The 72089-nt window shown below is 35.1% G+C and overlaps 1 protein-coding gene and 1 long non-coding RNA gene across 3 annotated transcripts; both read right to left on the bottom strand.

Annotated features, from left to right (window-relative positions):
* Positions 1 to 25918: 25918 nt before the first annotated feature.
* Positions 25919 to 43144, bottom strand: LOC108979753. The gene is made up of 7 exons (XM_035691497.1): positions 43026 to 43144; positions 28139 to 28437; positions 27778 to 28013; positions 27453 to 27662; positions 27167 to 27259; positions 26706 to 26801; positions 25919 to 26591 (listed from the first exon to the last, which is right to left on the bottom strand). Exons 1-7 carry the CDS (start codon positions 43142 to 43144, stop codon positions 26424 to 26426), a joined length of 1221 nt encoding a protein of 406 aa, XP_035547390.1. The 3' UTR covers positions 25919 to 26423.
* Positions 43145 to 50623: 7479 nt separating this feature from the next.
* On the bottom strand, positions 50624 to 56253 carry LOC108979766. 2 transcript variants are annotated; one of them, XR_004801928.1, is made up of 5 exons: positions 56026 to 56253; positions 55298 to 55392; positions 55093 to 55212; positions 54054 to 54097; positions 50624 to 50658 (listed from the first exon to the last, which is right to left on the bottom strand). It is a non-coding gene; the product is annotated as an uncharacterized LOC108979766 (long non-coding RNA). The 2 variants fall into 2 exon arrangements; XR_001994273.2 differs by lacking the exon at positions 50624 to 50658 and adding an exon at positions 51459 to 51502.
* Positions 56254 to 72089: the final 15836 nt, after the last annotated feature.

Genomic DNA, 72089 nt, shown 5'->3' with positions numbered 1-72089 from the left:
AGTATGTTATGTTTTGGAAGTTTTGACCAAGCTAATGGACTTATCTTGGTCCGAAAATTTTAGGGAGTGTTGTTAACATGTGTTTATGAATTTTCATTGAGGTTTTGTTGCATGAATAAAGCTTTTGATGATAGATTTGCTTAGAGTTAGAAACTTGAAAACTGGAAGTGGAAAAACAGTTTCTGTTTGGTGAAAGTTTGAATATTTCGTGGTTTAATCTTATTCCAAAGGCTTTGATATTTTTATATGATGATCCTAAGCCTCTTATATACATGTTAGGATGTTATTTCGAAGATATTTAGTATTATTTTTAAAGATATGATTTTCTATGCAAGAGGATTTCGGTTAGGCCTAAACTTTGATGTTTTTGAGTTAGATCCATGTTTTATTAAATTTTAGCCATGTGATTTTAAGTTTGATGGTTGGATCTTCTTTAGGACACATTTTTAAACCATGTGATGTCTTAGTTTGAAGATCACATGTCTTTAAGCCATGGATCAAGAGATTGATCATAGTTAGTTGGGAAAATCAGTTTCTGTTTTGGACTAAGTTTAAAACCAAAAACTCCAAGTGTTGTTTTGTGTTTTTTGGTGAGTTTTGTTTGATGTTTTAAAGCATGTTTGATCTTAGGATGATGTTATGAATATGTTAGAAGTAAGATTTGATTTTTTTTGGAATTCTTGGAGATGTTTTTATTAAGGTCAAAACTTGTGATTTAAGGTTTACTTTTTGTTAAAAAGTTTGGGTCTTTTTACAAAAAGTTTGGTATTGATAATTAGCTTTTTCTTAATGGATAGTTTTAAGGGTGTTTTTAAACTTAGGATAGGAAGATCTTTGTTACAAGATTTTGGTTTATTCATGAGTTTTGGAACTTGAAAGAATTGCAACCAAAATAAGACAAATGGCCTATGTAGGTTTCGGCCATAGTGAGTTTTTCATAGTTGTGATTGGTTTTAAATTTTTCTGAGTTGAGATTTGAGTTTGGGACAAAATTTACATGAGGAATGTAAATTTTGGTAATTTTTTGGAATTAGGATATCAAATCCTTAAGTTAGGGGTAAAATGGTCATTTGCCCACATGTAGAGGGTAAAATGGTAATTTTACTCTAAGTTGTCTCTTTTCACATTTCTAATTGTTAGTAATTAATTTCTAACTTTTAGAATAACCTTTTAAGTTCCTCGTGTTTCGCGCTTTATTCTAGTAGAACGCGACGATCGAGGTAAGTTAGCTTTTAACTTACTATCAGTTTAATGTGTATGAGTGATAAGTAAGGGAACTAAATTGTATGTATGCATGTTATCATATGTGCCATGCCAAGTCATTACATATTTATCTGTTACACAGAATTTATTCTGTCATGAATTATTCATCTGTTACAAAAGATATTCTGTCACGTATTCCTATACATTGCAAGCATGTCATGTTAAGTTAAGTATGCCATCTGTTACATGTATTTCATGTCATGTAAGATTCACTGTCACATGTTACACCATGTTATGAAATGTTGTCTGTTATATGGTATGCCATGTTACGAAATGTTGCATGTTACATGTATGCCATGTTATGAAATGTATTCTGTTACATTTATGTCTTGAAGTATGTCATGTCTGTCATCTTATGTTCATGTCATGTTATGCTACGTCAGGACTTTTGTCTTTTATGTCACGATCATGTTACGTCACGTTACGAAATGTCATGTATGCCAGTTAAGTTATTCATGTCAATCACGACCCTAAGCGCTAGGATGGGGTAATATCCTAGTGGAACTCCTTTGTTCACGCTGGAGTGTCTAAATAGGTGTGAAATTCCCTGGGTTGACAAAGTACAGTCAACAGGTTGCGAATGGGGCCTAATTAGCTGGTCACCGGAGCGCGCCAGGCACTAACGCCGATGGTGCCACACATTACGTTACGTGTGTCCACAGCAAGTGTGGCACAAACAAATAAGTCATGGGGCCACAACAACTGTGGAGCATGAAGTATGGGGCCACAACAACTGTGGAGCATACACTACGTGAGACACAGCAATTGTGACACGTAGAATACGTGGGGCCACAACAACTGTGGAGTACGTATTAACGCACTCACAGCTGGTATAGAAACCTGTGATGTGATGCGGTAATCGGCAGGGACACACGGCTCAAGGGGACCTGTGTAGCACCCATATGGTCACTTTAATGATTAAGTCTATTGAATAAGATTTCAAGTTCATGTATTTCACGTTCAAGTCATGTTTCAAGTTCACGTTATGTTACGTTCAAGTTTACGTTCACGCAATCATGGTAATCCCATGAGACAAGAATATGTTTCAAGTTCATGTTATGTTATGTTCACATTTACGTTATGTTCCAAGTTCACATTTATGTTATGTCATGTTCAAGTTCATGTTCAAATTATGCATGTTCACGTTCATGTTATGTTTTAAGTCTATGTTATATTTCAAGTTCACATTCATGCTATGTTTCAAGTCACGTTCATGCTAAGCTTCAGTTTCAGTTTAAGTTATGCCAGTTATGTTATGTTGTATGACAAGTTATGCTATAATTACTTATGATTTGATTATGCATTCATGCTTTTACTGTCATGCATGCATCATTAACCTGTGTGGAAGTTTTCCGTTAACTTGCTGAGATTTGTAATAAAATCTCACTATGGTAGTCCCAACTACCATTCCTCCCGAATGGTAGATTTTGTTATAGGATCTGAAGGAGAACCAGGAATCGACCAACTGGAAACGGCTGACTAAGCGACGGTGCGACGTAGATGGTATTTCAATAGTTACCTCAGATTACTACTTGTATTGGTGGAGTTCAATCTTCAGCACTCTTTTGATCACAACCTTATGGACTATTATTGTGATCTTAGTTGTTTAGTATGTCGTTAAGTATGGAGTATGTTTTAAGTATTTGGGATATTTTAGTTTGGTGCATAGTATTGCTAAAGAAAAAAATTATCCGCTGCGAATATTGCATAATGCTATATGCATGTTAGGAATATTGCATCTTATATATCATGAACGGGAGCAGGTAACCTTGTGTTGCATGTCTCGACACTTCAAATGTCCGTCCGATCCCAAGCGGAATTTGGGGGCGTCACACAGAGCCTATTGGGAGACGAGGACACTGAACTTTGATTTACAAAAGGCTAGCGAGAAGAGAATACTACAGATCAACGAGATGGATGAGTTCTGCAATGATGCTTTTGAGAATACTCAGATTTACAAATATCAAACTAAAAGATGGCATGAGAAGCATATTCTGAGAAGGAAATTCGAAGTCGGGTAGAAAGTTCTATTATTTAACTCAAGACGTCGACTCTTCCCAGGAAAGCTATGTTTTCAGTGGTCGGGACCATTTGTGGTGACCCGTGTTTTTCCCTATAGGGTGGTTGAAGCCCATCACAAGACAAAATGCACATTTAAAGTAAATGGATAGAGATTAAAACCCTATATGGATGGAGACTTTAACTCAGAAAAGTGTTCTATCGATCTCGCTAGTAATAAATGAAGAGAGGACCATGTCTAGCTATAGACTTTAAATAAAGCATGTTTGGGGGGCAACCTAAGTTTTTTTATTAATTTTATTAATTTTTATTTTTGCTTAATATTATTCCTTTTATTTCATTTTGCAGGAATGAAGAGGCGAGTAGATCTCCAAGAAGTACATGGCTGCACCTTCAAGGAAAATATTCAAATGACAGAATTGAACAAAATCAGGGGAGAATCTCTTACCTTCTCTCATTCTCTGCTTTAGTTTCTCTTCCTTTTTTCCATTGAGGACAATGTGATATTTAAGTTTGGGGGGAAAGGATATTATTTTCTAATAATAATAATAATAATAATAATAATAATGATGATGATGATGATGATGATAAAAGCAGTATGGTTAGATGAATCAAAAGCCTATGATAAGAACATGATTGAAATTGATTATAACTTTTAGGAAAAATTCTCATTGCTCAAGTCTAATTGTTAATTATTTACTTGATGTTACTTAATTTGATATTTTCTATGTTCAATGAATGTTTCCTATGATCATTTATTGTTTTGAGTACCTAGAGAAGTTTTATGTGAATTTTGTGAATTTATATGGTCTCAACTTACTCTAAAACTTGTTTGATTACACTCGAGACTAAATCCTAGACAGAATATTACTGGGAAATTATTAAGGCATTCTTTAGACCCATTGAGCATTTCAAGCTTTACCTATTTATTCTCTTCCTCTCTAGTTGCTACTTTGAACTTTATTGAAATATATTATTCGGTTTCGTAGTTTCTGGGATCGAGCCAAACCGAACCGAACCAGTTGGAAAAAATATATATATAAAAATTAATTTTATATATTATACAAAATATTTATATATATAATTTTTAATTATATATTAAATTCTTATATATAATTATATATCATATATGAAATAATTTCATATTATAATTTATAAAATAAAAGTTTAATCTTAAAAATAAAATTTAATTGATCATATGCTTTAAACATAATATATATTAAATTATTAATAACATTTTATCATAAGAAGTAACACTTTATTATATGTTTTTTACATTTTTAAAAAACTAGAAAACCGGACCGGACCGGAAATCGGAGGTTATGGTTTAGGAGGGTAACCAAGGCATAATCGGTTCTGAAAAATGCAAAACCGGTACATACAGGTTCGGTCCTAGATTTTGTCTAAAACCGGACCAAACCGGTTACACTAATTCAAAATCATAAGTTTGGAGTGTGAAAAGTCAACTTGTCTACTGTGTGGCCAACAAGAAAAGGCCAACAAAGAGTCATCCAAAAAAGGCAATCAAAAAAGTATGGAATATTTCCACACACAAAAAAAAAACGTCTGACACACCGAATAAAGGAGTAAAGAGAGAGATACTTGAAAGTACAATAAAGAGATGTATGTTGAGAGATTTACAATGATTGAGAAGAGATGTTTGTGAAAATGCTAAATTTATTCTGTTATTGTTCAAACTTAAGTTCTTTTGCTTTGGTTGTTACCTACCTTTTCTTTGTAGCCCTCACTCTAACCTTACATTACAAGCTTAATAAAGACCTATTGATCCCTGGTAATAGTCTGTTCTACATTAGTGGAGAGTGATTTGCAAAGCAAGCCTATGGAGTTTTTAGAGATCCATCATTGATTTACTTATCTGCATAAAACTATCTAGGAAGCTAATGATGAAGTGAGAATGATGGGTATACATAAATGTGGGGATGGATAATGCGATGGAATTGAGTTTTGAATTAACTTTTAGACTTGATTGATCTTGAATAATTCCTTTGAATTATAGACTTTAGACAATTTTTTAGGCAATAAACTTTGTGAATCAAACCAATGCTTGTTTTAATTATCTTTTCTTTTCTTCTTTACTTGAGGGTGAGCAAAGCTTAAGTTTAGGTGTATTTGATAAGTGTTGTTTTTATGTGATTTTTATCACTTTTCAATTTATGAAAAGTGTCATTTTCCCTTAAATACTATTGATTTTATTTTTCTTCTACATTTTTTTTTTATTTTCTTGAATTTGACGGAATGAGAAGATTTAATGTAAAAGAATAGCATTTCAGTACAAAAGAAGAGACTACGAATCCAGATCGATGAGAGGCAGTGAGATCTTAAGAGAGCCGATGAGAAGGTGAGGAGACTCGTAACCAGAAGGTGTGACTAAAAGGTGAAAAGACTTAGCGACAAGGCTCTAGGCAGTTAGATTGGGCGACTAGTCTAAACGACAAACTTAAAAGGCCAACCTAAATGACATCGTAGGCAACAACTAGAAAAGGCGAGAGGAGTCTTCCATCCCAGTCAGGTGTCTTTCTACTCAGTATGTGAGGAAAGGGTTGTGTGGTCTTTGTGACCTCAATGCCCGATCATTTGTAACCTCCACGCCAGTTATATTCAGTGCACACAACATCTACTCGGTAGGATAATTCCTCCCGATTGGGATCAATCTACTGCTGACCGCCAAATCCAAGTTCCGACATCAATATATTGGCGACCAAATCCTCCCGAACTCCGCAATTTAAGCCGCATATCATTGAATCTTCCATTTTAGATAATCTCGTTATTCTTGGGATAATTTCTTCTTATGTTAACATCTATCTTTAGAAATTATTTTCCATATTTTTAAGCTAGATTGTAGCCAAATTATCTTGTTTCCAAATTTGAATTTCGACATCTATTTGATCTCAACTTGTGGGATGAATAGGGAGTTTTTTTTTATAGTTCTGAATCAGAGTTGGGAGTTTTTATGTTTTAGAGTCTGAGTCTGAGTTTGGAGGTCAGAGGCTAGAGCTGAATGCTTCATTAACTGACTTCAACAAAGAACACAAGTTTTATTCTTTTTCTTTTTAATTTCATTATGAACTAAATCTATTTTCTAGAGCTTTGATGTAGCCTAGAACTGAATACACAGTTTATATTTCAAGTTATTTTATTTTCAATATTTCCATGATTGAGCGTTTATTCATTGTTCTTAATGCTTACAATTTTTTAGCTAACTATTATTCGATCTATTCAATCACAATGAGACCGAGAGGTAATTTGTGATTAAATCACTAGAATTAAACACTATTAGTTGAGCGAAAGCAGAGATGTTTTACTGCGACTAGTGTGATTTTCAAGAAAAATCTAAAGAACTTAATGAGTCTCCAATTAGTTAGATTTACTGTGGCGCCCCCGACTCCTATGTAAGGAAACACTGGAATCGAGACGCCAGGATGATGACAACACGGTCACACATCCCAACGAAACGTGCCCAAGTGTGTGTACAAGCGACAGTGTACAATAACAACGCAGCGGATTAGTCAACTAAGTACCAGAATTTTAATACAAGTAAACATCAGTAAAAGGGTTTACAAAATTATACAGTCATCCCAAAATAAAATTTAACACATGTCCCAAAATACAGATAAGTAAAATAAGATAACAAAGCCAGTGATCCCAGATCACTCTCACCATGGAGCCAAAGCCTAAGACTCATCATCCTCATCTGCATCAAAAGCTGCGTTACCATAAAACGGTACCGCAGGTAAGTATAACCCAAAATAACGACGTAATATAAATGCATTAAATGCGACCAACATGCATACATAAAAAGAATATACATTTCTCTCAAAATATCATTTTCCCCGAAAACGATTAATTTCAACACACGCCAAAATCCCATTTTTAGCCAAAACATATAATCCAACATTTTCCCAGAAAATGATTTACACAAAACTCAACAATTTATCGGACACTGTAGGCGGGACTCACAGGCGGGATTCTACCACCATCCCTGCTTACCACCATCCCTACCGCGTGCACCGTAGGCGGGAATCACAGGCGGGACACAACCACCATCCCTGCTTACCACCATCCCTACCGCGTGCACCGTAGGCGGGAATCACAGGCGGGACTCTACCACCGTCCCTGCTTACCACCATCCCTACAGTTCCTTTCCACACAATAGATACATAACAGAGCACTGTAGGCGGGAATCACAGGCGGGACTCTACCACCATCCCTGCTTACCACCATCCCTACTGCGTGCACCGTAGGCGGGAATCACATGCGGGACACAACCACCATCCCTGCTTACCACCATCCCTACCGCGTGCACTGTAGGCGGGAATCACAGGCGGGACCCTACCACCATCCCTGCTTACCACCATCCCTACAGTCTCTTTCCCTTTTTCTAAAATCAATCAATCCAAACAAATCCAATTTCTCACACATGAAATCATAACTTTTCCAAATCACACATGCACATGAATGCAATACACGAAAACTCAGTTTTCTTTACAAACATGATCATGCATGAAATATTGATATGCACATGTACCAACACAAATCCACATTCCTCAATAACCAATAACCAATCCAATCAAACCAACCCAAACAACTCCAATCATAAATCCATCCGACCCCCAAACTCCTCGGACTCAGTCCGGCATGTCAAACAAATACAGTGTAATATGTTAGTGCAAAAATACACTTAAATTACGAAAGTTCTTTGGAGAAATACTTACAGTGCAATATAGCAATTTCCGAAGGATCACGAAGTTGGAAAAGGCGACGTCTGAGCAACACCACAGTGTAAAATACACTGTGGCCGTGGGTCACAAATACCAACTTTTCAACGGAGACAAACGAAGACCCAAAAATGGTAGGGTAGGGCCTAGAGAGGTCGGTGAAGCCAATGGTGGTGGTGGTTTGCCGTGGGTGGCGGCACAAGGGGTGTTTTTAGGCCAAAAATGCCGAAATCGGAGATGGGCTTGGTTGTGCTTCACCGGTGACGGATCGGAACCGGGGTTGGGTCCATTGGGTTGCCAAGAGGTCGGGGATGAAGTGGTAGGAAGATGGTGGCCGGAGGTGGTGCGACGGCGGCGCTGGAGTGAAAGTGACGCCGCGGCTTGAAAGGTGCGTGCGGGCTACCAGCGGCGAGGTAGGGGCTAGGATTTGGAGGGTGAGGTCGCCGGCCGGTGGGGGAGCTAGTCGGCCGGGCGGTGTCGAGCACGGAGGCGTGACGGCAGCGGTCTGGGTGAAGGTGACGGACGCACGGGGAGAGAGAGGGAGAGAGAGGGAGCTGGGTCGCACACGGGGGGAAATGCAGCGGGAAAAGAAAGAAAAAGGAAAGAAAAAGAGAAAAAGAAAAGAAGAAAGAGAGGAAAGAGAAAAATAGAGGGAAAGAAATTAGGTCCAGTCCTCATAACTTGGGTCACGAAAATGATCCAACGGAAACGATTTTAAAACCACAAATTAAATAAAATAATTTAAACGTAATGGTAAAGTCAAATTGAAATAATTAAATCCCACAGTAATTAATTTAAATATTAAAAGCAATTTAAATGCATAACAATAAATAAATATTAAGAAAGCACATAAAAATAATTTTCACCAAATTAAAATCATAGAAATAAACTCACTAAAAATCCAACCAGTTTAAAATAAGAGGATAAATTTTTGAATAAATAAAAATAATCCTTCAACAAAAATACACTAAAATACGGGGTATTACATTTACATAGAGATATGGAATTATTAGTTGCAGATATTTTTGGTATTGTTCGAGATAAAATATTAAATATTTAAGGGATTTTTATCATCTGAGATAAGTGAGATTCTATAACAATGAAGAATAAACTTTGTGGGATTTGCTAGGTGAACTCAAACGCTCTAGATATATTCTCATTATTTTTAAATTCTTAATTTTAATGTTCTTTTCTTCTGGTTTAATTTAGATAAACCATTCTTCAAATTTTAGTTTTTCTAATAGTAATTAGTTTTGTCAATTTCAATACTCAATAATATAATTATTTTATGTGGGTACGATAACCATTTTCTTTAAAATACTTTACTACTTGTTACGATTTTGTGCACTTGCAGATTATATTAAGCGAATAGTTTTTAATATATAGTTTTTTGCAGGTAAAGGATTACAAATAGCTTCAGAACTACTACATTAAGGTATTTTATAGCGGTAGGTTATATAGGACAATAGTATACAACTGTATACATGGCAAGAGGTGGGTCTTTTCCATTGTGAAACAAGAATGGGAGCAAAATGGAGTGCTTTCTCTGAGTACGTTGTGCTAAAGTAAATAACAAAGTGCTAAACAAGTGTTTGACAAAGTGCCTCAAAGGATTTCAATTCATTGATAATTTTCAAATGCACGGTATTGTGCCATATTACAAACTTATATACACAGATTTCAAATAACATGCAACTTTCCACAATTTACAGATCAAATGACACTTGTCCACTTAAAATATTCTCTCATCCTTCTCATTTATTCTAGATCGTTCTAATGTGTAACCGAATCACAACTTGCATCTTCACATGTATTGTTGTTGGATTCCTCTTATGTGGCTGAGCAATTTCTCTCTTTAATAGGACTCCGCGATTCAAGCGGCACCTGGCATATGGTGAGGCTTGAGCAAAATAGAAAAAACTAAGTGGAAAGTAGTTTTGTTAAAATGTCAGCTTTTTTATCTTTGCTAGAAATAAAGGATACTTGTAGAGTTTTAGTAGCTACACGATCTCGCACAAAATGATAATCCAATTCTATATGTTTAGTGCAAGAGTGTAGAACTGGATTAACCGACAGGTAGGTGGCCCCCAAGTTATCACACCACAATGTTGGTGGTTTAGACAAAAATATTCCAAGCTCTTTTTTTTTTTTTATAAGAAATATGGAAAATCATTAATAAACGAAGTTTACAGACATTTATCAAGCCAAATAGCCTGAGAAATAAAGTCTGGATAACACTCATTCGAGATTGAGATATCCTCAACGTTCCAAGCATATCGGGCAAGAATATAAGCAACCCGATTACCTTCTCTATAGACATGTTGAAACTTACACACAACAAATACTCTTAACAGTTTTTGGATTTCACGAAATAATGGATCCAACAATGCATCAGAGGAATTTCATTGTTGAGAACTTTGATAGTCATCAAGCAATCTGATTCCACAATCAAATTGTGAAGTCCCATACTAGCACACAACTATAATGCACGGAATATGGCCAGTGTTTCAATAGCTTCCGCATTAATCACTTCCAATTCTATCTTGCTTGCTCTCATAATCTCATAATCACCTTCCCAGCGTCATCTCTGAGCACCACACCCACCCCTGCCTCATGAAGTTCACCAACAACAGCACCATCCACATTAAGTTTCAACCACCCCAAAGGTGGTGGCTTCCAATCATAGTACTCTTGAACTTTCCTCCTGGGCAACTGTTTCAACTCAGTATATGATTGCAGCACAGACAGTGCATGGTCAATGACATGTTGAACTGCAGTAAATTTCTGATCATGAATCATTTGATTTCTTCTCCACCAAAGTCCCCAAGCAATAGCAAAAAACGTAGCTAGATCCTCCTCTTGTCCTTGCTTTAAAATAGCCAAAGCTATTTGCAGAACTGGAGTTAAATCTAGCTGATGAATGAGAGGAAGATATGAAAACCAGCTTGAATAAATGTTAGGACAGTATACTAAAGCATGAGCTATATCCTCAGTGTGTTGATTGCAAAAACAGCAAGATCCGTCAATATTAACATGTTTTTTAAGAATATTATGTTGGGATGGAAGGATCACTTTACAAGCCCTCCAAGTGAAAACCTTTATCTTATTAGGAAGCCTCATTCTCCACAAAGCCTTAAGTTGGGCCAGTAGGCCAAGCCAAATGTGCGAAGAAACTTGTAATCAGGTCGATGACAAAAGAGAGTTTGAAAATGTGATTTATGATTGAGAATTGGAGTTGGCATTCGATTAATGAGAAACACTGTTGTTTGAAAAGCCTTAGACCAATATTGAGATGGCATTGATGCCTCAGTTAAAAGTGAGAGGCCAGTCTCAATAATATGGCGATGACGGCATTCTACACTTCTATTTTGGGCGTGAGAATAGGGGCATGTAATACGATGAACAATGCCACATGATTGAAGTAATTTTTGAAGAGGGTGAAATTCACCTCCCCAATCGGATTGCACAGCCAAGACATTTTAAAAAAAATAATTACTAACTTAACGTAAAAAGGCTAAAAAAAATTAGACACATCGGATTTTGAATGAAGTGGAAATAACCATATGTATTTGGTAAAATCATCTACAATGGTTAAGTAGAACCTACACCCAACTGTGGATAACACGGGGGCAGGGCCCCAAACATCAAGAAAAATTAATGCAAAAGGTTGCTTAGATCCAGAAGTTGATAAGGGGTGAGGTAAGGCATGTGTTTTAGATTGCAAACATGCTGCACATGAGTGATCAGTGTTGTGAGTAGTCACAGGGAGTTGAAACCAACGGATTGTTAGAGAGGTGATCTTGTTTGAAGGGTGACTAAGGCGGATATGCCATGTTTGAGGGCTTGTTCTTTCAACAATGAAGGCTTGAGGGGAAGCTGTGGTTGAGGTCGTGACATCATGAGGCAGGACATACAAGCCATTTTCAATGTGCCCTAAAGCAGTACCTTCTGGTTGTGTAAATCCTTCACAAACAAACAATTGGAGTGTCGAAGTAAACAGAATTATCAAGATAGAATTGACGAACTAAGAGTAAGTTTTTAGCAATTGAAGGAACATGAAGAAGATGAGAAAGAAGAAAATTGTCAGTTGAGGAGCGAAGATGAGTTGAACCAATGTGTTGAATTGGCAGTGATGAACCATCTCCAATACTGACTTGGTCAAATCCTTGATATGATATAGAGTCCAAATTTAGGTTGTTGAAGTCTGTTGTGAAGTGATTAGTAGTAGTTGTATTTGGAAACCAGGCATTGTATTGAGGTGGTGGTGTGGGCATGGTCGAAAGATTGGCCGCAGATAGGATGGGGCTGGTGCTTGATAACTTTGATTAAATCTATGGTAGCAAGAGAGGGCAGTATGCCCAGGTTTGTGACACACTTGGCAAGGTGGTCTGGTGTCTGGTTGATTGGAGAAGTAATTTGAGGGACCTCTACCCTGACCCCATCCCCGATGAAAGGATCAACCCCCTCGTCCCCTATGTGATGACTGAACAAATGGAGGTGTTTTGTGGTGGTAAGGTTGGCTATCAGTGGATTGCCAGTGAGAAGTGTTTGGGCTTGATGGTTGAGGTGAGATTCATGGTTTAATAAGTAGCAGTAAATCAGATGGCGAGACAAGGTATCGGGTCTGGTTGTGAGAGAGGTTACCAAAGAATCGTAGTCGGTGTCGAGACCAGCCAGTAGGTACACAGAGAATTCAAATGGGGAAAGAGTTTTACCAGCAGCTCCAAGTGACGTAGCAAGTGTCTTAGCTTTGTGAAAATATTTTGTAATCGTCTCAGTCCCTTTCTTAAGTGTAGCAAGTTGGTACTGCGTTTACATTACATAAGGTGAAGATTAAGTTGCGAACAGGTTGTGCAAGGTGGTCCAGACGTCATGTGAAGTGGTGCACTCCAGAACTTGTGCAAGAACATGATCATACAAGGATGATTTAATGACCAAAATTATAAGTTGATCAAGCAAAATCCATCGGGTGTGTTCTGGGTTGGGATTATTATCAATCGTTGGTGGAGGGATGACGGAAGTGCCATCAACATGGGTGTACAATGGGTTGGCTTTAAGGAAGGGAACCATTTGGGCTTTCCAGAGTAAGTAATTTTCAATATTGAGTTTAATGGTAATAAAATGACTGGCCAAATTTAGAATTGTGGTGTTGATGGGGGGAGGTGTTTGGGATTTTTCTGAGGAGTCTGGAGAGGCCATGGTGGCTAAAGAACAGAGGAGAAAAAAAAAATGGTGATGGACGTGAGTCCCTTAGTTGGCTCTGGATACCATGCTGAAGTAAATAATAGAGTGCTAAACAAGTGTTTGACAAAGTGCCTCAAAGGATTTCAATTCATTAATAATTTTCTAATGTTTGTAATTCTGCCATATTACAAACTTAAATACACAGACTTCAAATAAAAATTTTTCACAATTTACAGATCAAATGACACATGTCCACTGAGAGTATTCTCTCATCCTTCTCATTTATTCTAGATCATTCTAATGTGTAACCAAAGCACAACTTGCATCTTCACATGTATTGTTGTTGTGTTCCTCTTGTGTGGCTAAGCAATTTCTCTCTTTAACACATAGCAACCTGTTTTGCCAATTCGTGCTCACAAGTATTTGAACAGTTGTAGTGCTCCAGTCTGCATAGATGTATAGGAGTTGCCATATAATCTGGATGATTGGATCTAAGGTCCAGTTTTTGTAGGTTTTGGGCTCCTGATAGCTTTTTGGACTGTTTCAGAGTCTACTTCAGAATTGACTTATCCAAGGTTAATTGTTGGCATACATTGAACTTGCAAATGAATATTGTAATGTTATGTGATTTGTCTCTCACTCAATGCAGTGTCATTGTTGCATCAAATCACCATCGCAACGAAAATACTATCGAACATAGTTCTTGTCTATCCTAGATATGAACAATCTCACTCAGCCATATCCTTAACAACAATATTATAGCACATAGTTTTGTTAGGCAATAATAACAAATGTTATTCATAATCTTTGTACTTTAGATTTTAATTGACATGTGATATGAACCTGTGGGAAAGGAATCCCTTGAACCCACAATCAATTTGAAAACTCTCCAAGAAAGCCAAAATCAAGTCAATGGATGGAGAACCTAGACCCCGTTGAAGAACCCGTCTCAAGAACCCAGATTACAAAGGAGGAACGCCACAAAGGTTGTGATTTACCTTTGATAAGTTCAAAAGTTTAATTAAGAACAGGAGGAGTAAAACTCAACTCACAATGAATATATTCATCTAATTTCATAAACTTATTAAAATGAGGCTACAAAGAGTATTTAAAGCAAAATCTAATCAAACCTTAGCCAAAATAAATCCCCATCTTCCAAAAATTTCTCTGGATGAACAGTGCCGCAGCTACAGTGTGGCTACAATACTCACTACAGTAAAACCCTAACCCTAGTTCAATAAAATGCTCATTGTGTGAATAGTGCCGCATCAACAATGTGGCTACAGTAATCACTACAGTAAAACCCTAAACCTAGTTCAATAAAATAATAACTTTTCCAATATGCCCTTACATAGGGCCCCTTAAGTGCTTCCCTTAATAAACTCAATTATTCTAAACTAATAAAATAAGTCCTTAAATGAATTAAACAAGTTGAAAGCCTTTAAGTGCCCAAAGTCTTTAAGTCATGTTGTTGCCCTTTCCCTAACTTATCAAATTAATCAAAACTAAATATTCATCCTTTAAGCCCGTCTTGAATGTTGGGCTCTTGCTAAACTCGTTCCCAAGTGTTAGAGCTCCTTAATTGTGCATGCACATCCCAAGACAATTAAAACTAGTCATTGCCAAAATGCACAGGGGTTTAATAAGATACACAAAGAAATATTAGAAATTAAGGGTGATCACCAAAATATAGATCCAAATATTCAGCTATATCCGAATTTGCATTAAAGTCTATATATGCAATCCAGATATCTACTTGGGTGGTACGATTTTGGCCCAGACAGGTACCCAAGCCTTAACTGATTACCCGAGTTGTCACCATATACCGGGTTTAGTTATAAAGGGCTTGCTATTAAGTTTAGATAAATGCTTAGCTACAAAGAGATTTTATAAAAGTGAACTCACAAATTGACATGTCCTAATATAATACGTCAAATTGTAAAGTTACTTATATTGTAAAATAGATATAACATATCACATAGAGTCAGTTTGTAAGTTTATTTTTGTGAAATTTCTTTATGACCATAGTATTTCTCGTAAGCTTATGAATATTTTATAGGTTTTTTTAATAGTTATTTTTAATTCATATTTTCACAAAAAAAAAAAGATATTTATCATATAAAATGCATGTAACACGCAACAATATACACTATATTTTGGATATAACATTGTCTAATGTTATACACATTATAATACAAACACAATAAAGCAATATTTTCATTTTAAGAAAAGCAAATAAAATGTAAAAAGCTCAAGGTAATAATCAGTTGTAACTCAAACACCAATTATTTAGGAGTGGTTAAATTGATGCTGGAGTATTCTGGAGTTGGAAGTAGCTCCAAGAAGAATTTTGAATTTTAGCATGTTTTTTTATTATTATTTAAAAAAAGAGCAGGAAAGTCACATATCCAATAGTGACCTCCTCCTAATTTTATTAATAATCCCCTCTCTTATGACGGATAAATACCGTGGTAACAAGAAAATGTCCGCAGGAAAATCAACAGGACCGCAGCCAAGGAAAACAATCTATGACAATCTTATGACAAAAACAAAGGAAAATAGAAAAAACCACAAAGACAGAGAAAAAAACCCTAAACTTAGAGCTGGGAGACCTAAGAAGTCCAACCGGTGCAAACCACGAAGAATCCGCAGAAGAGCGCAATTATTAGAATAGACCAAATCTGCACCTATTACCAATCCGCCACCATATTACCTTCACGAAACACATGTAGAAACTGGCAATGAAGAGTACGAGTCAACCCAATAATTTCTTCCCAAAAATCCTCAAGGTACCACCACCTCGCATCCACCAAGAAATAATCACCATGGAATCCATTTCTATAATCACATTAGAAATATTTAAAGAATTACAAATTCTCAAACCTTGAAGGAGCGCAAGAAGTTTCGCTTTGTTATTTGAACCATAACCATTAGGAGAGGCATAAGCCTTGACAAAACATCCTGACTCATTCCGAATAACCCCACCAATACAACAAGGTCCCGGATTTCTAAGCCTACTACCATCCATGTTCAGTTTATACCAACCCGGTGGCGGCTTAATCCACTTAACCAATTTGCAACAAGGAGCTTTTGGCACAATTGGTTTGATCCGCAAGGCCTCCAAGATCTTCTCATCCCAGTTAGACAAACACAAAGGATGTTTTGCCCCAAGACAAAGGGAACCAAGGCAAACACAAATAGAATGAACAACAACTTCATTAGTTTCTCGAATACCTTCCATTCTTGCCAGACATCTTCGCCTCCATAGTCTCCAAGTAACAATGATAGGAATGATGCCAATAATAAAACCCACCTAAGAAGAAGAGCTAGCATGTACATAAACACTACAGGGTAGAGAGAGAGAATTCACTTTTATTAGATTAACAACCATAAGGAAAATTAACTTTCTCATTGCAAAAACTATTAACACTATTCACCCGACCTAACCCAAAAACACACAATGCCGACCTAGCATGAAAACATGATTCCCAAAAATTCACTTCCTAACCGGTTCCATTAACCGATTACCCAACCAAAAATTTATCTCGAAAAAAATGAATTTTTCAACCCGTTTATTGTTGATATAAATTCTAAATCATAAGGCTAGAAAAATATGATTACCATTCTATACAAAAAAAAGTCAATTGAGAGTTGGAGACTCGACGCTATTCTGATTTTGCTTTTTTTAAGAGATTTATATATATATATATATATATATATATATACATATATATATAAATATATATATTAGATTAGTGTGCTAGAAACATTTTGTTTCCATTATGTGCAAAAAAATGTCAAATGAGAATCCAATCTCTATTCCATCTTGTTTGATCACTATTATCAAATTATTTTTTTGCATGAATTGTGTTGCAATTCCAAGCATATCTTCGAACATGTATTCTTTAGGCAAGAATTTTTCTCATGGGAAGAGCTTTCGTTACAAGCCATACATGTTGGAAGTCTTAAAAGACTAGATCTTACTCAATATAACAATGAACAATTGACCAAAGGGACAAAACAAAGCACTCTTCCATGTCCTTGAGAGCTGTAAAATTGGTGCAAAAAGTGTACCGAAATGCTTGGGCAAGTAACTGGTAACCACAATTTTCAAATACTAGCATCCAGTTTTTCCAAACATGGCCTAAGTGCCTGACAACATTAAAAATTTAAAATTTACCATCTGTACAATTAGTAAAACAAAATGATGTTCCAATGGTTAACAATACAGTTAACAGACTTCAAACTTCAAAGAGAGCACAGTGTGCAAATTTGCAATACAGATTTCCTAACATAATAAAATGTGGTTTCTGTATATAATAGTGTGAGGATTAGAAAGAGAGCACAACTCCAAGTGGGAAGCAAAATTGAAAACTTCAGCAAGCATACAAAATGGGAACATCCTACACAAGCTCTATGTTCACTGTCATGATGTTGCAGTAAGGGATGACGGGAGCACATGTGCAGCCATTGGAAGAAGCAACTCAGGTGGCATACTCTTTGCCAACATTGCAGACATCACCAATACCCTTAGATCCTGTCACAAAATCACATTCTGCATATAAATAAAACATTCATAAGGTAATCATATATTTTGGAAGATTTGAATTGGCAATTACAAAAACTAAAAATACTAATTTAAAAGTCCAAAGTTGAGGGAAACGACAATCCAACACTTGATAGTCCATAGATATTCAATAGTTAATGGAGAGCACAAGACTTAAAGTAGGCCTTCATTTTTATTTTATTTTATTTTATTTTATTTTTACTTTTCTTTTCTGAGTAAATTAGAAGGTGCATCAACTTTGGACCAACAACAGACAACCATTCCTCATTAGTAAACAAAACAACCAACCGTTGATTGATAGAATATTCTAACCTAATCTCTTAAATATTCTAACCCATTCTCTTCTTCTTGATATACACAAGTGGCTGGGATGGATAAGCCATGTCACAAGTCCTACATATTGAAGCACAGACAAAACACAATGTGCTGAAACATTTATAACCCAGAATAAGCAAATTTCCAAGTGCTGAAATTCTCAGTACGTGTATAAAGAATCTAATGACTCAAAAGAGAACATCGATTTTACAGTTGAATGCTGATTATAAAGCATCTAATGACTCTACCCTGTAGTGGAAACTTGGATCTATCAGAGAAGGTTATATATGTTTGTTTGAACCTGAATGCTAATTATATATCTACTCTATAGTGGAAATAGTGCACATTACTACTTTCATACGACGCAAAAATCTATATTTACCTGAAAAAATTATCAAGAGATAAGTTAGCCAGCCAACTAAAGTTCTAAATAAAAATGTAAAACACAATAGGAACTTCATAATTAGGACTACTATTCTCTGACCCAGCCCAACTTGAAACCATTTCCAACCCAACCCGAAATTGGAGTATTTCGTTTGGCCGTTTGGCCGATTACTCGACCCGAATATAGTTTCGGAAGAAACGGGTATTCCAACCTAAACCTTTTTTTTTTTTTTGAGAAATAATCTATATATATATACTAGAAAAATTTTACCATTCTATACAAAAAATTTGAAATGGTCTATTTCAATGCTTTTTTGTGATTTTGTACAGGAGTTTGTGATTGTGCACTAATTTGCTTGTTGATTGATAGGACCAAAAATCGCTTTATTTTTACTTTGGGAAGCACTAGGTAACAAAGGTCATCAAAATATTCCAGTTTGTTCTTTATCCTCCCTCATATAAGGTCGTTTGGTACCACAAGGTCCACTACTTGATAGCAAAACAATACTTCGAAGACAACACCCACTCTATGCACTTTGAATAGTTCTAGACAAAAAAGGTCTATTTATTTTTGCATGAGTAATACTTTTCTTCATTCTAGGCTTTGTCATCCTCTATCATGCCTACTATGTAGCACATTTTTAGTGATTTTCATTTAAATAATTCATAAAGGCAACCACTTGAAGTATATCACGTCAACATATGTGAGTGAGGATGATCAAATGTAAGATAGAGTAGTATTCCTCTTTTTGCATAAACCTCTAACAATTGGCTAGGACTGGGCAATATGATTCTTCCTTCCACCTCAAGTGCAAGAGGTTTATGCACAAAATCTTCCTTAAAATGGTCCTCTTTTGCATAGGTCATTGTCAAAAATTTGCTCCTGAGCACAAGAGCAAAGATTCATAGTCTATTATAAATAATATAACTCGTGAAATAAAAAATAAATAAAACTAATGGTCCAACAAAATATGATCTCTTATTCGAAAAAGAAGTATGAACGATGAAAGCAATGTTTTTAACATTAGATAAGTAAAAGATTCCTCCATCCCATCATTGTGGACTACTACAAAGTAGCTATCCATGCAGCAAATACCAAAAAAGATGGAACAAATTAATTTAAACAATTAATTTGTGCTAAGTTGAAAACTTCATGCATGCATCAGAGCGTCCACTTTATATAAGTTATATTATATAAACACTTGTGAATAACCCAAAAAGACAGCACCAAGACGCAGCCTGGGCAGTGGCAGCTGAGTCAAGCATCCTCAAACCAAGGTAGAAATGCCAACCAGAAGATAGGCCCCAAAAGAGCTACTAAATATAAAAAGGATTCCTCCCATGCCCATCAGTGCTATAGCTGCAAGTAATCTTCAATCGACCTCATTCAAAATATTTTTCAAATTTATCTCTACATAAAGAAAATATATATATATCTGTTAAACATATAATTAATTGAAAGGACTATAAGAAAATATTCTTCAAATATGAATTTTACTAGTTTCTAACTTGTAGCTTTCCGTTACATCTTGGGAGTCATAATTAATGGATGGAGCCATCAACCAGTTTTGTATGTAGATAAGAGCTTCAACTGCTGTTGCGACCAATGAGCTACAAAATGAATTTGAGACACAACCTCCAAAGTTAAATGAATCTTAGTATTGGAGAAAGAAAATAAAACAACAACAAAATTAAGTTAAATATTGAAATCCAAAAGAACTTTTGAACAGTGCTTCATACATATTCACAAACAAGCCAAAACATAATATTTACAGCCAAAATTAGAAATTGAAGATGCTGAATACATTTCCATTCACTCCTTTCCAAAAGAGATGCAACTTCACAAAAATTCAGTAGATACGATTTAAAATTATAGTTTTTATCCTAAAAGGAGCATATAACATGTAAAGGTTTTTTAGGAGCATTAAAGTGGCTGTCGCATGGCCTCATTTCTTTTTAGAGTTCATCTCAACTCAACTCATCTAATCATTACAATTTTTTCAAATTTTCATACAAAATAAAATAAACAATTCAATTTTTTTCAAATCCCAAAACAAAAATAATATTAAAAATATATATTTTAATAATATTTTATTCAACTTTCATCTCAACCCAACTTAATTCAGCGCATCTCATCCCAAAAAACAAACGAGGATAGTCGGGAGGATGGATGCATTTAAGAGTTATATTGTTTCATTTGCAATATGGATGGAAAGGATGTTGAATTTTTTGTAGTGTTGTTGCCTCCATTGGTCCATATCTACAATAAGTTTAATAATCCATTCTTTTTCATAAGTTTTTTTCTGACATGTCTTGTAAATAGGGCAGATGCTCCTGTACGGAATGAATTTGGATCATTTACATCATCAATATTGAAATAAAATAGGATAAGAATAGAAAATTGGAAGCACACTAAATAAGACTCAATAAGAATTATAAAATAGTTTTCAGCATACAACTAGTGTATTGAAACTGAAAGGAATACCAATAGTGTTTATCATGGCTTCGATAAAAAAATAAAAAATGTTTGGTCATAATTGGTTAATATTATAAATGTAGTCTAAACTCTTTTTCTACATAGAAGAGAAATCAAAATTGTTTTTTAATTACCACGGATGATTTGCGTATACTACTTATTATTACTTATGATATATTCATACATTTCATATTGTTTTATATGTAATAAAACAATGATGTTTATGATAAATTAGCATAAAATCTTGAGACATCTATTAATTTTGTACATGAAAAGAGTTATAGAGAAGCAAGTTAAAATTTTAATCAATTTTAATCAATTTTATTAATGGAATTGTATAAAAAATATGCTTTTATGAGACAATGCAAAAGGTTTTATTAGAAGAGTTGATTACCTCGCCAATATGATTTATAAAGTCGGTTACTATATACCCTAAAGCTTCTTCAGCAATTGAGGCAAACATAATTGTTGCCAATTGTCTTATACCGTCATCTAAGTCCACATATGCTCGACAACTATATGTAATGATTACTTAAATAAATGAAACCCATACATATTAAAATTTTGACATTTATTAAGCATAACATAAAATCCAAACATAAGACACGTACTGCGGTTGTGAATTGCTCATATACTTGCAATGATAACAAAGAAATGTTTCATTATGTTCATATCTTGTTGCTTTGTAACATCCAATGCAAGACATGGAAGATCCTACGAAGTATGTTCTCAACTAATTTCTACCAATTAAGAATTTAACAATGTTGAATCAGGATTTAAGGTTTATTTATAACATCTTTTGTGTAGATAAAGGAATCTAATCTTTTAAATGAATCTGGTTAGGACTATTAAGAAGGGATAAATATTAGGAGAATTTCATAATTCATTACTAACAAAGCCAAACAAATGCAACTGAATCAAACTTTTGGAATACACCATAACACGAAATTAGAAATGACCAAATTTAATAAATGAGCTATAAATGCCAAGAGATTGTATATGAGAAGAGCAATTACCAAGAAAACGTGAGGAAAAAGCACGAACTGCAGGCCTGAGAAAAATCAAGAATAAGAGAAAACATCAGCAGATAAATCACAAAAACCGTTCAAAATAAATAAATAAATAACACACCTGTTTGAATTAATTAGGAGATACATATATAAAAAATTTACTGTTAAATTTGAACCTAGATAATTTGCTTCAAGTGCACATTAATGATTCAAATTAGCACTTGACATTAGGAAAATACCATAACAAAATTCTTAAACCAACCTTGGTTATGGAAGAAGCTAAATAGGCGTGTTCATCCGGGTTCCAACCCGGGAACCCGGGTATACTCGGACCGGAACCCGGATCTCAAATCCGAACCAAAACCCTGACCGGATTGATCCGGGTCAGATTCGGGCCGAAACCCGGGTAAATCCGGGTTTTTAAAACCCATAAATCCGGGTTCCGGATCGTATCCGGATTTATTTATTTATTTTTAACCCTTTAGACAAACATGAAAGAAGCCTTTTTAAGCTTCATCGACTTCAAATTCCAGATACACACTTTCAAAAAAAAAAATTTCCAGATACACTGGACTCAACTATGGTGTTTATGGAAATTTTCTTGGACTGAAACAAGCATGGATGAGTACATTATTTATACAAACAGAGAGTGAAAATGACGAAGTAAATAAATTTGGGCTTTTTTCCTTCAAGTTTCTCAACAACCAAACAGATAAAATAGAGAAAGTCGATACCCAATACAGATTAAAACAAAAAACAAGTTTCCAAACATTTCAAAAATACACGGTCACCAGCAAATCAAAGCATCCATCAACCACTGCACGACCCATCTCAACGGCAAACAGATGCAGCGACGGCGAAGGAGATGCTCCCAAAGGGGTTACGATGGCGGCGGCTAGGGACCTAAGGTTTCTACTTCTGTGACAGCGCAACGAGAGAGAGAGCGAGAGACAAGAGAGAGAGAGAGAGAGATATGAGTCGGGGGGTTTACCAGAATAACGATCTAAGGTCGAGGGCGACAGAGATGCGGAGACGGCGTCGCGATGGCAGCGGCAAGAGACTAGGGTTTCTGCTCGGCAGCGAAACGAGAGAGCGAGAGACGAGAGAGAGAGAGAGAGAGAGGGTGAGACGAAGACAAGTCGAAGTGAGTGTGAGCCCGGCGTGGGTTTTTTGGTTTTTTTTTTAAAGGACCCGGGTACCGAGTTTAAACCCGGTACCCGGGTCTCTAACCCGTACCCGGACCGTGTTGGTCCAGGTTTTATAATCCGGGTTTCGGATCCGTTATGATCCGGGCCGAAACCCGGAACCGGAATTCGGTTTCCCGGGTTTCGGACCGGGCCGGGAAAAAACCCGGCCCGGATGAACAGTGCTAAAGCTAAAGAGATATTCCACTTAAATACAACCAACCTCTAAACAATAAGAAAGGTATTCATTTTACAAGAACTGCAACAGAATAAATAAAATCCATGCAAAATTTTTTATCGATGCAAGAGCAACTTTCATATTCAAACCCAACATAGTTCTTTCGATTTTCAAACAGCCTTTCAATTTACAAGTAAATAATCTAACAAAAACATCTACCTTTACACATTTGCATATACAGAACCATTAAAAAAAAAAGCAACAAACCACTTAGTTCTACGCACCAACATTTACACGTCCACCACACAGGAAGGGAAAAAAATATTTACACGTCCATCGTTCAAAAGAAGGGAAACAAATAAGTAGAAATAGATATATAAAAACTAAGAGGCAGAACAAACAAAAAGAGAAAAATAATCAAGAGAAGAACCAGACCCACAACAAATCTACTACAAGAAATAAAGCTATTCCCGGCGACTTACGTCGCCGCAAATACCACCCAAAGTCGCTGCTATTAAGTAATTCCGGCTAAATATATTTGCCGACACTTCGCCGCTTCTAAAGAGCCAAGTAAGACATTTTGTGCCAAATTTTGCAAATGGACACAAATACTACACATTTCTGGCAATAATAATCGCCGAAAATGTTATACATGATCGCCAGTAAAAGGTTCGTAAAAATCGATCTACTAGTCACTAAAGTATATTTCCGATGATTAATAGTCTCCGAAAATATAATACTTCCGATGAATTTAAGTCACTAGTAAAACTCAATACACATTACTAGCGATAGTTGACTTTTGTTGAAAATACGAAGTCCATTATTTGCGGTGATAAAATACTCACCGCAAAAAATGTCTGGGCGAGTCAATAAGCTCCAAAAGACATTTGCAGCGTCGTGTTTACTCTCCTCTAAAACATTCCTGGTGAGTTATTTTCACCGGAAATGTTTTTTTTTTCAAAATCTGATTAGTTTGCTTGTTTTTTGTCGTGGTTGTATTTTTCCTAATATTTGTTTCTTTCATACCAATTAATTGCTTGGTAATAAATTAAAAATGCTAGATTTGGATAAATTTATATCTGATTTGGCATATACGTCAACATTATTCAAATAACCTCAACATACATATATTTAAAATTCACCAGGATTTAAGACTTTTTACACAATACCATCCAACATATCACAATAGAATATAAATTTACAAGTGTTTTTCGTTCTAACTATAAATGTCTAACAGCAAGTTGTATTCATGAATGCACCTGCTTCTTTATTACAAGTGTTTTTTCTTTCTAACCACCATATTCCAACGAGTATGGGAAGAATTGAATTTGGTTCACCGGTTTTACTTCAAGTGCTTGAACACAATTGTAAAGAAATGCCATAAATTTCTGCAAAAACATAATATTCAAGGCCAAAGTTACAAGGCATTCAATTCATAATCACCTATATATAAACGGGCTCAAAACTCGTGCATTATTTTTCCTTCCATAGTGTTCAAATTCAATTATTTTATTCAATACAACAGTAACACCGCAGACCCACTCATTTTGTGAAATGTAAAAAAGTTTGTAGCAACAAAGTCATAAATAAAATAAAAATTACAAGACTCAAAGCTGTAACCTTTATGAATAAAAATTACAATACTCAAAATTGTAACCTTTTACACATGAAAATCACCCCACAAAATATAAAATACCAACTGTGTGGGTTTTAGGAGTCATATATAAATATATATATATATATAGAAGATATGAATTATTAAGTCTGGCCACCTTCCATTCGGATTATAATCCAACCTTCCATTCAAAATATGTACAAAGCTCAATATCAGCTAGCTAGCTCTACATGATCCAACTCACTTATATATTCTATAATATACTGCAACACATATGCCTGATGATTAATTAATGTCGATCTGGAAATTAAAACTTATGTTTATCTATATATAATATAAGAGATCATATATGTACAACCACAATTCTAGCAAAACTTGGCCAAAATCCTAGTGAATGATCACGATCAATACACATTATCATGGGTCGATCACAAACCGTAATCATTATCTCTCCACAAAATGCATGTACAACATTATTGAAGTTTTGCAATAGGAATTATCTCTCTTTCTCGATCTGATCTCTCTCTAAATATACATATATATGTAGACAAATATAAGACAACAGTACCCAATAATATATTTGTAGCGTTTTAATTTTATCTGCATTAAAAGATAGCATCTCTTCTATTTTCTTTGCATCTCTAAATAAAATAACCAACTATATATTATGTACATATATTGAACATATAGAAACTCTCTTAACAATTAATACAAGGGCCTCACTTAAAATTGGAGCTACCTTTTACATGATTTAGAAGACTAACGAGGCCATTTTAGAAAGTCTTTACGTACGCTAGCTCTTTAATCTGGTATAAAGTTAGGTTCCAAAATCACAATACCCAATGTGATCAAAATCCAACACTTGGCAATTTGATCCTGCCAAACAAAGTATGCACCAAAAAGATAAGGATTATACAGGTGAAAAACCATATGCACTTATGATTTTTTATATGATAAGTACATAATTTGCGCATATTTGAACTGGTAAATACCAAGTCCGCTACACTCACCCAAGGTGATTTTCTCTAATTCAACAACTTCATTGACAAAACAAAAAAAATTAAGAGAATAATGATGAAACAAGTTATTCCAATGTGCATGTTGGTGACAAGAGCAACATAATCACCAGACAGAAGCTACGAAATATCCTCACAACCAAAAAATATACTAACTATCCCACACTAGTAACTGATGTACAAAAGAGGAGGCTCCGAAGATATGAGAGACATTTTGTTACTATATTATTTTAACTTTCATCTCCTTACCAAAATTCACAAAAAATTGTTACCCTCAAATTGAGTAACCGACTATGTAGGTCCGAGTCTCTATGAGACTCTCCAAGGATCTGCCTCTCTAACTCATCTCTCCATAAACTTGTCGTACTCGACTTGTTTCTTCATTACTAGTATGACATTCGCTCGTAAGTCATCATGTAAAGCCTTATAATGTGCAGCTTCTTTCTCACTTCTTTCTGTACGTTCAGTTAATTCTGCTATTCGGGTATTAGTTGATTGTCTAGATGACTCGAAATAACCATCTCGACAAGACCCCATACATACCCTGGCCCGTGGCCCAAAACTTCTTTAAATATTGTTGTTGCAGCCTCCTTAGTCTTCTTCTCAGGCTCCAGCTCTGCCATCATTATTGCTGTCATCTCATTCTATCAACCATTGAAAAATGTTACACAAGTTAGGTGCTCGTAATATGTACTTAGCACTAAAAATATGGACATCGGTTTATCTCAAACATTAGGAGATTTTACTTTAACACTCACATATTTCTCTTCCATCATGGGAGTCACAAATTTTTCATTCTTCTTTGACCACCTGACTTCTTTAAAGAAATCAACCAAATCTTCCTCATTCTCTGATTGAAAATAAAGTAAATTACACACTAGCTTAGATTGAATATATGAACACCATTATGGAGTACAAATTAAAGGAGTAAAAGTAGCTAGCGTTCACAATGGAGAACTCAAATCTACATGAAATCTCTCATTCAAGTTATCAAATTAATTGTTGGGATTAAACTTACAAAGTACAAACAATAACGATTGTTGAGTGTTTTTTCTGTTTTTTTAGACCTAAATGTGCAAGTAATTATATTAGTCATTAATATATAGAGAACACAAAAGAAATACACATCTTTGAAGAATCCTAACATATCAATTAGCACAAAGAAATAATAATGCTACATACAGTCGATGCGCATCTTGCAACCATAATGGAGACTTACCCTCATCTCCATTAGCCGCACAAATGACCTTCGTCTAGCCGTGTGATTGTTTTGTTGCTTCTCCATATTATTTTTATTTTGTTCATACATCCGCTGCACTCACACAGGACATGATATACATCCAATGAATGTAGAGGCATGAAGAGGATTATATGACTAAAAACATAAGTGGATACAGTTGACTATTTTAACAAAAACAAACCGTCCTAACTAACATTTAATACAGGTGACTATTTTACCAAAAAATTCCACAGCATGTTAATTAAGTATACGACTGCCAACTTACCTTAAAGTCCTCACTTGAACATCGAGCACATAACTTTACCCGAGTGGTTGGTGTCACCAACAGTGGCACATTCACAAGTGCTTCTTCATTGCTCTCGCATTGCTTGTAGGTTCTATGTAAATCATAGCGAATATGATTAAATCGTTTGCATAGTGTCTTTGTAACCATATCACATTGGTTCTTCTTGGTCCAGTCGAGGATGAAGTCAGCCTACAGACAAACATCAAGAGTATTAATTATAATCTCCCAGCCCCGAGTTTTACATTACCAACATTAGGCTTTCATCTAGTCTAATTGAACAGGTATTGCATTCTCCTAATTTTACCTTAACTCGTGTAATCAATTCTTCCTTCTCAATAGTTGGTACGTTATGCCAGGTAGCATGACTCAAGTCCACAAGGTGCTTGACCAACCAGGTAACCCTTGTAGTAAACAAGGTAGCGTTTTCACAAGAAAGTACAGTCTCATCCTTTATCCTCAGGGGTATTTTTTCATGCTTTTCCACCTTTTCGAACTTTGTGCTCTTTGCTGCTCCTTGCCCATGCTTCTGGCTAAATGGTACTAAGTTGTTTCCAAGAGTGAAAATGTTATCATAGTTCAATAACTAAACTAATCAACATGTTAAACATATAATGTAAAACAATATCCAAAATGTAAAACAATATAAATATAAATTAGATTAATACCAGACAGATTTGTGCTTAGTGGCGAATCAACTGCTGGCATGTCATTTGGTTCTGTGCTCGGGACGACATCAGGTGGCTTGGTTGAGTCATCTGAGCTTGAGAATGCATCATCTCTAAGATCTATGGCAGCAATGGGTACTCTATTTCGAACTTCATCATTGCTCTGAGATCTCCCTCGACCATAGCTCACGCCACGTGATCGATCTCTACCTTTTCCAGTTATGGCATATCCAACACGCAATATAAACAAACTTCTAGGCGGTGTGCTTGCCAAAAAAGCTGGACAACCAAAATTATTCCTGCAATCACAATAAAAGGATACAATTACTTATATATGATTATACTTTAGTTTAGAATATTACAATTAGCTCATCATCATGCTACCATTTGTTTAAGGGAATGGTCCAAATTAACCAGGACATTTAGGAAGTAATGCCCCCTAGTGTGCTATCATTACAAACTTGGCTAAATTGGCAAAAGATAACAAACTAAATAATTCTCAAGCAAATTACACATCCATTCAATGGAATATTCCCTATTCTTGAAGTAAATTGCACACTGTTGACGACCTTGATGTTCCTGCGAGAGACGGAAAAGACGAGTCTTTAATTTGAGAAATGATATTTAGGATAAGCCAAAAAAAATGGTTTGTATGGAGACACGGTGTTATCACCAGCTTTGAAGTGGCTAGTTCATCTCATCCTCCGAGAGACTATCTTCTTCTATGCTACCCTCCACTTTGGTGTTGTGAGAAGAACTGTCTTTGCTTGTATCGTCATTGATAAACCCCCTCTCAAACTGGTTGCAATTTGACCTTTGCATTACCGATTTGTCAACTTCAATCTACTCCAACTCAACATTAGGCTTGTGTATGTTTGTTTGTAGTGGAATGTCATTAGCATGGACATTCACGTAAGCATCACCAGAATTATCCTCTTGGTATGCATCAACGTCACTAGAATCAAATGCATCATCTTCAATTAGGGGTTCTCATGGAATGTCATAGACATTTCGACCTTTGACCTTCTGCACTATATACCAATCACCACAGATCCTGTGATTTTTTAGGTAAAACACCTGCGACGCTTGGCAGGCCAAAACAAAAAGGTCATCCTTATAAGCTGTCCGAGACATATTCACACTAGTAAAATGTTGTTCCACACGTATCCCTCATTTGGAATTAGAGATGTTGAACCATTCACATTTGAATAAGTAAACACGACACCAACTTGTGTAGCGGATTTCCAAAATGTTTGTTAGTCTACCAAAGAACTCAAGCTTTTTATATCCTGGTTGTTCACTAATCACCATGACACCTGAGTTTTGGGTGCAATGATGTTTTTCACAATTTTTTGTGTGAAATCTTATACCATTGGTTATGCAACCTGAATAGGACACACCCCAAGGGTCAGGACCACATGCTAAGGCATATAGATCCTCCAAAACTTCTCTAGGATTATCAGCATGCAGACTTTGAATCTATCACAAATTGAAACAAGGAACCACATAAAGTAAAGCCAAACATATTCAAAACTCATATAGGGGTTAACTTCCAAATGAATTTCCCTACATGTGACTTGAACCAATCTGGAAATTTTGCAGCATGCATACTATCGACGTCATCAGGATACTCTTCACTGACTAGCATGTAGTGCTCACTAGACAAAAGAACTCGGGCGGTTAATAAGTATGTGTAGGAGATGCAACGTAAATCAATGTCTTTAGAACTAAAAATTACTAAGTTGGTAAGTAGTTTGGTTACTTAAGGTATAGATCAATCTCTGTGCAATTATTTAGAACATACAATCTTGCTTTTATGAAAATGTGATTGTCTAATCGGTGACGTGAAGCAAAACCCATGGCGTGCACCTTCTGTGAAAAAACACATAGTCCCTCTCGTACACCCTAATCTCCTTCATCAACGTTACGTTCAGGGGGATTGAATCTAGTCTCAACATTGTGGAGTTACATGGAACAAAAATTCAAGCATTCTACATGGATATAGGCCTTCGCTATTGAACCTTCCAGGCAGGCCTTATTCTTAACATATCTCTTGAATTTTTCAAGATACCTCTCGAAAGAGTACATCCACCTATATTGAACTGGCCCTACAAGCAGAGCCTCACGTGGCAAATGGTAAGCTAAGTGCACCATTACATCAAAGAATGCAGGCAAAAAAACCATCTCAAACTTGCAGAGAATGACTGCGATATCAGCTTGAAGCCACTCTAAGACATCAACCTTACATGTTCTAGCACACAATTCTTTTAAAAAAGTGCTTAACTCAATTAGTGCTAATCGAACATCTTGGCATAAGTATCCAGAAATTGTAGCAGCAACTAGGAAGTAACATTTGCATAAAAATATGACAATCACGACTTTTCATCCCCGAGGTTTCACAATTAGGTACACTAACACATTTGGCGATGTTCAAAGCGAATCCATCTGGGAATTTCACACTGCACAACCAATTACAGAAACCAGTTCGCTCAACTCCATACAACGTATAACATGCATGTGGCATACTAATGCGTGTACCATCCTAAATAAGGTGTAACTCCTTCCTTATATTGAGATTGGAAAGATCACCACGTGCATTAAGATGATCTTTAGTTTTTCCAGAGATATTCATCAAAGTTCCTAAGATGTTGTCACAAATGTTCTTCTCAATACGCATTACATCTAGATTATGTCTAATCTTTATAGTCGACCAATACGACAATTGAAAGAATATACTTTTTTGGTCCAATTAAACTCGTCTATGGTACGCTTTCTTTTCTTTATGCCTTTGCCAAATTTTGCATAAGGAATATCTTGAAGTTGAATCAGTATATCTTCTCCAGAATACACTGTAGGCGGGTCGTGATGCTCTGCACAACCATTAAAAATAGTCTTTTTCTTTCTCTAAATGTGGCCCGATGGCAAGAATAGGAGATGACCCATGTAACAATGCTTTCGGCTATATGTCAACCACATGGAATCTGTTTCTTCCTTACACGATGGACATGTCATCTTCCCCTTAGTGCTCCACCTGAAGAGGTTTCCATAAGCAGGGAAGTCGTTGATTGTCCACAGCAATGCTGCATGCAATTGGAAAGTCTCTCTGCCTTTGCATCATATGTATCAACATCTTTATCCCATAGATCAATCAATTCATCTATCAGAGGCTGAAGATAAACATCGATTTCATTTCCTAGTGATCTTGGTCTAGGAATCAAGAGTGAAGTGATAAAAAATGGATCTTTCATGCATAACCCTAGGGGCAAGTTGTAAAGGACAAGAATCACTAGCCATACACTGTAAGGCTTAGCCAAATTATTAAATGAGCTAAAACCCTCGCTAGCTAAATCAAGCCTGATATTTCTTGGATCTTTTGTGAACTAAGCATGCTCTTAATCAAATGTTGTCCACACCTCAAAGTCAGCTGGATGAATTAGAATACCCTGTTGAATGACGTGCTGATCCTTGTGCCACCGCATATCAGCTACTATTTTTTGTGACATAAACAATCTCTGCAACCTTGGCTTCAACGAAAAGTGTCGTAGAACCATTTGAGGAATTCGTCTTTGCTTACTTTCACTGAATTTCCACATTGGGAGTTTACATTTCAGGCACTCATGTTTATCTACATTTTCCCTCCAATAAAGTATGTAGTCATTCAAACAAACATGTATCTTAGTGTAAGTAAAGCCCAAGCATTTTTCCTAGTTACGTGACTTTTGATATGAGTTTAGCAAAAGGCATTGGGAAAAGCTGACTTTAGCAAGTGACAAAGCATGTCAAAAGACTTTACACTCCAACCACCAAGTATTTTGATATGCAGCAACTTGACAGTAAATGATAGTTTAGAATACTTTGTACAACCTTCATAAAGAGGACACCGATAATCAGCCAACAGCTGGCCGAAAGTTGGCGATGATTCAAGATTGAAAATCTCGTCGCATAACATCAATGTCATCGATGTAATCATCCTCTTCTTGGGGATCACATATATCATCATCATCACCACCATCATCTATGATTAAATCTTCCTCCTCACCATGGAAAATCCACGTCGTGTAATTCTTCTCAATACCTTTAATGAACAAGTGTCTCTCCACCTGGCCTATAGGTAGAAAGTAATTATTTAAATATAGGACACATGGGCAACGAATTTCATCACTAGTAGCATGAGATAGGGCCAAGGTAATGAACTCTTTTACTCCTTTAGCATATTCCCTAAATCCAAATCTATCAGTGATTTGCATCCAACTCTTATCCATCTATAAACAAGTAGAGGAGGGGAAGTTGTTTAATAAGGGATAAATTCACACAATGCCACATAGAATTATGTAAAGGGAAAAGTCGTTTAGTGAGTAGGTTATGGCTATCATGTATGGATGCAAACAGGTATATGTATTTAAACTTATGAGCATATATATTATTAGAGGTGTGCAATAATAGGCAAAAACAAAGGTACTTGTAGGTATGACAATAAGTGGTAAGAAATGGTGTCAAGAGGGTATATTATTTTGTTAATTATAATCTGATTAAGGTAATTCCAACTCCAACTCTACTCTTGATGTTAGATCATTCCTCTTCATCCTCCTATTAAGGTAATTCACTTCAATCCTAATTACTTGTATGATTAAGGTAATTTGCATGGGCAAGTTATACCCATCCTAGATATATTCCTACAATTATATCTAGCTAGCATTGCTCAAAGAAACTAAATAGCAAAAATCTACTGAAAACAGAGTTTGAAAACAAAAGAGCTAGATAAAAATATGCCACTTGAACACCATTATGGTAGATGTCATTGCTCAAAGAAACTAAATAGCAAAAATCTACTGAAAACAGAGTTGGAATACAAAAGAGCTAGATAAAAATACGCTTGACCAAAATAATGGGATTGAAAATATTTTGAGGCTGCTACAAATCCTAGACAGAATTATTTGTGACATACATCAATTTTGAGGCACAATATTTTGAGCCTGCCCCAAAAATCACTATTTCTTTTTTAGTGATTTTTCCTTTATGTGAAAATCCCACGTCATTTATATTTGTTCTAGCCACACCACTGTCATGCAGCGAATTTTAAAACAAAGGCCTGCTCTCATTTACTCCCTACACCAAAATAACTTAAGCATTCTATCATAGACCACTCTCCATTATTCCATCACTAAATTCCTTGTCTATTTTTTCTGCATATTGTTGGGTGTTTAATTCAGATGGTTTGAATTTTGCACCTAACTCACCTATTCCTATTACAAGTCTTTTGAGTTCAAACCCTCAAAAGCTATAGATCATATTTAAAAATATTTTTTTAACTTTCTAATGAACACCCATGATGATCAAACTCTTCAGTGGCTATTGAAGTAACTGCTTACTTAAAGATTCGAAGCAAGTTTTGGCCTTTCTATCGTAGTACTTTGTATACATTTTGTACGCTTATTATTGTTTCCGTATTGTTCATATATATATATCTATATATATATATGATGAGTCAGCTAATTGATCTTTTGATAGCAATGGCGGCAATCCTCATCACCCTCCAATCAGTGCTAGCGATAACCAATATATACATATATATATAGACTCCTTCAAAAAAATTACTAATGCTGTGTAAATGGAGAAAGAAGTGGAGTTTAAAACGATCAAAAAAAGCTTTGATGTGGGCTTGCAAATCAAGAAAGTAGGATTTTTCTTGTATGATTGTTGGAGTAATCTGCACTTTGATCTTTATGGTATTATGTGAGACAAAAAACTAAATGGTTGTTGAGATGTCAAAGCATTAATAACGTCTCCTATTCTTTAGTCTTTGCAATGTTAAACACAACCAAGTGATGGAGTCCTTCATCTGATTTTTCTGCAACCATATATATCTGATATTTATAAGTCCATCTAGATGATGATTAGCAAGTTATTTTGTAAACCATCTGGAAAGTTACAAAACCTGTCCACTTTTTTACGACTCACTTATATTCAAAACCTCTTCCAGAATTAGGTAGATTTCTTGTGAAGGGTGCGTTTAGCAATATATAACAGCTATCCAATCATGCATTTTTTCGGTTGTCTGATTGCCCACAAAGAGATCAGCTTGTACCGTTGGGAAGAAAGAAACAAGTTCAAATAAGAAGTTGGAAAATAAATTGAATTTTCCCAGTTTTGAGTGAGAAAATAACAAACAGTTGTGCTTGAGAAGTAGGAGGGTCATCATCAACACTCAGTTAGGTGCCTCAACACTAGAGAGACTAGAACCTATGTTGGGCATCTCTTAACGTACCCACTTGTCCTAAAGACAGACATTAGGGCCTTGATCTATACATGCCGCGTGTGGACTGTGCCAAGAAAACAGTACCCTTTTCTTTATCAAGAAAACAATATAACAATTATCTTTTATTCTTGTTATTATTGCTAAAACTAAGGTAATAAAACCTACCTAGCTAGCTAGATACCATTGACGAAGGTTTTGAGGGACTTTTGAAGTTCCTTTCGGGGACATGATTCTACATGTTAATAAAAATTAGTGCTTCAAGGGACCGCCATTTATAATATTATATCTCGCAGGAAAATGTGATGCAAGCAATGTTTGAGCTTCTTAAAGTTTTCTTGTGGTATCTTCGTTTATCAGCAAACAATAAAACTATATATATATATATATATAGCACGTAGTTGCTATAAAAGGCTAATTTTTTGCGATCAGGCCCTAGCTATCTAGCTTGAGACTGACATGAAAAAGATATATATTGGCTATGTTGCTAATTAAAAGGAAGATCAAGCAGATTTCTTTTTCATGAACATGATTTTTAATTTCCTAAAAGTGAGAAATTTTAGTTAAGGGGAAGAGGGGATCATCAGCATTATCAAGGAATATTTAGGGCCTAGAGATTCTCGTGTCTAATTGGCAGATAAGGATAAAAGACAGTGAGTTTTGTAATTACATATCTATTCTGAATTAGTAAGGTAGTAGCTAGCTAGGTTTGTCTGGCAAATTAGGCTACTAACCAATATTTAGAAATATTAACAAAATCCATGAAATTTGTGGTTTCAAATGTGGATTAATATTTACATAAATGTGGTAAATCCAACCCAAAACCAAGCCATATCCAATAACTAATGTACTTTACAATTCAAATTCTGATTTCATTTTCTCAAACAAGTTGAGTATTTTTCTATCTTTTTGATGAATTTCATGTAGGACAATAACAGATAATTGGAGCCACCTTCTCTATTTATGTAATGTTTCTCATTATCCAAATCGAGAGTCGAATACCCAAACATTACCCATCACAAACCATATTGCAAAGAACAATTCTAATCAGTTCGGCATTTGTTCATTAGATGTGAGATCATGTATTCATTGCAACAATCAACTAAAAGGCTTCAAAAAGCTCGAGTTGTCAAAAACTCTCTGTACCAGTTCCACTAAATTTATGAAAACTTGTTAGTGTAAGAAAAAAATTAAAAAGAGGCAATTCATGAGTTTTTATCTTGTTTTTCATCATTTAAATATAGCAGCCAATACGATTAAAACTCTAAGGTGACCTAGTACAAAATATGCTGACCACCAACCATTATCGAATTGATTTGAAATTATTTGTTATAACTTGAGGCTTTTAATCATATCACTAAAGGTTCATCACTACTAAGTTGTTTGCATAATTTACTTATCAAAAAAAAAAAAAAGTTGTTTGCATAATTCCTCAACAATTCCACCCGAAGAACAAAATCAAAGACTTATCCTCAATAGCAGTTGCATGATGTTTTTTATAACTTGTTCACAAATCTTTGTAATGATCCCAGCATACGAGCTATCACTATTAGTACAGTGCATGGAAACCGATGATTTTGTTTAAGAGAAAAATATAAATGAATCATAGACGGTGAAGAGGCGAACCGTATGTAAAACTAGCATACCTGGATTCCTCACTGCCCCTCTGCTGTTCCACATCAGAAAGGCCGAAACCATCTCCATGATTGAGATGTTGCCAGTAGTGTTAGTATAGTAGCAGCAGACTAAGAACACAGCCAATATTATAACCAACAATCCATATTCTCATTGGCCAAACAGGCTTCTCCTTCTTGGAAATGGCAATAGTAAATGTTGTGATGTTTATTTGAACTACCAAAGCTATAAACTTCATTAGCATCCACGTGTTTGAATTGAAAGGATTACAGCCAAGATCAGATCTTGATCCATTCTGGTAGTGGAATACTCTTCTTAAAAAAGAGAACCACCTTGCTCTGGAGATCCTCATCGCCATCCTTACCAAGGACAAAGAAGGTAGAGCACGAGTAAGCCTGTGTCGGTTTTGCCACAACCATACAATCTTCTCCTACTAGAGGATTTGGTAAAAATGAAATCTCACTTCCTGAATTGCAAAAGGACTACGATAGAAAGAAGTGCCAGGTTATTCATTTTGGATGATTTTTGTTGGACTAAAAACCAAGCTCCAAACTCTTCCAAACAATAAACTACCGTTAACCTTCTGCCCACTATATCATTGCAAACAATCGAAATATATAGAATACCAGCATAAGGAAACTTCAAAATCACAAAGATGATATTGTTGAATCACGAAAAAAATGGCTTTTGGCTAATTCGTAGTGCCACGCAATTCATGAGATTTCAAAATAAAAATACTATCCGGGGGGGGGGGGGAGCCCATGAGAACTGCGCACATAAAGCTCAGGGGTGAGCTTGTTAGCAGCAGTATGCCAAAACCCCCAATCCAGAAGCCAACTCTAGTGAATTCCAAATCCCAGAAAGCCCACGGTTTGATATAATGAAAATTAAGCACCCACCATGGATGGGTTTCTTTAATTAAGCCCCTCAGACTAATGAACTCTTCTAGGTCTCCAAACACCACAAAAGCTTGTAACTTTTAAGAACATAAGATTCTAGACCCAAAAGCACACCAGAAAGCACCACTCCTAGCACTAGACTTCAAAAGCTGTAATGGGTACTTACGTATAGACCTCAATATGAACATGATCCAAGGGATTTTCAACTATAATGGGTACTTATCTAGTGTTTCTAAATTATTAAAGAGCTCCAAACATATTGATTCAGAAAAATTTCAACAACTTGTGTATTAATAGTTCTATCTTTGAGCACAACACATATAAGGGCAGACAAGTAGATAGGCATGATGCAATGTAATGATTTCTTTAGATTAGCAGTCCATCTAACATATTAAAAATTGAAAAACCTGTTGAAGTCAATCTCCATCTGATAGGAAAATATATTCCCAAATGGAAATAATAAGTATTATAATCGTTGAGGAAAGATGTAGAAACTTGCCTTAGAAACAAGAACACGGTGATGCCATATGGCTTTTGATTTGTGGTACTGTATTAGACCCCTACGTCGTGTTGCCTCTAGAGATGCCACACATGCCCTAGTCATGGTGGGGACATGCACCTTGGCTAGCTAATAAGCATGCCTTGGCTGGTGGGGTGACATGCACGAGGCGCCCAGCATGCATGCACGCCTTGGCCCGCGCGATGACACACACGAGGCACCCAGCATGCAGGCCAACGAGGTTAGTGGGCGTCTGCCCATGCGCGCAGGGCACAGCACTGCGCCGTGTGCCCATGCTTGCAACATTGCGCGCAGCGCTGCTGGTAGGAACCCATGTTTTGTGGCCCATGGCCAAGCCACTAGCCATGTGGAGACAAGGCTAGACAATCCCAAAACAGCCTTAGGGGCATGCCATGGGGCCTGCCTTGACATGCCCAGGGTGCCCAAGGGGGCTGGTGACCGAGCCAGCCCATTCAGCATGGCCAGCACATGCACCACGCACAGCCCAGCATGCATGGGCCGCGCATGCTGGGCCGCACGCGCGCCCCGCACGCCCCGCGCACACTCCTCACCCGCGCCCCGCGCGCACTCCCAGCGCGCGTGTAGCTCCCACGCTTGCTCACACGCCCAGCACACACCCAGCGCGCGCTCCCCAGCAAGCCCAGGGCCCAGGCCATGCCGGCCTGCCAACGCCCAGACCAGCCCAGGGCCCTGCCAGCCACATGCCAACAACCAACCTAGCCCACCCATGGGCTCATGCATGCCAAGGGTCAACTTGACCCATGCTAACTATGTTATTTTTTATTATTTATTTTTATTTAATTATTTATTTTTCAAGGAACCTATTGAGGGTTTTCAAGTTGTAATCCTTATAAATAGGACCCTTAGGTTTTGCATTTACATCTTTTGACAAATTTTCCTAGTGGGTAGACTATTTTGTTATTGAGATCACCATTCGGTGCTAAGGCGCTAAGGCTCTTTGGGGTGCAATACATGAATCCCTTGAAAGAGGATCACACTTTGCAATTCGTGAATAAGTGTGGTTCAATCTATCTTGTTCTTGCAACTTGGTGCAATTTGTGAATCCAAGTTGTGTTTATCAATATATGAGGTTTATTCAATTCTTGTTTAATTCGTGAATCAAGTGTTGAATTATCTTGTTTGTTCTTTTATTCATTTAAGTTCCAAGTATTGTTGCTTTTGTTCTTAAGTGTTCATCATAGTGTTCTTGGTGTTCATCTTATTTTTTGCTCTTTCAATCTATCCAAGCCACAAAAGTCGACCAACCTAGTGTTTGTCAACTTTCCATAAATTGTTTGCTTCTTCAATCTTTGCCCTAGCCGAAACACATTACCCTTGCCAAGTTCAACTAAATTTCGGTAATCATTTTCCATAGTTAGTGTTCCTACATTTTAGGAACCCTAATTGACCAAAGTCCTACTTCCCTAGCCGCCCAACACTCTTGCCCTAAGTCCAAAACCCTAATCCTAAACCCTAGCCGTCCATCATCATCTTCCCAACACTAAACCCTAAACCCAAGTGGCGCCAACCCTAGTTTCCTATCTTACTATCCTTGTCACTTACCATAAATAGCTCCACCATCCACATAAGCCATAGCCATCCACCTCAAGGCTCCATAAGGTGATTCTTTCCTTTTAGGAGTCTTGACATCCTCTAACTATATTCAAATTCAAATTCCAATTCAAATCCCTTAATTTAAGGAATTGCAAATCCATTTCAATTCCTTAAACCACTCTTCCTACAATCTCTCTAAGTCAACTATTGACTTGTCATCTTAATTCAAATTCAAATTTTCTTCTTCACTCAAAGATTCCTTCCTTCTTACAAACTTACCATATCCATTCCTAAAACAACCAAATCTAGCCAACCTTCCAAAGACCAAGTCAATTCCATATCCATTCCTTAGCCATCAAATCCTAACCTCACTCTTCCATCTCATTCCCAAACCCTAGCATCATCCTAAACTCAAACTCTAAGCCAACTCTTACAAATTTCGAAATCCACCTTAACCACCGCACAAAACCCTAACTACACTACATCATACCTACCCTAATCGCCATCCAAGTAGCCCAAACATCAATGGCAACCCTTAAGCCATTCCCATTGCATCAAACTCCCATAATCCTAAGCCAATCTTCCAAGACCATGCCTACCCTAATCCCCCCATAGTCCACGGCAACCCTAGTTGCCTCCAACCCGTAACTCTAGCCTCATCTCACCTATTCAACCCTAGCCTCCATCATCTTGGCACCTCACTCAAGAATAACTCTAGCCGCCCACATTGAATTGCCTAAGCCTAAATACTTAGTCTACCCAAGTGCATCATCTTCATCATTCCATCACCCAAACACCAATCCTTTGTTTAAGGTCAAGCAAGTTGGCAAGATCACTCGGTCATCATCTTCACCAAGGCAAGCTCGTAGACCTTAGTGTTAGGGACAAGACCAGGGTCCCTAACAGCTGCGCCGCACACTCACGCAGGCCCCATTGCGCAGGCCCATGCACATTCTTATGCGCCACATGGCTCTGCGCGTGCCCATGCGCCGCACAACCCGCGTGCACCCACGCACAGGCACCTGCCGCACGCCAGCGAGGTTAATGGCATGCCTCACAAGCATGCCATCCAACCCACAGCTCCAGCCCGTGCCTTGCAGGCTAGGCCAGTGGCATGCCCACCAGGCATGCTATCCAGCGCATGACTCCAACCCATGCCTTGCAGCCTCAACGCCCAAGCCACCAGCTTGGGTCATGCAGAGTCAACACCTAGGCCACCAACCTGGGCCATGCAGCGCACACACATGGCTCACCATCAGCAAGCCATGCCGCACCACTTAGCCATGGACCAGCCCGAAGACCCACCATGCACTAACCTAGCCCACCATGGGCCCATGCATGCCACGACCAAGCTTGGTCCATGCCACTATCATGTTTATTTATTTTATTTATTTATTTTCAATGGACCTATTGGGAGTTTCCATATTATATTGCTTATAAATAGGACATCATTCACTTGCCTTAGAATCTTTTGGCAAATTTCCTAGAGGGAAAACTATTGTTTGAGAAATCATAAATGGTGCTTTTGCACTTGGACTTTTTGAGTGAAATTCGTAAATCCCAAAGAGAGAATCACACTTTGCAATTCTTTGAATAAGTGTGATTCATTTATCTTGTTCTTACAACTTGGTGCAATTCATGAATCCAAGTTGTGTTTATCAATATATGAGATTTATTCAACTCTTATGCAATCCGTGAATCAATTGTTGAATTGTCAATATTGTTCATTTGTTCATTCGAGTTCTTAAATATTTTTGCTTTTGTTCTAGAGTGTTCTTCATTGTGTTCTTGGTGTTCATCGTATTGTTGTTCTTCCAATCCATTAAACCCTAAAAGTCTACCAATCCTAATGTTTGTCCACTTTCCATATTGTATTGCTTATAAATAGGACATCATTCACTTGCCTTAGAATCTTTTGACAAATTTCCTAGAGGGAAGACTATTGTTTGAGATCATAAACGGTGCTTTGGCACTTAGACTTTTTGGGTCAAATTCGTAAATCCCAAAGAGAGAATCACACTTTGCAATTCTTTGAATAAGTGTGATTCATTTATCTTGTTCTTGCAACTTGGTGCAATTCATGAATCCAAGTTGTGTTTATCAATATATGAGGTTTATTCAACTCTTGTGCAATCAGTAAATCAATTGTTGAATTGTTATTATTGTTCATATGTTCATTCAAGTTCTTAAGTGTTTTTGCTTTTGTTCTAGAGTGTTCTTCATTGTGTTCTTAGTGTTCATCGTATTGTCGTTCTTCCAATCCATTAAACCCTAAAAGTCTACCAACCCTAATGTTTTTGCACTTTCCATAATTGTTGCCTCATCCTTTTGTGCCCTAGCCGGACACTTCACTCTAGATACACTCATCTCAATTTCGGCAATCACTTGCCATATTGGGATTGACCTAGCCGCCCACTCCCCTTTTCAAATTGGTGTTCCTATAATTTAGGAACCCTAGTTGACCCAATCAACTCCCCATAGCCAGCCATATCCCTTCCATATTGAGTCCCAAGATTTTAGGAATCTTTCCTAAAATCACTCAACACCCAACTCATCCAACCCTAACCGTCCATTACCAAACCCTAAGTCCAAAACCCTAATTCCAAACCCTAGCCGTCCATCACCATTTTCCAAACCCTAACCTAAGTCCCAAGTGACGCCAATCCTAGTTCCTCACTACTGTCATGCGCCCCTTGCTCCATTATAGCCCATACACTTCATCAACCCTTTCCACCATTCCATACACCAATTCAATCCTAAACACCTATCCTCACCATACTCAAGTGGTCATCTTCGTGACCATTGTTCGAAAATCAAGCAAGAGAGGAACGGGCATTTGGTCATCACAAGGAGATCCTAAGCGTGAAGATCATAATGTTTAGGAACTTAACCGAGGTCCCTAACACACTTTCCATAGACGCAATTAAAGTTCTAAACTGTGAATGAGCACATTGATCAGGAGTCCACCCAGCCTCCCCTATTATTAAAAATAGACCATGAAATTCCAATTAACAAACGAGAAGTTGATGAGAAAAATACAGTGGACCAAGACTCAGATATTACAAAGTTCAATCTAAAAGGTCGAATTAGCAAAACCACAACTTGAACATTTAAGTTACTAACTATAGCAAATATGCTAATCCACAAAGTTCGTTTCAGCCCAACCACAGTAAGTTTGGATACACCGGACTGCCACCCACCTACCCAATTCACGAATTGTACACTAAGCCTCAACTTCAACCATGTGCATGCATCCATCTTTCTCTTCTCCTAATGTAAAGACTCTTTTTTGCTTGAATAGCAGTACCCCATTCTTTTGTTTTTTGTTTTGACACACAAATCAAACCAAATATTCAAATCAGGGACGAAGAAGGAAACAAAAAAATGGATTAAAATGGAAAATGAGAAAAACAAGAGAGCTGTACCGAGGGATAAAAAGGGAAAATATATAAAATAGAGGGATAAAATTAGAAATAAAAAAATGGTCGAAAATTCATTTCTGGATAGCCTCTTTAATTCATAGAATAGATATAAACTATCAAAAAGACAGAAAAGGGCAGAGGTAATGATAATAAAATATTACCTTTTTCCCAAAACAGCCCATTCCAAAGTAGGTCTAACAGCATTTCATCTCTCTCGCTGCTCTCTGCAGGGCTCTTAGCAACAATAATCTCATTGCCTAATAAATTATATAATTAAAAAAATATAAGAAATGATGAATGTCCACGTAAACCACCATCTAGTTACATTTCGGTATATGTTTTTTATTGGTTTCAAGCTAATAAAAAAATCAAAGCACTTGAGCACTTTACAAAGCTAAACATACAACGAAAGCAAGCACAGGGATCATATTAGACACCAAAAAACACATAAAATTCAATTACAACATACTATAATTCATGATCTCATAATCATAGTCTAACAAGAACCTTAGTATCCAAAAATATTCATAAAAAAAATGCGCAGAATATATTTTCAGAAAATGATGGCCATCAGTCAGTAGAGAGAGAGAGAGAGGGGCACAACCTCCGGTGAGCTCGCAGAATCAGATGGTTGGGTTCCCAGAGCCTCGGTGAGGGAGGCTTGGAGTGCGAATGTGATGGTTGAAGTTTTTGTATGTGGGGATGGAGCTGTGTTTTTCTCATTTTATGTTTATGTGAACCAGTACTGATCTGTGGTCTGACAATGATAGGAAGCTGGCTGACAACAAAAGGAAAAAAAAATACAGCTGAAATGAAAGAAAGCTGGAGTTGTAGTAATGGGACTAATAAATAGTGCACAGAAAGCTGAATTGATATCAAAAAAAGGCTGATGCAGTTGGCGTGTTCTGACGGCAAGAGTTGTAAGGCTGACGGACGTAATAAACGAGATTAAGGCTTCGTTTGGAATCACAATTTCTCTCAACTCATCTCAACTTATCATTATAATTTTTTTAAATTTTAACATAAAATATAATAAACAATTCAATTTTTTCAAATCCTAAAATAATAATAATAATAATAATAAATAATATTCTAACAATATTTTATTATCTCAACTCAACTCAACTCAACTCATTTCAACGTTCAAACGCAACTTTGCGTTTGGATGTTGAAGTAAGTTGAATTGAGTTGAGTTGAGATGATAAAATATTGTTAGAATATTATTTTTTAATATTATTATTATTTTAAAATTTAAAAAAATTAAATTATTTATTATATTTTATATTAAGATTTAAAAAAATTATAATGTTGAGTTGAGATGAATTAAAAGATGTTTGTCATCCAAACCAAGCCTAAGGTTTCGTTTGGTTATTAAATATCTTTCGATTCATTTTAATTTATTATTATAATTTTTTTAAATCTTAATAAAAAATATATAAATAATTTAATTTTTTTAAATTTTAAAATAATAATAATATTAAAAAATAATATTTTAATAATATTTTATCAACTCAACTCAACTCACTTTAATATCCAATCACAACCTAAAGCTTCATCTATTAAAAGCGTTTCGGGAGTTTCCGATTGTTGAGATACGAAACATCAACCAGCTTTCTTAAAATTAAATCAGAATTTATTTGAAAGAAAATATTATAAAATTTCAAATGATGTTTAAAAATGCTTGTAGTTGCTATTTGTTTTTAAACTAGTTGTAGGTCGCATGCAAGGCAGGTACACAGTTCTCCTTGTTCATTGTTCAATATATATAAAAGAAGTATCATTCATAGCATTTAACAATTAGATCAACCCCCAGTGACTCAACAATACTTTGTCTACACGCACAAACTAATGCTGTATTCAATTGGAAGCGGCACGTGAAGATATGATATACCAAAAATTAAAGAGAGCATAAAAAACCCATGGTCTGCCCCTAAGAGAATCATCACTACCCTACAACTTATCACCAATATCCAGAACATCATATTTATCTCTCTTTGTATAGCATATCTTCACTTCAATTTACATCTGTAATATTTTTATCAGAAAAAAATGCCCCCACCAATACCTTTCCTGCAACTTACTCGTTGGACATTCAAATTCAGATAAGCCTCACCCAATGAAATTTCCATGGAAAAAATTTGAAAAAATAAAAAGAAGCCTAATTAATCAAAGCTAAAAGGGTGGCACTACAAAATGAAGAATAATACTAGGGTACTCTCTCTCTCTCTCTCGATGTTCGTTGGCATACTCTCTCTCTCTGCCTAAATTCCTCTCTTATTTCCGGTGCTTCTCGCCCGAAATAATCCATTAATATCTTACCGTTATTTATTTCTTTTTCATCTTCATCATCTATTTATCTTCTTTTTCTTTTCCTCTTTTTAGTTTGTTGGGTGTTCTTGGTTCTAGTTTTTTTTTATGGCAAGTCAGAAGATACATAGGTATTGTTTGGATAGTGAGTTAAGATTATATGAGTTAAGATAAAAGTTGAAAATTAAATAAAAAATTGTTAGAATATTATTATTTAATATTATTATTATTTTAGAATTTGAAAAAGTTAAATTATTTATTATATTTTATGTGAGAATTTAAGAAAGTTGTAATAATGAGATGAAATAAAATGAAATGAAATGCTTCTTATATCCAAACCAGGCCTTATTAATCAGAAGATTTTTGAGTTTAAACGTGAGAATGCTCTACGGTGGAGGATTACGGAAAACAGTGAAGGGTCACTATGGCTGCGTTTGGATGTTGAACTGAGTTGAGTTGAGTTGAGTTGAATTGAGATGATAAGATATTGTTAGAATATTATTTTTTAATATTATTATTATTTTAAAATTTGAAAAAGTTAAATTGTTTATTATATTTTGTGTTGGAATTTGAAAAAATTGTAATGATGAGTTGAGATGAGTTTATCATCCAAACGTAACCTAAGTTTATCTCTTTTGATGTTGCTGCTTTCGATTGGTTAGCATCTGTGGTGGGAGCTTGTGGAGCGTCTATTAGTTCCTCTGAGTTTCTAAAACTCGAAGGAAGGAGAATCAGGTGTTGGCAGCTCAAAGATGTCACAGTAGTTTCAGTAGATATTTGTCTTTGTCGGAGTTTGGACAAGATAAAAGACGTGGGTTCATCACTATACCATAAGGGGTAAAAGGTGAGGGGTGGAGAAGGTTTGAGGATTCGTTGTGTAAGGTGGTTTCTTCTTCCTCTATTCCAGGCGTGAATCACATAGGACCTGAGATGGTGTCATCATCTTCTCATGTTGCTGAGGGAAGGAGGGGGACCTTTGTGGAGGTTCTGAAGAAGTCGCTACCGAATATGGTGGACAGTAGGGAGGTTCGTGGGGCGACTGGTGGGAAGATTTTACACTCAGGAAGGCAGTCGACGCAGAAGACTATTCATATTCTCATGGGTGATGGTGTGGCACGTTAGGGACTAGGAATGATTTATCGCTGAAGGCCATGTAAGAGGCGCTATTAGACAAAGATTAAAGTAGATTTTATGTGAAATGGGTAAAGTCAGGTTTGGGCCGTGGGAGCCTTGATGGACTAAATAACGGGCTGGTGGAATCACATAAAGGATTATGGGTGATGGGCTGATATCAAGTGTGGGCTGCAAGAAGAGTAATGATCAGAAGGTTAAAAGTGTAGTGAATGGGCTGGGCCTGGTTAAAAGCCTGAAACGGATGTGGAAGATTAAAAATAATTTCAGTGTATTGGGTGTTTCAGTTCCAATTTCTTCTTCAAGCTCGCTGACCCAAATACTCTCTGGTGGTGTGACGAAAATAGTTTTGTCGCTGGAAGTAGAAGAGGGTGAAATAATTCTTTGGGATTCCGATAAGGAGGTGTTGAGTGGAGGGTTGTTTAAACCGTTGATGTCTCTCGCTCTGCTGGTTAATCGTGTGCATCTTTTGGATTGGGTTCCTATGTCATTAAAGCCCATTCTCCCAATTGATAATTTGTTGAATGCTAAGATGGTCGATAGCTTGGTGGTGGTTGACTCTGGAAATCTACATTAGGAGTATGCACATGGAGAGGATTCCGTTGAGCCCAGTTTATAGTTGGAGATATATGACGGGGAATGCTCTGATGAGAATGTGGGTAGTCTGACTCCTCTTCGTACCCTCCCTCATACTTCAACCAGATTAGTAGCAGACTGGGTTTTAAAAAAGGTTGAAGAAGTACAGGCATGTGTGGGGATATCTTGTGTTGGTTTTGAAGAGCAATTTAAGGCTCTTCTTGTGTTTATCGAAGTTGGTCATTCCTGAGTTTTGAAGTTAGCTTCTAAGAAGGAGAGGGAATTAAGAAGATAATAACGTTCCATCAATTATGATTCAAAGAAAGGCAATGTTAGGAGGGACAAATGGAAAGGGAGGGCATCTCTTGTTTCTCATGCAGCCTAAGATTATCTCTTGGAATGTGAGCGGGATCAATAATGTTAACAAGCGTCTTCGCAAAAGGTCTCTCCTTCGTAGTTGGAAATTGATATCGTTTGTTTACAGGAAACAAAGCTGAGTTTTATTGATAGAAGTATTATCAGTAGTTTGTGGGGATGCTCCTTTGTGGGTTGGGCTTATTTGGCCTATTCAGAAGCTTCATGTGCTGTTCTTTTGATGCGTTATTTAGTATTGGGCATTTTGATGTAGCATGTTCTTTTAAAAATATTGAAGATGGGTGGAAATGGGCTTTTGCGAGAGTATATGGGCCAAATTTGGACAGGGATAGATTCTTCTTATGGGAGGAATTGACGGATTTGTATTATTTGTGGGATTTGTCTTGGTGTATGTGTGGAGATTTCAAAATTATCCGATTCCCTAGTGAGCATTTAGGAGACACTAGTATGCCGTCTGCTATGGAGGAGTTTTCGAAGTTTATCTTTGATTTGGATTTTTTGGATCTTCCCTTGTAAGGGGAGCATTCACTTAGTCCAACAACAGGGGCTGGTTGAGATTGGATAGATTCATCATATTTCCATCTTCAGAGATTCATTTCCTTAAGCTATGTTAGAAGAGAATGTCTCATGTTTGTTCAGTTCACTTCCTTATTATGCTAGATTGTGAAGGTATACATGGGGGTTGACAGTATTTTAAGTTTGAAATACACAGCTTGGTGCCGATGGGTTTGCGGATAGGGTTAGAAGCTGGTGGACTTCTTATCAGTTTACAGGAACTCCTAGTGTTATTCTTGCAGGTAAACTAAAGGCCTTGAAGAATGATTTAAAGAAGAGGAACGTTGAAGTTTTTGGGAATATTAACAACCAGAAGAATTCCCTTTTGAAGGAGTTGCATGCTCTGGAGGATGTGGAAGAGACCGAGGCTATGAATGAGGAGGCATTGTTGAGGAAAAATGAAGTGGTGACCCATCTTGAGAGGTTTTTGTCAAGGGAAGAGATATCTTGGAGGTAAAATTCGAGGGCCCTTTGGTTGAAAGAATGTGACAAATGTACAGAATGTTTTCACAGAATGACTCTCTCACATAAGCGTAGTAATGCCATTGAGCTACTTTATTCTAATAATAATGTGCTTTCATCCCCATCCAAGATTCAAGATCATATTGTGTAATTTTATGAAGTTCCATTAATCAAGAAGGCTGATTGGAGACCTAATATCGATAGTTTGGTTTTTGATTCATTGGACCCTTTTTATGCAAGCTGTTGGAGAGACCGTTTGAGCAAAATGAGGTTTATCAGGTGGTTGTGGGATGGTTAAAGATAAAACTCTTGGCTCGGATGGTTTTTCTATGGGTTTTTTTTCAAGTTTGTTGGGATGTTGTGAAAATAGATGTGATGCAGGTTTTCCTGGAATTTTTCATCTATCATAAGTTTGAGAAGTCTCTTAATGCCACTTTTATTGCTCTTATTCCTAAGATAGCTGGGGCCTCTTGAGTGGATTTTCGCCCTATTAACCTTGTCAATGGGATTTATAAGATAATTTCTAAGGTGTTTGCCAATCGTATGAGTATGGTGATGGAAAAAATTATTTCTAAACCACAAAATGCTTTTGTTCGGGGTAAGCAAATACTTGATTCTGTATTGATTGCTAATGAATGTTTAGATAGTTGACTTAGGTAGGATGTCTCGGGTTTCATTTGTAAGCTGGATATGGAGAAGGCGTATGATCATGTAAACTAAGACTTTCTTTTCTATATACTTGGGAGATGTAGTTTTGGGGAGAGGTGGTGTGCGTAGATTAAACATTGTGTATCTATTGGTCAGTTTTCAGGGTTAGTGGAAATCTTTGTGGTTTTTTCCATAGCTCTCATGGTTTGAGATAGGGGGACCCGTTATCCCCTCTCCTTTTTGTCATTATCATGGAAGCTTTAAGTCGAATGGTGGAGGCTGCTGTAGGGGGTTTCTTTCTAAATTTATGGTGGGAAATGCTAACAATGGCTTCATCATACTTTCTCATCTTCTTTTTGCAGATGATACTATTATTTTATGTGATGCTAATCGAGGACAGATTCAAGCATTAAGGACTAAGTTATTATGTTTTGAAGCTGTATCAGGCCTTAAGGTAAATTTGGGCAAGTCAAAGATGGTTCCAATGGAGGGGAGGTGCGGAATATTAACTATTTTGACAGTTTTTTTGGGGTGTAAAGTTGCTGCTCTAGCTATGAAATATCTTGGCCTTCCATTAGAGGCGTCTTACAAGGCTAAATCTATTTGGGATGGGGTACTTGAGAAGATTGAGAAAAGGCTGGCGGGTTGGAAGCGGTTATACTTATCAAAAGGGGGAAGAATTACTCTTATTAAAAGTACTCTTTCCAATCTCTCAACTTATTACCTTTCTTTATTTCCTTGCCTATAGGGGTGGGAAATCAGATTGAAAAATTATTTCGTACATTTTTGTAGGGTAGAACGGGTCAAGAGACTAAAATCCATCTTGTCAATTGGAATAAAGTTTGTTCTCAAATGGTGGTTTGGGGATTCGTAATTTTAGTAGCTTTTTTTTTATTAGCACCGGGTGTCCAGAAACAGCATCCCGACTAATCTCGGGAGTGCACAGATCCCCCAGCAAGGAGTTTTCCGCAAGTGCACATCGGGTAATTCAAAAAAAAAATCTCTCAGTCCGGTGGCCCTAGAGATTGTTTGCACCCAGAGAGATTTGAACCTTAGACTTGGGAGGAGCATACCAGCGCAAGACCTTTACCAGTTGAGCCAACCCCTATAGGTTGTAATTTGAGTAGCTTTAACAAGGCCTTATTGGGGAAATGGTTGTGGAGGTATCAATTATAAGGGGAATCGTTGTGGAGGGAGGTTGTAGATCAGAAATATGGGTGTGATTTTTAGAGGGGGGTGTTCTAAGGACGCTAGGGGGGCTTATGGTGTGAGTCTTTATAAATTTATAAGAAATGGATGGGAAAATTATGTTAAACATACAAACTTTGTTGTTGGTGAGGATTCAAGGATCCATTTTTGGTTTGATATTTGGTGTGGTGTTTTAGTGTGTTTCCGATTATTTTTCAAATAGCAGCTCATCGAAAGGCCTTCCATTTCTGATTTGTTATAGAATGGAACCTTGCAGTGAGATGTTGGTTTTACTAGAGCTGTGCAGGACTGGGAACTTGAGGAGGTTTCTAATATTTTCAACTTTTTATATTCCCTGTAGGTTGGGGATAATGAAACGGATAAAATTATATGGAATCATACGGGTAGCAAGAAGTTCTCGGTATATTCTTACTATAAGGTGTTGATTGTTCAACATTGTTATCATTTTCCTTGGAAGTGTATTTGGAGGTCTCATAGGAAAACATGGATTTGTTATTATGGAATGATGTTTCACGTGTAAGAAACATGGGGAATCTATGGATCATTTACTTCTGCACTACAAGCTAGAAAAGGCATTGTGGGATGGTGTTTTCAGTAGAATTGGGTTGGTTTGGGTGATGCCTATGAAAGTAGTAGATTTGCTTGTATACTTGTAACACCCCGTTCCCGAAAAGACATTTTAGAATTTTCGAGGAGCCAGTGTGCTACTATTAAACTTAAATATAAAAAATTTTTCCTTTTTAACAACGCGCCAGATACGAAAGAATTCCATAAAATAACAAACTTCAATAAATATTGAAAATTTAAAATAAAGTCTGCGGAAGCATTTATTAAAAAATACAGAAGTCTTATGTGCTTATCAAAATAATTCATTTAAACCATAGAAATAATCATAGCAAAATCTGTCTAGGTCTCAGCCTTGTCTCCCGGAGTCAAGTCCTGTCCTGCAGTCTCATCTTCATAAATGTCATCACCTGGGGGGTTTAAAAACATGAAAACAAACTAAAATGAGTCGAATACTCAATAAGCAACACATCATACAGTAAACATAATAAACATAAGGTGTCTTGGAAAGCGTGCGTATTCAAAAATACATGCATAAATAACATGAGCATGAACATTAACTTATCTTTCACTTATCATAGGCCGTTACCCACTGTTGACCCCCGTGAGTTAGGGTTAGCGAATCTAAAAAGATTCCGATTCCGCCCGTGGCCGCGGGTTGTGGAATCCATACATAAGGAAGACAATACTGGGTGCACTACCAGCATGCACGACCTGGCAATGCAATATGCCCATAACATAGGTACCGTTTTCATATCATAACATAGGCCGTTACATATTTTATCAAATCATACTTGCATACTTGTCATTTCATAGATTTCAAAAGAAATCACATACATACTTGTCATATCGCATCATAGATTTCAAACAAAATCGCATTCTTTCATAAACGTCGTGATACATGTTTCATCGTATAAAATCATGATTTTTTTCATAAATATTTTATGAAATAACTCTCTCATAAAATCATGCATTTCCTAAATAATTTTATGAATAATCTTTCACATAAAATCATGCATTTTATAAATAATTTTATGAATAATCTTCCACAAATAATCTTTCACATAAAATCATGCATTTAATAAATAATTTCGTCATGTTTTGGGTACGTAAAAAGGGGCTTCCAATAAAGGGCATACATGCATAATATCTTTTATAAAAAGACAAACAGCTCACTGTATATACGCATAAGGATATGATCATGCTACTTACCTTGCAACGCTAAACCACTATTTTCGGTACGAAATCGGTCACCTATAAAAATAAACACGTAATTTATATAAATTTCTAATTAAACAAGAGATTTTATTGGAAATCTAAACTATAAAAAATATCCTATATTTTCTAAACCTAAAATCCTAATTAATCTAAACTGATAATCTTTATAACAAAAGATTTAAAACCCGGCCCGTAAATAAGAGTCCACGTAAAACTAAAATTAAAGCTCAATATAAACTATTAGTTCAATACGTATGCTACTTGAGGTATAACTAAGGGACAAAAATGTAATTTAAAAATAAAAGAAACTACCCTTCAGTAATTGAAACCGACAGAAACTTAAGACTTCAACTTGAAGACAGGTATCTTGAGGGGAAAACTAAGCCGTGCGACATCCTTACCAAGAGAGGAAACACGCGACGAAGCGGAGGCTGAGGAGAGGATGGCGAGTGAGGCGGCAAAGCTGTGAGGGAGAGAGAGAGAGACGAAAAGTGAGAGAGAGTTTACGGGATGAGAGAAAAAGAGTTCTGCCAAACCGAAAACAACCGAGCGAAAGAGGTGAACGACGACGGTCGTGGCTTACCGGGACGGAGTGGGTGCCACTGGGTTGCAGGTCGGCGGTTTCTGTGCCGTCGGAGAGGGGGTTCGGCGCCTCTAGAGGTGGCTACCGTGGAGAAGGCGACTGCATGCTCTGTTTCGGACGTGCAAAAACAGTGGTGCGTCCGGGGCTGCTACGGCGTGCTTTGGCGGCTGAGGGGGGTCCGAAGTATTCTATGGTGGTCAGTGGTGGCGTCGGCGAGTTCTGTGGCTGAGGGTGGCTGGCTGTGGCTCACGGTCGGAGAGCTCAGTGCTCTGTTTTTGGGTGTGGAAAACAGAGGCGTCGAAAGTGGTTGCCGTGTGTGCAGTGGCGCAAGTGAAGGCTTGGCTGCGGCAAGGTGGTGCTGCGGTTTGAGGGGAGGAGGTTTGTGGCAAGTGCTCTGTGTGCGTGAGTGTATAAATAATTACAGTGTCGTGCAAGCGGAGGAAAGAAAGGAGCCGTGCATGCGTACGTTTGATGCGCGATGGGAAGACTCACGATGGGCATTGCGGCTTGCATCCGTATGAATATATGTTTCAGAACCTAGAAGAAAACCCTAGAAAAAAAAAAAGACGTGCATGTGCATGTGATGTGAGTGGATAGATTACGCGTTTGAAATTCAAAGAAGAGAAAATAAAAAAAAAATCCGGTAGAAGGAGTTGTATTAACAAGAGGATTCAAGGGTTGGACAGAAATAATAATAATAATAATAATAATAATAATAAAGCCTTAATAAAATTATTCAAATTTTATTCCTAAAAAAATATAGGGTCGGGTCGTTACAATACTGGATGGGGCTTCAAAGCTCTACTCAAGTGGTTGTTGGGTGGAAGATGGTTCTATTGTGTCTCATGTGGTATTGTGTCTCATGTGGTGTATATGGTAAGAAAGGAATGAGTGATGCTTTAACAATAAGGAGCGCACTATGGACGAAATCAATAAATTCTTTGTATTTTCTTTATTGCAATGGTTTTCCCCAATAGGGCTTGATGGAGTTTCAGCTCATGATTTTCTGTTTTCACTTTCTACTCTTTATAGAATGTAATTAGGTATTTCCTTTGTATACTTCTTGTATACATGAGCTTCGTCTATTACATTTGTTGAATAAAATTCTATCTTATCAAAAAAAAAATGGTGGCACTAGGATTCTTTAGATAATGCGTAATAAATATTCGACGGTAACGAAACTAGAGTAGTTGGCTATCCTCTAATCATTTTGTAATAGTCAAAAATCAGAGGGCACTTTATAGAATCTCAGTGTCCCCAAGGATAGATGTTCACACCAGGATAGATCTTGTCCATGGAGACTAAAAAGAATAAATAGCTTAAATAGCTCATGGAAATTTTGTGAAATATGGCCATCATTTTCACAGGCAGACAGTTCCAGTATATCTTTTTCCAAGCCTTTGATTATGGCTTGCATTTCCTTTGCCAAATAGTTTAATTGAAACTACACATGTAAGTCAAGACGTGTCCACTATAATAAAAAACTTTCTACAACAATTCTAACCAGAAAAATATAAGAATATTCTTGAAGCCAGCTCTAAGCTGGCAAGGTCATTGGAAAAATCAAGAATGTCTGGCAGATTATTAGAAAGTAACCACAACTTGATAACCAAACTTCAGCATAACCACATACTATGCAGGTAAAACTTCTCCATTGGCCAGTGTTAGAAATGCTATGCAAAATATGACTCAAAATTAACATCTCATAATTATCAACATGCATTGGCTTAAATATCAAACCACATCATAAGGTAGGATAAACAACCAGCTGAATGTTATTTTTTTTATAAGTAACCAATTGAATCGTTATAAGCAAACCATATGTTCCAAGAGGATTTTCAAACCACTGGAAAGTCGAGTTATAACAGAAACCAAAATTGATGTTCGTTACTGGTATATTCTGCATTTCTTTGTGAGGTCATTACTAGAAAGTCAACGCAATAAATACAAGCTCCCAATTTTCAAAACACAGCCAAAAGAAGAAAAGATCCAAAGAATACATACCTTGTGATACCTAGCTCTATCTATCAGCAAAAACCAGGTTCTATCTGCAAGTAAAAAGGAAAAAGGAAGAAGCCATTAATCCAGAGTGAGCAAAATCATAAAAGAAACCAAACTCAACATCTAATATAGCTGCAATATGATCTATATGTGATAAACACAACGCATGCATCACAAGACATTGCCTTAAATTTACACCCTTCCATTGGCAACCCAATCCACCTACGTATCTTCTTCATATAACCAAACATGAAATACTAACTTACAACAACCAAACAAATAAAGAAACCAAAAACCAAGTTAATAGGCACATACCAATAAATCTGGAAAAACAAAGAAGATTAAACCCATAAAACTGCACCAAACCAACGACAAAAAAAAAAAAAAAACATAAAAATTGGTCAAAACATTTATCAGCCATAACGCCGTAAAACCACTTGAGAAGTCCGGGTCCTTTTATGGAACCAGTCTTTGTAAATCTAATTTCATACAACCAAACCACAATAAACCCAGAGATCTAAGAATTTCTAATGCCACGTCCTTCAGCCACTAAAAAATCTTCTCGTCACCGCCCCACACCACCCCCCGTGTTCCTTCCTACTCACACGGCAGCCCGACTCCCAGCCCCTCTTCCCCTCAAACCCAGCAAAATATGATCCTATGGACCAAAGAGATAGGACTCTCCTCTAAATTCCAAACATGTGTACCCAACGGTAAAACACTTAAAAAAATAGGCATCATGTAATGAAGCCCAGTTGGAACCGAGAGCTCAAGTGTTATGCCACCAGTCCATTCCATTGCATTAAAGCTTCAGAGTCGAAACGTAGTGTTGAGGTGCAGAAAAGAGATAACGTGCAGGGAAGAATAAAACGCTGTGTTCAGTCGAGTCTTCTAGAATATAGTTATTTTCAGTGTTATTCAATTACCAGTTTGTCCCAAGTAGTTTGGGATTTTTACTGTACACGTGTCTTGTGTTGAATAGCTTAGTTTGTTATTTCTGGAGAAAGGAGGGTAAGGCGTGAAAGGATCATTATGAATTTACTCGTAAGAACTTGATCATCTGGAGGTTGGGTCTTGCCTCGAACTATTTCCCGTTATTAATATACGTATGGCCCTTTGTGGTATTCCTTCAAACAGTTTGTATTCATTTCCATTCCATTTCCTGCAATATTCCAGTCGTAAATATATCATTTCCTATTTACATTCAATCATCCCATCACCATCACAACAGGGTCCCAACACATCACCTGTAATTTCAGTTTCCTCTTCTTTTACTCAGTCTCTTCGGTAACCAGCAAAATCTGCTCCTATTAGACCTGTTCAGATCAGATTGTTCTCCATTCTAGGAGATATAAGAGCACTCTTATTGAATTAACTAAAATTAAAGTATATTTTTAATAAATGTAAGATGAATTTAATATTTAACTATTACATTTATATAAATTTCTACATTAGAATAGTCATTTTTTCATTATATGACAATAAAATAATATAAAATAAATTTAATTTTAACTATTCATATCAAATCTCCATATTGAATTATCTATTTATTCATTATATAGTAATGAGTAATTAATAATTTTAAAAAAATTTTAATTTTTTTAACTATGAATTTATTTTATTTTATCATATTTTACTATTCATAATATTATATATTAATTAGTAATTATATTCTAATTATATTTTTTTAATTGTCATTTAAAATGGAGAGAGAAATAATTAATATTAAAAATAAAAAGAAAAAAATAATATAAAAGTGATTTAATGAAAGAATAGTATGTTCTAAATTTAGATTTTACTGTAACTATATTCTAAATATTTGAAATATATCTAATTCAATATGAGCAATTTTATAACCTAATAGTTAAATTCTCATTAAATTTAATTTTTAACTAATCTAAAGAGAATGCTTCTAAAAGCCAAATAGAAACGGAGGTAGAGAAACAGAGACAGAGATAGAGATAAAGAGACCTACCGAACCGTCTTCGTGTTGCAGTGGGTGTGCGCGGTGGGCTTCCTTAGAATGGCTGACTTGCGGTGGTGTGCAGTAGAAGTGGTGTGCAGTAGAAGAGATGCACTGTTCTGGTGGTGGTGTCTCCTGGGCGCAGCTAACATTGAGGTTGGTGATGGGAGGAGCAGCTCGAGCAGTTGAGTGTATGTGGACGAAGAGAGATCACCGAGAAGAATCGAGGAGTGAAACGAGATGCTCAGCAGTTAAAATGAAAAGAGCCAGAGACGCGAAATGCGAAAAGACAAAAAATAGCACTCTCGAATATTCGGTGAATACGATAAACAAGGGCATTTTTGGCAACCAATCACATCTCTCAGCCTTTTATCAGTCCCGTTAGAGTGAAAAAAAAAAAAAAAAAACGATAGAAACGGAATAGGACCGGACCGTTCGGTTGGTGTGGTATTAGTTATTAAGAATTAAGATCGGTCTTAAATCGGTCGGCTTTCATATTTTAAATCCATCGTTATATATATTTATAATTTTTATATTATATTATACATATTATATATTAAATTATTAATTAATATAACATAAAATTTTAATTTTAAACATAAATATTAATATTTATAACTAATACTAATATAATAGAAATCACTGATATAGATTCTTACAAAAATAATCCATAACTAAAAAGAATGAAGTATGTTGGGAAGCTTGTGTTGGTAAATCATGAAAACGTGATGGTCAGCCCACTCATGCTAGAAGACTTTAAGGGTGGTCCCGGTGGTATTCTCTTAAGTTCTTAATTTACTTGTTTCTCTTTAGATATAGGAAATATTTATTTAAAAACTTGTCTCAATGAATTCTTTATTCAAACCTAAGTATAGAAAGAAATGTACAAGACTGGACAATTCCTAATGTTTCAAAAAACCAAATATACAAGCATTCTACTTTTTTTTCTAATTTATCATTTATTACAAATTATACAATTAAAATAGTAGAAAAACTATTAGTTTAAATAATGATTATGAATCATTACAATTATTAATAAAAGAAGCAATTAAACATCACAAAGAACAGAAATATTCTTTTATACATATTAGACTAGTACAAGTAGCTATAAAACCACTCACTAGAAGTAGATTAAATACCTCATTATTACTCTGTTTAAGAGACAAAAAATACTATAATTTTCATGATTCATTACTTGGAATGGTAGAATCAAGCATGTTCGAAGGACCAATTTATTTTAATTGTTATCCCAATTATTTCCTTTCATTATTCGATGCTAATATTTTACATACTTTAACATTAAATATTAAAACAAACAGTTATCAAATGACGAAAAGATCACATCCTTTAATAGTAGTTTATACGATCCATTATAAATTAATAAAAATAACATTAGAACTAAAAACTCTTATTACCAGTACAAAAGGATATACATTATTATTATAATCTAGTACACAAAACTCTAGTATACAAATTCCTAAACAAATCAATTGGAATCAAATTACTCTTCCAAATGAATGGCAATTAGATAATATTACTCTATTACCTAAGATAGAAAATCATTCTAAGGATGATTTTGAATATATAGATCAAAAAGTGGACTGAACAGTCTAAATAGCTTGAAACTTGTGACATTATTTTGACTAATTTTTTCAAATCCTTCTTGTTGGTAATAGATGATAATTGTGCTTGAAATCTGTTCCGTTGGACTAGAACTTATGGAGTTTTGGTAACTTTTGAAAATATCTTTAAGACATGATCAAAATTGTATTTTTCCCACCATTTGACAGAAACTTGACGGACTAAAAACATAATGGTTTTGAGAGAGGGATGAGGTTTGATGACGTGTTCTCATTTCATAATCTAATTTAATTTTATTTTGAGAAAGAAAAGCATAAGTGGTGAACAATGGTTTAATGCTAGTGGACTGTCATCTTGTGAAGTAAAAATTCGGAGACTCTCATTCAGGGGAAGAGGAAGGAGAAGAGGTTTGGGTCTGTAATATTCTCACCATAGTGAGAACTATTCTGGGAGTGTTGATTTCTTGTAATTTGTCAAAATGAAGTAACTATGAATGATGCAAATTTTTATTTTGTTTTAGAAATATTTTTGTCCATACTTACTGGTAATCATAATAATCATAATAAAACGAATAATAAGAATAAGATAACTTTCTTGTTAAATAGGAATTTTTTTTCCATTGTTCTAAAGTGAGAACCTGTTTAATGGTAACTTTACGAAAATCAATAATTAGAGATGTAGGTGGAGAATGTTGAGTTTGAATAGAACAAAGAATTTCAGAGAGAATAATTGAGTCGGTGTCTACTAATATCAATTCATAAAAATGTTGGGTTTTCTTAATATTTTGCAGAACATAATGCCAGTCTGGTAAAAGAAAATCATTAAGTAATATTTAGAGGTCAGACAGGTGTTGAATTTCATATTCGAAGAGGAAGACTGAGTGTCAATCAGATTTGATGATAATAGGAGATGAAAAAGGTTTAGATAATAACGAAGGATTGATAATTTTGGAATGAGAAGAGGAAGAAAGAGAAACGGATTTGGAGTAGGTTGGTAATTTGGAGAGGCTAATGATGAAAATGAATTATAAAATGGTCTAATATTTTGTGGTAATGACTCCAATACCATATATGGTCTTGGAGTTGCAGAAGGACAATGTGAAGAACATGGAGGAGATGGTGGCCGTGCGTATGAAGATTTAGACTTTACTTTTGATTTTGAGGTTGACATGATTTTCCCTGTAAGAATTCTCGGAATAGAAAATCAGGAAGAAAATTAGATTCTCCTTTAATATATTTAACATCAAAATAAAAAGTACTTAATATAGTTTGCCATCTAGCAAATATTTGCTTAGCAGCCAGGTTTTTCACATCTTTAATCAAAACTTCCTTGGTTGATTTACAATCTATTTTAAGTAAAAACTTTTGATTCAACAAATCATCTTAAAATTTGGAAATATGTAATACAATGCTAAAATTTCTTTTTTAATAGTACTATAAATCTTTTGGGTAAGATTTCAACATCCTAAATGGAATCGAACAATTTGTTCCAAATCAGTTGATAATTTATATTTCATAATCCCTCCATATCCAATATTAAAGATATCTATTTCAACAATTTTAAAAGTATGAGGAGATGAGAGCATAGTTGTGAATTTCGTACCGTACCGGCCGGTACAGGTACTATATCTATTTCGTACCGACCAAAATACCGGCTGATACTGGACGTACCGGACTCAATTTCGGCCTGTACCGGCCTCAATTTCAACCGGTACCGGCTGATATTTTGGCCAGTGTTTATTTTTTTTTTCATTTTTTCAAACTACAAGCTTATTTTTTAACCCTCAATTCAGACTAGACTATTTATAATTTATATATATTTATATATAATTTATTTATATATCGACTATTTCGAAATGTTATCCCGAAACGCTATCCAGAAATTATATCGGTACCGAAATATTTCGTTCCAGTGCCTTGACCGGTACATCGTCCGGTACGGTATTCAAAACATTAGATGAGAGTCCTAAACATGATAATTTCTTAACATGAGCCTTAATTTGTTTTATAATATTGGTATATTTTTCTGTCCAAGGAGGTGAATTATTTTTTAATCTTTTAAATAATGGTTTACATAATGGCCTGAGAGATTGATAAAAATCTGCAACATAGTTGAGACTTCTTAAAAATCTTTGTAATTGATTTTTATCTTTTATTTCATCTGAAAATTTATCAACAAATTCTATTGCTCTACTAATTGGTGTAATAGTTCCCTGATAGATTTCATGTCCAAAAAATCTAATTTTGTCTTGAAATAACTTTATTTTTTGTGATGAAACGACTAACCCATTTTGTTTAATGATTTGGACAAAAGTATTTAAATGTTTTCAATTTTATTCAATAGATGAGGAGAGTATTAATACATCACCTATATAAATTATTGAAAAATGAGTGAAAAGGGTAAATATTTCATTCATAATACTTTGAAATTCACTAGGTGCATTTTTTAATCCAAAGGGCATAAAGTTCCATTCATAATGTCCAAAGGGTACTATGAATACCGTTTTATAACGGTCTTTTTCAGCAATTTGGATTTACTAAAATCTACTTTCATGTCAAATTTTAAAAATATCGTGACGTTATATAATTGGGATGATAAATCTTTTTATTTGAAATTGGGTATCTAATCCATTGTATGAGTTAAAATATAATATTAGTATTTAAAATCTATTGTATGTGTCAACTACTTGTGAATATTAGTATTTAAAATCTGAAAATCTGATGGATTTCCAATACCTGTTTGAAGTGGAATTAGCAAATTATGACTCTCAGATTATGTGATTCTAGAATATTACTACTTTCTCAATTAGTTAGCATGATAGATGAAAGTTGTCAAGAATATTATTTCCCTAGAAGATTATTATTCATGTCAGATTATTGTCTAGAAAAACAACAAATGACTTTGTACATACTAGTTTGCGTGTCTTGTATTATGTTAATTTGTTTTTAGTGATGACTGATACTATTCTTGTTTTTAGTGTTAGCTGGTACTGTTCATGTATCATTAGAATCACTGTTTTGTACTGTTCTAGTGTCTATCAAACTTACCCAATGCTTTATTGAATAGAAAACAACATATAGTTGAATTACCCTATGAAAAAGAATTTTCTAAGAAAAATATTACAATTAAAGCTAGACCAATTCAAATTAATAATGAATTATTAGAATTCTGTAAAAAAAAAAATAATGATTTACTAACAAAATGATTAATTAAGAAAAATAAATCATCATGGAGTTGTGCTGCCTTTTATATTAAAAAACAGCTAGAGAATTAGAAATGGGAGTTTTTTAAACATAAATATTAATATTAAGTTATTAATATTTATAACTAATACTAATATATAAGTTTAGAACTACACTAATAGTATAATATTGATACTATTATATAGTCTAATATATTATATAGTTACACTAATTCACTATAAGTTTATAACTAATACTAATATATTAATTTATAACTATATTAATAGTATAATATTAATATTATTATACTATTATATAGTCTAATACTGATGCCCAAATATATATCATGAATAAAGAAGAATTTAAAATTAACAAATAATATCTCAAACAAGATTATATGAAGGAAGAAAATGGTCATAAAAGATTAGTATTTTTCTCAACTTTTACAAAAATAGAAAGATATTATATTGAAGAAAGATATTATGAGTATTTAGAAAAAATATAGATTAATATACCCTTCTTTACATAGTTTGAAATTTATAAATTAAATCAATTGTCTACCATATGGTGGTATAACTAATATATGTATTAATTAAAAATTTTGTTGGTGTTTGGTATTAACTAATATATGTATTAATTAAACACTTTATTGGTGATCCTGTTCAATTCAAAGAAAGAACCAGTAATTTACTGATTAATTTAAAATGTCATCAATTATCTGATTTTTATTGGTATAAAGATGTATTTCTAACTAAACACTTTTATATTATTCATCAAATTTTCTAATTTAAGTCTTAAAGTATAATCTAGACATCTTAGATTATAAAGGTCACGAGAACCAACACTATAAGAATAATAATAATCCATCATAAAATATATCATTCAAAGTTAAACAGCAAAACAAAATATAATAATATAACAATAAAATATAATAATATAACAATATAATCGCTAATGACTCTGAGGTTGTGTTTGAATGTTGAAGTGAGTTGAGTTGAATTGAGTTGAGATGATAAAATATTGTTAGAATATTATTATTATTTTGGGATTTAAAAAAATTGAATTGTTTATTACATTTTGTATTGGGATTTGAAAAAGTTGTAATGATGAATTGAGATGAGTTGAGATGAGTTTGGTAACCAAACTCACCCTGATACTAAAGACGTAAATTTCAAGTAATAAATAAATATTAATAATAGTTTAATGATAATAAAAGGCGGTAAAACCAGCCATATGCATGAAAGCAGGTAAAATAGACGGTATAACCGAGTATATGCATGAAGAAGTAAATAATATAGAAAAGATATACAAAATCAACTTCATTAAAGACATAATACTTACAAGGAGACTAATTTTCAGAAGAGTTGAAAGTAGGAGACATGAAGAAATGAGAGTTTACAAATGATAGATTTTAGAGAGTGGGGAAGACTTGAGTGAGGAAGACCAGAGAGATTTGGACGAGAGAAAAAAGAGGCTTCAGATGAGAGTTTCTGAATGCCCTTATTTCTTTATGAACTCATTTATATAGATACTAAAACAGTACAAAACAGTAATTCTAATAATACATGAATAGTATCAACCGACACTAGAATAGTACAAAACAATAATTCTAATAATACGTGAATTGTAACGCTCCAGTCTCGCACGGGTCGGAGAATTACTTCCAAACACTTAAACTCACATTTCAATAATATTAAAATAGACTCCAAATTCCCAATATCATAAAGAAAAATTTGATTCAAGCCACTATACATAAATCATCTCACACAAAGCCTCAAAATCTTGATACTCAGCTGAACCATCAAAATATCTAAAAAATATTATGGAGATAAGGGGTGAGTTATCAACAACTCAGTAAGCAGAGAGCATATACTAGAATGTAAACACGAGCATTTATAAAGTTCTGTATGTAGAACAAGACATTTACTTTCAGAATGCAAAAAAATAACAGATTTTCTTTTAGAATGTATAAACAAAACTTGTTACAAAACATCATAGTGAAATTTTCAGAAAAACAAACTTGTTCCCAAAAAGAAAGTCCTTTGGCATATCCAAACTGAAACATTATATTCATATCATCTCATAGCATCACATCGGGACAAATACCATGTTTAACCCCCGTGATAGGGTTATAAACCACCATTATACCTGTGGCTGGGCTGTATACCATGTTTCACCCCCGTGGTAGGGTTATAAACTACCATTATACCCGTGGCTGGGCCGTATTCCATGTTTCACCCCCGTGGTAGGGTTATAAACCACCATTATACTCGTGGCTGGGCCGTATACCATGTTTCACCCCGTGGTAGGGTTATAAACTACCATTATACCCGTGGCTGGGCCTTAACAAAAACATAGCAGAACATCATCGGAAACAGATCACATTCAGATACAGATTCAGAACTTCATGCCAAGGTTTTTCAGATGACATATCATATAAAAACAAAATACTGAAAAGATTCAGATCATTTCACGTGTTCGAAATAAATAGACACCAAAACATCTTCATTTATTCAAAGCAAAAATTTTTAGACTTTCATATTCGCTCTTTTTGTATAGTTCAGAAACAGAATGCACAAAACTAACTCATGTCTACACCAGTCATGACAGAAAATACTTTTTCTTATAGAATTTATGCATATGCAGAACAAAAATTTGAGGTCGTTTTTAGATTTCTTTTCAAAAATAAACATGAATATTTTCAAAGTTAACCTCATTTCATTTCTTTTATGCAAAACTAGTATATGAATCCATCTTACCTGGACAATTTAGCTTTTCAGAATTTTCCTAAAAAATGTCGAGTCGACTATAAATCGTCACCTATAAAAATAATCACATAATTTCCGTAAGTTTTCAATCAATCACAAAATTCCATATTTAAACCTAAGCTTCTAAAATAATCTATCTTAATTTCTCAAAACTTAAAACCCTCATAATTCCAAAATATATCATCACTTCCTAAAAATCACTAATATCCACCATGACCAATTTCAAACTCAAAACACCAATATTTAAATCCGAAACAGCCAACAAATTTCATAGCATAAATCAATTACACAAACAACTTCATCATCCAATCCATCCGACCCCCTTACTCCTCGGACTCAGTCCGGCACAATCAACCAATTCACAGTAAATATGAGTTAGAGCGAAAATACATTTAAATCTCAAAAGTTCTTTGAGAAAATACTTACAATGCTATAATATAATTTTTGAAAGATTACGGAGGTGCGAGAAGCGGCAACGTAGCAACAAAACAGTGCCAAATGCACTGTGGCCGTGGGTCTCAAAACCCACTTTTAAATGGTGACAAACCAAGACCCGAGATTGCTAGGGTAGGGCTTAAGGATGTCAGTGAAGCTAGTGGTGGTGGTGGTTGGCCGTGGGTAGCGGCGTGGGCGGCGGTTTAAGGCCAAAATGCTCAAATTGGAGATGGAGATAGATGGGCTTTACTGGTGACAGATCGAAGCCAAAGATGGGTGCATTAGGTTGTTAGGAGGTCGATGATGAAGTGGTGAAGAAATGGTGGCCGATGGTGGCGCGACTGCGGCGCATGAGCACAAGGAACGCCGCGGCATAGGGTTGCGCGTGGGAGCAAACGGCGACTCTAGAGGGGCTGAGATTGGAGGGAGGTGGTCGCCGGAAGGTGGGGAAGGCCGTGGGTTGGGCGGTGTCGCCGAACGGAGGCGCAAGGCGGCGGGCTGGGAGAGGAAGGAAAATGCACGGGGAGAGGGAGAGAGGGATGTCGCGCGCGGGAGGGAGCAGTTCCGGTAGAAAAAGAAAAAGAAAAAAAAAAGAAGAAAAAAAGAGAAGAGAAAAAGAAAGAGGAAAAAGAAAAATGGAGATAAATGAATGAGGCCTAATCCTCACAACTTGGGTCACAAAAATCCAATGAAAATTATTTCAAAACAACAGTTTAAATAAAATAAATTTAAACACAGTGTCTAAGTAAAATAAAATAATTAAATCCAACAATACAATAATTTTAAAACCCACAAACTAATTTAAATTAAGAAAAATTTAAGTGCATAACAATTATTAATATTAAGGTAACATGTCAAATTTAATTTTCACAAATTAAAAAAAATCATAAAAATAAACCCACTAAAATCTGAAAATTTAAAACAAGAAAATCAATTTTTAAATTAATAACAAATAATCATTCAATTAAAAATACACTAAAATACGGGGAGTTACATGAATAGTATCAATACGTGAACTTGAGCTATATATACAAAGTCATTTGTCTTCATTCTTCTGAGGAGATAATATTTCTGACAACTTCTATCTGTCATGCTGACTAATCGAGAAAATAATAATATTAAGGAATCACATAATCTATGGGTTATAATTTGCTAATTTCAGATCTAACGGGTTTTGGGAATCCATCATATGTACTGGATGGTAATGTGAGTAATCTTGAGAAGAAGAGGCAACTGAGTTATCCTGAGAATGAGAGGTATGTTGAGAATGATAGGCCTGATGGTTTGAGGATAATGCAAGTTGTTGTAATGGAGATAATCTGACTAGATGTTGTGCATCTTCTTCATCATCGCTATCTGAAATTTGTGACATTGTTTCGGCTAATTATTTTCAAATCTTTCTTGCTGGTAATGAATGCTAATTGTGCAATCTACTTCGCTGGACTAGAACTTCTGAAATTTTGGTAATTTTTTAATGCATTTTTAAGAAATGATCATAATTGTATTTTTCTCACCATTTGAGATAAACTTGGCGGGCGAAAAACATAATGGTTTTGAGAGAGGGATGAGGTTTGATCATGTATTCTCATTTCATAATCCAATTTAAATTTGTCTTGCGGAAGAAAAGAAGAAGTGGTGAAAATGGCTTAATGCTGGTGGGCTGTCTTCTTGTGAAGTAAAAACCTGAAAACTTTTTTGGTGGGGGAGAGGAAGGAGAAGAGGTTCGGGTCTATAATAGTCCCACCATAATGAGAACCATTGTGGAAGTGTTTTGATTTTTTGTAATTTGTCAAAATGAAGGAACCACAAATGACGAATTTTTTTATTTTGTTTTAGAAACATTTTTGTTCATGCCTGCTGGTAATCATTATAATCATAATAAGGAGGATCATAAGGATGATAAATTTTTTTTGTTAAATATGGATTTTTTTCCTCATTGTTCCAAAGTGAGAACCTGTTTAATAGTAATTTTATGAAAGACAATAATTGGAGATGCAAGTGGAGAATGTTGAGTTTGAAGAGAACAGGGGATCTCGAAGAGAATAATTGAGTCGATGTCTACTAATATGAATTCATAAAAATGTTGGATTTTCTTAATGTTTTTTGGAACATAATGCCAATCTGGTAAAAGAAAGACATCAAGTAATTTTTGGGGTCAGACAAGTGTTGGATTTCATGTTTGATGGGGACAATTGGGTGCTAGTGAGATTTAATGATAATAAGGGATGTAGAAGGCTGAGACAGTAATGGAGAATTAATAATTTGAGAAGGAGAAGAGGAAGAAGTGGAAACGACTTTGGAATATGTTGGTAATTTTAGAAAAGTTAATGGTGAGAATGAGTTGTAAGATGGTCTAATATTTTGTGGCAATGATCCCAATTCCGTATATGTTCTTCGAGTTACAGAAGGATAAGGTGAATGATAGAGAGGCGATGATGGTCGTGCATAAGAAGATTTATACTTTACTTTTGACTTTGAGGATGACATGATTTTTCCTGTAAAAATTCTCGGGATAGAAAATCAGTAAGAAAATTTGATTCTCCTTTAACATGTTCAATATCAAAATAAAATTTTTTTACTATAACTTGCCATCTAGCAAAAATTTGTTTACTAGCTAGGTTTTTCACATCTTTAATCAAAACTTCTTTGACTGATTTACAATCTATTCTGTGTAAAAACTTTTGATTCAACAAATTATCTTGAAATTTAGAAATACATAATACAATAGCTAAAACTTCTTTTTTAATAGTATTATAATTCTTTTGGGCATGATTCCAACATCCTGAATGGAATCGAACAATCTGTTCTAAATTAGTTAATAATTCTTATTTCATAATTCCACCATAACCAAGATCAGAGGCATCTGTTTCAACAATTTTTAAAGTATAAGGAGATGAAAGTCCTAAGTATGGTAATCTCTTAACGTAAGTCTTAATTTGTTTTATAATATTTGTATCTTTTTCTGTCCATGGAGGTTGATTCTTTTTTAATCTTTTAAATAATGGTTTACATAATGGTCTAAGAGATTGATAAAAATATGCAACATAATTGAGACTTCCTAAAAATTTATGTAGTTATTGCTTATCTTTTATTTCATATGAAAATTTATTAGCAAATTTTATTACTCTACTAATTGGTATAATAGTTCCTTGATGGATCTCATGTCCAAGAAATTTAATTTTGTCTTGAAATAATTTTTTAATTTTTTTTTGTGATGAGATGACTAATCCATTTTATTTAATAATTTGGACAAAAGTATTTAGATGTTTTCAATGTTGTTCAATAGATGAGGAAAATATTAATACATTATCTATACAAATTATTGAAAAATGAGTGAAATGAGTAAATATTTCATTCATAATATTTTGAAATTCACTAAGAGTATTTTTTAATCCAAATGGCATAGCATTTCATTCATAATATCTAAAAGGAGATGTGAATACTGTTTTATAATGATATTTTTTAAAAATTTAGATTTGCCAAAATCCACTCTTCATGTCAAATTTTGAAAATACCATAGCATTATATACTTGGGATAATAGGCTTTTTTATTAGAAATTGGGTATCTAATTCATTTGAATACCTTATTTAAAAGTTTATAATTGATGACTAGACGAGCGACTCCTCTTTCTAATTCTGCCTATTTTTTAACATAAAATGCAGCACAAATCCACGATGACTTATTTTTCCTAATTAATCCTGTTGTTAGTAAATCATTAATTTCCTTTTTACAGAATTCTAATAATTCATTATTAATTTGAATCGGTCTAGCCTTAGTTGGAATATCTTTTTTAGAAAATTCTTTTTCATAAGGTAATTCGACTATATATTGTTTCATATTCTAGAAAGTATTGGGCAGGTTAAAACATATTTCATTTTCAATTATAGTTTTAAAATTATCAATTTTTTGGATTAATAACGGGTCTTTTAATTGTTCTTGAATTCTTTTATATTTTAATTCTTGTTTTAGAAGCTTATCTGTCTTTCGTTCCTTTTAATTCTATTTTTTGTTAAAAAATTAATTTATCTGATTAATGAAACTTCATTTAAAGAGTTAATTTCTTTTTATACATGAGGAAATAAGAAATTAAATTGAATTTCTTGTCCAAGTATTTTAATAGAGATTCCTTCTTCTGTTACAAAGAAAGGATAAAGTAAGTTAATGAAAGTGTTTCCTAATATTACTTTGGTGTTAATATTGTTTTAACTTTGGTGTTAAGTTAAAATAAATGTTGTTTTAAAACAAATTTTATTATTACAAATATGTGCATTAGATAATTTATAATTTATGTTTAATTTTGTTCCATTGGCTTGGGATAATGCCTCTTTTGTTTTTACAAAATATTTAGAAGGTATTAATCCCTATTGTATACAATTTAAATCTACTTCTATATCTAATAGGACAATTGTGGTGAAATAAAATTCTTGATTAATTGAGACTGTTACTTCATTATACCATTTTTTAAAATTTATATTATCAAGGATATTTATGAAATTATCTGTTTCGTTTATTATAACTATTGTTGAACAATCTCCTTGTTCTTTGTTATGTTTTTTATTATGGAGATTATTTACATTTTTATCTATTTTTAATAATATAATTTATTGTAATAATTGTTCATTTGAAACTTCTAGTTTAAAATTGGATGTTTTCAAATTTCAAATTTCTTGTTTTATCTCATTAATTTCTTGTTGTAGATCTTGTATTGTAATTTTTTATTTTTCTGTTTTAAATCTTCCTACGATTTCTGAAAAATGGTAAGGTGCTGAAGATATTATTGAACTGTCTTGACTATTAAAAGTATCTTTTAATTTTTCTAAGTAATATTTTCTTTATTGAGGATCACTAATTTTGTCTATTAATTCTAATATAATATTTTCTTGTTTTGAAAGTACGTTAATGATTTTATTATAAATACAATTATTCTTATCTAAACAATTGCAGACCTATATCTCATCTTCTTTAGATTTACTATCAGAAGATTGCTCTGAAAAGTTTGATTTTTGTAATTGATAGATTTCTTCTTCTTCTAAAGAGCTTTCCTCCTCTTCGCTTGAATGTATTTTAAAAATATTTAATAATTTTTCTTTTAATGTTTCAGATATATCTAGCTCATTAATCTGTTGTTTGACTTTACAATTTGATTTATAATGTCTAACTTTTCCGCATTTGTAACAAATAATTTGTTTTTTCTTTTTATTAGTCTTTTTAGAATTTTTTATTGGTTTATTATATATTTGTTTATCTTTTGTCTTTTAATATGATTTTTTGTATTTTTCGTTTTTTATTATAATAATTCTTATAAATTCTTTTTCCCTGTTTGTGTCTTCTTGAAGGGGATAATAATGGAGTATAACCAAATTGTTCACCAAAGGTACCTAATTCTTTTTTAGTAAATTTCTTTTCCTTGTCCATTTACTTTTTTAATCTTAAATCGTTACACATAATTAAACTAGTTTTATTAATTGTAGTTATTATATCACCATATGTGAGATTATAAAAATCAATAGTACCATCTGTCTTGACTAATGATTCTCGTACCTTTTAGATGAAGTAATATGGAAGTCTGGTTATGAACTTTTCCTTCCATTATGGTTGCTGACAGTCATTTTTTATCATAACTTTAGTTAGAAATACATCTTCTTACCAACGAAAATCAGATAATTGAGGACATTTTAAATTAATCAGTAAATCACTAGTTTTTTCTTTAAATTGAATAGGATCACCAACAAAGTGTTTAGTTAATACATACATTAAAGTATTTATAGCATCTTCTAATGATAAACCATTTTCTATTTTAATCACTTGCATGTTTTCATCATGTTTATATGCAGTTAATATTTGTGTCTTTTGTTCATTTGAAAGGTAATGATCCTACCAGCCTTTTAATTAGCTAGTAAAACCTGTAACAATAATATGTGCTACTTGGTGATCAGTTTTTCTATTACTTTTATAGACATTAACATCCATAATCATTTCTTGGAAATAGTTTAATATTTTATACTAAGATAATTCATCTATATTGCATTCATATAATACATCTGGTACAAAAGTAGATCTTTCTATATGTTCTCTTTGTTTGAATTGCAGATCCGATGGAGTAGGCATTGGATACCAATTACAAGTAAAAGAAACATGATGTTTAGAATCCCTAACTAAAAAACTATTAACATGATCTCCTCTAATCTTATTTATTTGTAAATATAAAATTTTAAATTGGTTTTCAATATTACTAATTTTAGAATCAGATAATACAGGTGAGTCTGTCTTGCTTAATACATTAATATGTGGTTGTTTTGAGGTAGATGCAGTATTACTAATAGTTAATTTTTCTAATTTATTAGAGATATGTTCCAATAAATCATTTTTGTTTTTAGAAAAAATAGTTTTTAGATGAGATGAGATTTCATGGGTAACAAATAAATGGGTTTCTTCTGCTTCTTTAATAGTAGGATTAATGGAAAATGTTGATGTCGTGTTTCGCAGCCCGAATAGTTCCACAAAGCCCAAGCTCCTTAGTGCTTGCAACTAAGAAGAAAGAGAGGCTCCCATGGCCTCCGATGTCACTCTGATGCCTAAGTCAGTGGGTAGTTCTCTGGTGATGGAGAAGGAAATACAGAGCAAAGTAAAACAATTATGTAGGTTGAATCGAGAGTCTCCCGTAGGAGGGTTATCCCTTATTTATACCTGATTTAGGTCCTTCCGTTGAGGGAGATTGTGGCACGTCAAACGTCAGGCCTATCACCACTCATTCTCTGTCGCCTTAGTGGGTGTTAGTTTGTGGCTTAGCAGAAGATCTCGTCGTGCCTGTCGTCCTACGTCTGTCTGGCTGCCACTTCTCTATCATGCCAAGAGGTGTCAGATCGAGGGCAAGCCGTCCTTGGCTCGTGGGTAGGGTTGTAAATGAACCAGTCTGTTCGATAGCCCGCTCGGTTAAACTCGAATCGAACTCGACTCGTGAAAAAAAAAAAGTTCGTTTGTGAAAGCAGATACCCGCTTGATTTGTAAATGACACATACCCGACAAAACTTGACTTGACTCGGCTAAGACTCGTTAAGGCCTGCTCGTTTATGCTCGTATCGGCTCGTTAGTTCGACTTGATTAAAACTCATTCATATATTGATAAATATATATATAAACCTATGTATATATACATATATATATATATGTATTAGCTAATAATATAAGCATACCACTTTTATAATTAAATATATAATATGTAATCTAATTACTTGTGTCTATATAGTGAATATACTTCATAGGTATATTTTATAATTTGTATAATAATTAGTCGATAATTTAATAATTTCATATACTAGTATGTGAGAGCCATATATGAAATAGATATATGCTATCATATTAAGTATATATATTAATAATATATACACACATAATATATTGTTATTTTGAATAAATATCAACTAATTAAATATTAATTATTTATAATTTTTTTAAAATTTTATAATTCAATAGAGGTTCTACTTGTTAGTTATATAAATTCAATATTAGATTTTTTTATTTTTTATTAATTATTAAATATTATTAAAAAAAATAAAAAAATAAATAATTCGAGTACGAGTTCGAGTTTGACTCGACTCGAGTCAAACTCGTTTGTGGGATGAGCTCGAGTTGAGAGTTAAGCTTATCAAGTCGAGCTCGAACACAAAATAAAAATAATCTCGAGTTCGGGCCTGAGCTCGAGCTCGGCTCGACTCAGCTCGATTACAGCTCTACTCATGGGACAATCCGTCGCACGTTGGATTCCCTGACACTGACCTGGGTTGGCTCGTGCCTTGGATCCGTGACTCTTGGACCGAGTGCATGTTGATGGTGTGCTCATCCGGCCTGGCGATTAGACTTACTAATTTGCAGACCCTCGAAGCATTCCTCTCGATCCTCCCGGGTCTTGAGTCGACAGACCAATCTTGACAGGGCTTGCGCTTACTTCCCGATCATCTCACCCTGGGTTTTTGGCTCCCCTACTCTGGCTTGGGCTTCGTGGTTGGGCTTTCCTAGGCTCGGACCCTTATGGGGAGGGCCTCCCCTCACAGTACCTTGTGAATTCCTACCACGGACACGGGGTGGGAATTCCATTCTTTCTCATTCCGG

The sequence above is a fragment of the Juglans regia genome, chromosome 7 (genome assembly GCF_001411555.2).
Source record: "Juglans regia cultivar Chandler chromosome 7, Walnut 2.0, whole genome shotgun sequence".
Classification (NCBI taxonomy): Eukaryota; Viridiplantae; Streptophyta; class Magnoliopsida; order Fagales; family Juglandaceae; genus Juglans; species Juglans regia.
Note: the sequence above shows the minus strand (reverse complement) of the source record. Positions and strands in the feature narration are given on the sequence as shown.

Bases quoted from the DNA above. Each gene is read 5' to 3' on its own strand.
- LOC108979753 (XM_035691497.1), bottom strand. From the start codon at position 43,144: ATGAGAAAAACACAGCTCCATCCCCACATACAAAAACTTCAACCATCA. The intron at 27,663-27,777 runs GTAAAATTAGGA...GTTTGTCTGTAG, and splicing joins AATTGATTACACGAGTTAAG to GCTGACTTCATCCTCGACTG. The intron at 26,592-26,705 runs GTGAGTGTTAAA...AATGGTTGATAG, and splicing joins CCATGATGGAAGAGAAATAT to AATGAGATGACAGCAATAAT.